This window comes from Lacerta agilis, chromosome 18 (genome assembly GCF_009819535.1).
Source record: "Lacerta agilis isolate rLacAgi1 chromosome 18, rLacAgi1.pri, whole genome shotgun sequence".
NCBI classification, from domain to species: domain Eukaryota; kingdom Metazoa; phylum Chordata; class Lepidosauria; order Squamata; family Lacertidae; genus Lacerta; species Lacerta agilis.
Window position 1 is genome coordinate 9,538,533 of NC_046329.1, and position 69,926 is coordinate 9,608,458.

General features: G+C 47.9%; 5 protein-coding genes across 5 annotated transcripts in view; all 5 read right to left on the reverse strand.

The window, feature by feature from the left end:
* LOC117039736 (GRAM domain-containing protein 2A-like) overlaps positions 1–1,884 on the reverse strand; it is a 20,722-nt gene extending 18,838 nt beyond the window's left edge. Inside the window, exon 1 of the mRNA XM_033136920.1 lies at positions 1,829–1,884. Within this exon, the coding sequence (XP_032992811.1) occupies positions 1,829–1,884 (56 nt within the window). The remainder of the gene's footprint in view (positions 1–1,828) is intronic.
* A 7,173-nt stretch (positions 1,885–9,057) lies between these two features.
* Positions 9,058–30,344, reverse strand: MFSD12 (major facilitator superfamily domain containing 12). Its single transcript, XM_033136819.1, has 10 exons — positions 29,789–30,344; positions 22,428–22,638; positions 22,198–22,330; positions 20,055–20,252; positions 19,140–19,232; positions 17,399–17,491; positions 15,731–15,901; positions 13,815–13,909; positions 11,374–11,504; positions 9,058–9,437 (listed from the first exon to the last, which is right to left on the reverse strand). Exons 1-10 carry the CDS (start codon positions 30,066–30,068, stop codon positions 9,346–9,348), a joined length of 1,497 nt encoding a protein of 498 aa, XP_032992710.1. The 5' UTR covers positions 30,069–30,344; the 3' UTR covers positions 9,058–9,345.
* A 3,358-nt stretch (positions 30,345–33,702) lies between these two features.
* Positions 33,703–39,146, reverse strand: SMIM24 (small integral membrane protein 24). Its single transcript, XM_033136921.1, has 4 exons — positions 39,080–39,146; positions 36,948–37,083; positions 35,116–35,151; positions 33,703–33,947 (listed from the first exon to the last, which is right to left on the reverse strand). Exons 1-4 carry the CDS (start codon positions 39,144–39,146, stop codon positions 33,854–33,856), a joined length of 333 nt encoding a protein of 110 aa, XP_032992812.1. The 3' UTR covers positions 33,703–33,853.
* Positions 39,147–51,019: 11,873 nt separating this feature from the next.
* On the reverse strand, positions 51,020–58,342 carry DOHH (deoxyhypusine hydroxylase). Its single transcript, XM_033136614.1, is given in 11 exon segments — positions 51,020–51,320; positions 51,323–51,409; positions 53,005–53,027; positions 53,029–53,192; positions 53,194–53,248; positions 54,262–54,339; positions 56,088–56,133; positions 56,136–56,225; positions 56,228–56,260; positions 56,263–56,401; positions 58,249–58,342. Coding segments are annotated over 10 exon segments (909 nt in total). The 5' UTR covers positions 56,369–56,401; positions 58,249–58,342; the 3' UTR covers positions 51,020–51,093.
* A 4,690-nt stretch (positions 58,343–63,032) lies between these two features.
* Positions 63,033–69,926, reverse strand: part of LOC117039738 (protein unc-13 homolog A-like) — a 71,675-nt gene continuing 64,781 nt past the window's right edge. Inside the window, 5 exon segments of the mRNA XM_033136922.1 lie at positions 63,033–63,169; positions 63,172–63,240; positions 63,243–63,394; positions 65,317–65,476; positions 66,413–66,504. Coding sequence (XP_032992813.1) covers positions 63,033–63,169; positions 63,172–63,240; positions 63,243–63,394; positions 65,317–65,476; positions 66,413–66,504 — 610 coding nt within the window.

The following is a 69,926-nucleotide window of genomic DNA, read 5'->3' on the forward strand; positions in this document are numbered from 1 at the left end:
AAAGCACACCTTCTACTCATGTAAAAACACCAGGCAGGCCCCACAAATAACCCAGAGATGCATTTTAAACAAAAGCACACATTCTACTCATGTAAAAACACCAGGCAGGCCCCACAAATAACCCAGAGATGCATTTTAAATAAAAGCACACATTCTACTCATGTAAAAACACGCTGATTCCCGGACCGTCCGCGGGCCGGATTGAGAAGGCGATTGGGCAGGATCTGGCCTTAGTTTTCCTACCCATGGCCTAGAGAGACAGCTTCCCTGTCTCTGGTGCAAGGCAAGCGAAGTCAAATTCCGCCAACCGGGCGCTCTCACCATCTCCCAAACTACAACTCGCGTCTGCTCTGGCTGAAGGGTGTTGTAGTTCCCACATCATCTGGGAAGGGCAGCCAGCCGGTTGGCAAGCGAAGGAGTCGGCATTTCCTAAAGCCAAAAGGTGCCCCCCTCTCACTGCCTTAGCCTTTCCTGGCTGTCGGGAAGGTGTCCCCCGGTTTAACCATTTCCATTTTGAAGCGTAACAACCAGAACGGCACACCGCCTTCCAAACGCGCCCATTGCTGCAGATTTGTACTACAAAGGCGCCCCGACACTTACAATGGGAACATGCAATCGAGAACGCACAAGCCGGAAGGGACCCCGAGAGTCATCTAGACCAACCCCCTGCAATGCAGGAGTGAGGGGCAGAATCGCATCGGATCTCCCGCATCTTCTCCCGTCCTTAAATATAAAAACACACGCGCGCGCACGGAGAACTTGTGTAGACAATATTGATGGTGATATAGGCCTAGATTCCTGACTAAATGAGGATAGAAGCATAGAGTTGGAAGAGACCACAAGGGCCATCCAGTCCAACCCCCTGCCAAGCAGGAAATCCTGAGGACTAGAAACTTAGATTTAGGTTGCATTCCCTAAATGCACAGAAAACTCATTATTCCTTTGCTTTGGCTGCCTTGGAAATTAAATCTATGCGTGCTCCGGTGGCGCAGCAAAAAAACAACAACCTGCTGGCACATTTGCAAAGCTAAGCAGCATCCGGTGGTTTCAGATTGGATGGGGAACTGCTTGCCTTGCTGGGAGGGTCAGACTAGATGGCCTTCGGGGAGTCCCTTCTAACTCTATAAAATTCTCCGATTTTATATATAGAGGAATGCTACCATAGTACAGACAGCTTTAAACCTTGCACATTCCGAAGTAAAAAGGCAAAGGACCCCTGGACGGTTAAGTCCAGTCAGAGGCGACTATGGGGTTGCGGCGCTCATCTCGCTTTCAGGCCGAGGGATCCGGCGTCTGTCCAAAGACAGCTTCCTGGGTCATGCGGCCAGCAGGACTAAACCGCTTCTGGCGCAACGGGACGCCATGACGGAAACCAGAGCGCACGGTAACGCCGTTTACCTTCCCGCCGCAGCGGTACCTATTTATCTACTTGCACTGGTGTGCTTTCATACTGCTAGGTTGGCAGGAGCTGGGACCAAACAACAGCAGCTCATGTCCCAAAATAGTTGGGAGCGGAAGAAGAATCGCTGGTGGTGGGCTGGGAAAATCCCGGTGGCGAGAGCCTGCCCTGGCCAGGACACCTGGGTCCCTTCCCGGATGCTGGAAGGGGTTTCGCATCGATTGGAAGCGGGAGTTCTGGCAGAGCGCCAAGACTCCGGGGTTTTTCTTGAGAGAAGCTGCCTGCCAGCTTTATTTTTAGAGGGCTTTGAAAAAAGAAACGCGGAGGTGGGAGAGAGAAAGAGAGAGAGAGAGAGAAGGGGGGACACTCACGGGACTTGTCCCTAAACCCGGACGCCTGGGTTCTCCTCTCCCTAAACAAGGTTAGTACCTGATGTCGGTCAAGGAGAGGCTATCAGGACTCGGGGCGACTCCGAGCTTCACCATCGCGGCGCCTCTGCTCATCCGATGCCCGGGTGATGGGCGGGGAGAAGAGAGGCGCCCGGCCCCTCCTCCTCCTCCCGGACGCGAGGGAAAACCTTGAACCTTTTCCTCCTCCCCCCCCCACCTGCCCGCGATGACTCCCAAAGCGAAGAGGGTGGCAGCGGGCCACCTTCGATTCATACTCCTCTCACCTTCCTGCCCAGCACCCGGGATGTGCCGGCGGCGGTGCTTCTGAGTCACCCGAGAGAAGCGGAGCGACTCCGGATTAAGGAGCGCCGGGTAGAGCTCGCGCGGCGGCGGCGGCGCACCGCGCCCCCTTGTGGCTGGTCCGTCGGAAAGGAGCCGAAGAGATTGAAACGGGTTCTCCCCCATCCCAGATCTAACAAATAGAGGCAGTCCCGGGAAGGAATATCCTTTCTCAACTAACATCTTCCATCCCCTCCAACATTTCTCCCATGAAAATGGGGGGGGGGGGTCCTATTCCACCCCCTCCAACATTTCTCCCGTGAAAAGAGGGACATCCTATTCCACCCCCTCCAGCATTTCTCCCATGAAAAGAGGGACATCCTATTCCATCCCCTCCAACATTTCTCCCATGAAAATGGGGACGTCCTATTCCATCCCCTCCAACATTTCTCCCATGAAAATGGAGACGTCCTATTCCATCCCCTCCAACCTTTTTGGATTTTCAGTGGGGCTGGAATCATATCGATTGCAACAGCCCAGCCACTTACATCTTGCTCGTTGGCTGCCCCGACATGACATCTCCGGTAGCTTTGAGGTGGTCCATTTCTCACTCGGAAGGGCCGCCTTCCTCTTCCTCGGCTTCCCCTCCAGCCTTGTGCCCTCTGAACCTCCCGTCGGCTGCTTTTATCGGCAGGCAGGAGGGTGAGAAAAGTCTGAAGTTCAACCCCCGTCCGCGATTCCACCTGCTGCTGCCAGCAAGACCAGGAAGCTGTCGACTCCAAGGCGATTTGGAGCGCAAACATGACTTCTCCTCTGCAACCGCGAGTTGCCTGGAGACACACATCCTTCAAACAGTTGCCATGGCGACGGCATGATGGGACTCCCTTTGGCTTGAAGGGAGGTTGCTGCGGTGGCCTCCCCTGAATCGCTCCCCAAAACTTGTCCTTCTCCTGCGTCCGTCTTCTGCTTGCCACAGGGATGGAGAACCTCAAGTATGGGCTGGGTGTTCATCAGGATGCAGGTGGTACCCAGGTCTACCCCACTTTTACAGGTAAAACTCGAAAAATTAGAATATCGTGGGAAAATCCATTTATGTAAGCAATTGTTTCCATTAGCTACTGGAGTTTAATAGATGAGGTAGACTCATGAAATGCAAAGCGAGATACGTCAAGCCTTTGTTTGTGATGATTATGGCACACAGCTGATGAAAACCCCAAAGCTGAGGTTGTTAATTTGGGGTTCTCATCAGCTGTACGCCATAATCATCGCAATTATAACAAATAAAGGCTTGGCATATCTCGCTTTGCATGTCGTGAGTCTATCTCATACATCAGTTTCACGTTTTAAGTTGAATTACTGAAAGAAACGAACCTTTCCACGACATTCTAATTTTTTTATTTTCACCTGTAAATCAGAACCAGTGAAGGTCCCGTGTGTGTGTCTGGAGGCGGTTGGAGGATGGATGGTGGCTAACAGGTTGAGGCTGAATCCTGACAAGACAGAAGGACTGTTTTTTGGGGGGGGGCAGGGGGCGGGCAGGTGTGGAGGACACCCTGGTCCTGAATGGGGTGACTGTGCCCCTGAAGGACCAGGTGCGCAGCCTGAGGGTCATTTTGGACTCACAGCTGTCCATGGAGGCACAGGTCAGTTCTGTGTCCAGGGCTGCTGTCTCCCAGCTCCATCTGGTACGCAGGATGAGACCCTCCCTGCCCACTGACTGTCTGGCCAGAGTGGTGCATGCTCTGGTTATCTCCCGCTTGGACTACTGCCATGCGCTCTCCGTGGGGCTCCCTTTGAAGGTGACCCGGAAACTTTAACTGATCCAGAATGCGGCAGCTAGACTGGTGACTGGGAGCAGCCGCCGAGACCATACAACACCAGTCTTGAAAGACCTGCATTGGCTCCCAGTACGTTTCCGAGCACAATTCAAAGTGTTGGTGCTGAGCTTGAAAGCCCTAAATGGCCCTGTATCCCTGAAGGAGCGTCTCCACCCCCATTGTCCAGCCCGGACACTGAGGTCCAGCGCCGAGGGCCTCCTGCCGGTCCCCTCCCTGCGAGAAGCGAGGTTACAGGGAACTATTGGTAGGAGGAATAACAGAGGCTAATTAGAGAATATTGAGAAGCAAAGCGACTAGTAAGCCTGATCTTTATTAAACTGTTGCAACAGGGTCCTCTCTCACTCCACGCAGGAGGGAGGCGAGAACCCCAAACACTGGTGTGCAAGCCCCTATATAGACTTTTGAAATTGCCCACCCAGTAGCCCAAAACCACCCCCAAAAACATCACACATATATCACAGAAGGAGTCGGTCTACAACAGAAATCCTGTCTGCCAGGATAACTGATAATGGTCACTGGTTGCTTTACCCAGGGAGCCTGGCCATTCTTTTGTGATTTGTTGTTGTTCAGTCGTTCAGTTGTGTCCGACTCTTCGTGACCCCATGGACCAGAGCACGCCAGGCACGCCTATCCTTCACTGCCTCTCGCAGTTTGGCCAAACTCATGCCAGTCGCTTCGAGAACACTGTCCGACCATCTCTTCCTCTGTCGTCCCCTTCTCCTTGTGCCCTCCATCTTTCCCAGCATCAGGGTCTTTTCTAGGGAGTCTTCTCTTCTCAGGAGGTGGCCAAAGTACTGGAGCCTCAACTTCAGGATCTGTCCTTCTAGTGAGCACTCAGGGCCGATTTCCTTGAGAATGGATAGGTTTGATCTTCTTGCAGTCCATGGGACTCTCAAGAGTCTCCTCCAGCACCAGAATTCAAAAGCATCCATTCTTCGGCCATCAGCCTTCTTTATGGTCCAGCTCTCACTTCCGTACATCATTACTGGGAAAACCATAGCTTTAACTATACGGACCTTTGTCGGCAAGGTGATGTCTTTGCTTTTGAAGATGCTGTCTAGGTTTGTCATTGCTTTCCTCCCAAGAAGCAGGCGTCTTCTAATTTCGTGACTGCTGTCACCGTCTGCAGTGATCATGGAACCCAAGAAAGTGAAATCTCTCTTTTGTGATGGTAAAAGTTTTAATTCCTGAATCCATGTCGCAGGCTCACCTGCTTTTTCTATTTCCTTAACTACCTCTTGAGCTCTTTCCAACAGCCGTTCTCTTTGGCGCATCTTCGACCAAACTGTTTGCTCAAGAGGACATCGGTTTCCCCTCCTGTTCTCCAGGTCATATAATCCGTTGTTAAGAAGCACGTCACCGTAACCGAACCACAACTTCTAACACTTCTAGCTTTGATTACACAGGGTGGCTTTTGTCCCACAAAGCCCAGGAGATCCGCCGCTGTTCTCTTGAACAAACAGGATTATTAGAATCGTAGAGTTGGAAAGGGCACCCGAGGGTCATCTAGTCCAACCCCCTGAAATGCGGTGTTTTAAGAACTTAAGGTCTCAAATATAAAAATTAAATGTTCATAAATTTGCAAGGCAATCACATACATATGTATGTAAGCCACGTGTCTGAAATAGTACAGGAGAACAATCCTGAAACCATTTGGACTCTCCCTAATTGACTTCAAATGTTTCTCTGCAAGGAGGAAGGAAATGGAAAAACAAACCCGTTGTCTTTTGCTTACCTGTCTTTAGGGTATCTTTCTCCCTATTTTCAGGGGAGAAACGTTGGAGGGGATGGAATAGGACGTCCCTATTTTCATGGGAGGAACGTTGGAGGGGATGGAATAGGACGTCCCTATTTTCACGGGAGGAACGTTGGAGGGGATGGAATAGGACGTCCCTATTTTCACGGGAGGAACGTTGGAGGGGATGGAATAGGACGTCCCTATTTTCACGGGGGAAATGGAGGGGATGGAATAGGACGTCCCTATTTTCACGGGGGAAATGGAGGGGATGGAATAGGACATCCCTATTTTCACCGCAGAAATGTTGGGCAGTTTGCAATGCCTCTTGATTATCTTCAGGTCAGAGGACAAGGTACCAATAACCCTCTCAAGACATTATCGGGGCGTTCAGCTTCTGTTTCCACGAAGATGCTGTAGACTTTACTTTTTCCCTGACTTTGATTCCTGCAGGGGTTTAATCATTCTCTAGCATTGCAAGAGTCCTTCACCTCCAAAGCACCTCTGTTGCCTCAACAGACAGGCGAGTTCAGCCATAAAAGATGAAGGAAAAATAGGAGAACGCCCCTGAAATAAACATTGTATAACTGGCAGGTGGCACACACAGTGCATTTGAATCTGACCTAATTCATAGCAACAGGGTGGCTGGTTCCTTTGGGGCAATTGAGGCACAGCTCCACCAACCTCAGATGGCACCAAATGTGAGGGACGCGGTTGGCGCTGTGGTCTAAACCACAGAGCCTCTTGGGCTTGCCGGTCAGAAGGTCGGCGGTTCGAATCCCTGCAATGACGGGGTGAGCTCCCGTTGCTCGGTCCCAGCTCCTGCCCACCTAGCAGTTCCAAAGCACGTCAAAGTGCAAGTAGATAAATAGGCACCGCTCCGGCGGGAAGGTAAAAGGCGTTTCCGTGCACTGCTCTGGTTCGCCAGAAGCGGCTCAGTCCTGCTGGCCACATGACCTGGAAGCTGGACGCCGGCTCCCTCGGCCAGTAAAGCGAGGTGAGCGCCGCAACCCCAGAGTCGTCCGCCACTGGACCTAACGGTCAGGGGTCCCTTTACCTTTATGCGAGCACTTAGAAAAGGAGGCTGGGATTGCTAAGACTCGGTTTCTCAAAAATAAGCCACGCTGGACGAATTTTGTTTCTTTTTTCGATGGGGTTAACGTGGTACCTTGGCTCTCCAAAACCAAAGCGTTCCAAAACCAAGGCGCACTTTCCCATAGAAAGGAATGCAAAGCAGATTAACCCATGGGTAGGCAAACTAAGGCTCGGGGGCCGGATCCGGCCCAATCGCCTTCTAAATCCGGCCCACAGACGGTCCGAGAAACAGTGTTTTTACATGAGTAGAATGTGTCCTTCTATTTAAAATACATCTCTGGGTTATTTGTGGGGCATAGGAATTCGTTCACCCCCCCCAATATATATATATATATAGTCCGGCCCCCCGCAAGGTCTGAGGGACAGTGGACCGGCCCCCTGCTGAAAAAAGTTTGCTGACCCTTGGTGTAACTCAACCACACAGTTAAATCTGCTAATAAACGATCCCTAGCCTGAGATTCATCAAGGATCTTAGCAGCTCAGCTTTTATTGCCAAGCTGATATTTTAAAAAAACAACGAGACTTTTTCCGCATTCCACTGTCTTGCCAGCTATTAATTTCTTTTGCTAGTTTCCTGGCAGACTCCGGCCTGTTCAGACAGGTTGGAACTTGCTCCCGTTTCCGAGAAGAGCACCCGATCTCTTGAAACGAAACACACCGTGCAAGCTTCGTCCTCAAGGCTGCCCTGTTAAGGAGCCGACATCGGGATCAGGAATAAGGAATTCCAGCACCGAGAAACAGGATAGCGGTTGGGAAAAGGGGAAAGTTCATTTGCAATTTCCTTCAAAAAGAGGAACAGAGACTTCCGTATTTCCCGCCCGCTGTGTTTGTGCACGTTCTGCAATGAAACTTCGGACTCGGCTATGCAGCTGCAAAGGAAACGTTTCAAGTGTGCTGCAATGGGCATTATACAAATGCGACACCAGATGGCGATGGTGAGCTATGGCAATTTGAATCTATTTTTCAAAACTTTTTTTTAAAGCATTTTCACAACTTTTTAAAATATGTGTCTAGATTCCACCACTGGCACAATGAATTTTTGCCTTAAATGATGGATTGATACAATCACATGTCCTCCAACTGAGCTATGCATTCACACTGGGGTCATAGCACTTAAAACATGCTTGGCCGCCCCAAAGAATCATGGGAGCTGTAGTTTTTTAAGGGTGCTGAGCGTGATTAGGAAACACCTATACAGTGGTAACTTGGTTCTCAAACTTAATCTGTTCCAGAAGTCCGTTCCAAAACCAAGGCGTGCTTTCCCATAGAAAGGAATGCAAAACGGATTAATCCGTTCCAGGCTTTTAAAGAGAACCCCTAAAACAGCAATTTAACATGGATTTAACTATCTAACAAGACCATTGAGCCATAAAACGAAAGCAATAATCAATGTACTGGACTATAAAATAAACAAGACAGTATGTAGATGATAAAAATGAAAATTATTATTTTTTCCTTACCTGCACTGATGGCGCGCCTATTATACCTCACCAGCAAAAGGAATGAAGCCTCCAACAGCATCCAATAGAAAGGCAGATGGCCCGTCAACATCATCAGACCTGGCCAGAGCAACAATGCCTGTGCCCTCACCTAAAATGGCCATCGCAGCTTCGCATGCTCCGAGAAAAAAAACAAAAACACGGAGCAGGAGGCATGCCTGAGAGGTCGCACTGAGTAAGACCGGCTCTGAGGGGATTGTGTCGCTGGGGTGCGTGATTTTGGGACTGGGTAATTTTGGGACTGGGGTGGGGGAGAATGCTCTTTAAGGTCGCCAGTGCCCTCACCTAAAATGGCCGCCGCAGCTTTGCATGCCTGGTGTTTTTACATGAGTAGAATGTGTTCTTTTATGTAAAATGCATCTCTGGGTTATTTGTGGGGCATAGGAATTTGTTCATTGCCCCCCCCCAAAAAAATATAGTCCGGCCCACCACATGGTCTGAGGGACAGTGGACCGGCGCAAGGCTGAAAAAGGTTGCTGACCCCTGCTCTAAAGGGACAGGGAAGAATGAAAACAGGAGCTTCCAGAATACTCTCAGGGTCAGGAGAATTTTAAAAAGAAAGAAAGAAAGAAAAAACACCACAGCAATGCGTGGCCGGGCCATCTAGTATATACATATATACACACACAACAACAAACAACAACAACAACAACAACAACAACAACAACATTGGGATCAATGTCCAAATTTTACAACTTAGCAGAGAGATAGACATAAAACAAACTAATTCAGCTTCCTTTTTCCTTTTTTAATAAAACACACCCCTTTATTTATAATTCTTATATACAAGTAGATTTATATATATATGTATATATATGTATATATATGCATAAGTGGTCTGATGTGGTGAGGGCAGGGGATATAAGGACTGGGTGGGTGGAGAATGTCTTCCTTCATAAGGCCTAGTAACTTTTGTGTTCAACTTGCAAAAGGAAGGGGAGGGCAGGTGAAGAGAAGGAACTGTGCAAAATGTGCAAGGAAAGAGTTGCGAATGGTCCAATTCTCAAGAAGAACCCAGTTGGGTCGAGGGGAGGGCGGCCGAGTCTTTTGGGTCTTCCCTGCCACGGCGTCTTCCGGGCTCGCTCCCCCCCCTTCCAAGGGGGGCAGAGACTCAGTTGACGACACCGGGATTTCTTCCGCCGACTTCGGAGTCTCCAAATTCCTGGGATCGGGTGCCGGCCAGCCCCGAAACGGAGACGTCATCTGCGGGAGGAAGCGAGAAACGGAGATCGCTGAAGCTGTTCGTTTCGGTTTTGTTATAGGAACTCTTAAGGTCATACAGGTGAAACTCGAAAAATCAGAATATCGTGGAAAAGTCCATTGATGTAAGCAATTGCCTTCATTAGCTACTGGAGTTTAATATATGAGATAGACTCGTGACATGCAAAGCGAGATATGTGTCAAACCTTTATTTGTTATAATTGTGGTGATTATGGCGCACAGCTGATGAAAACCCCTAAAGTTGTGTTTTAAAGGAAAGAACGGCAGGAAAATTTCAGTTGGAAATAGGTAGTGTTACACAGCGGTGGAAGTCAACCAATTGTAATGTAATTTTTCCTTTTTAAAAATGTATCCTTTTCTTTTCTTTTCTTTTTCTTTTTTCTTCCACTCCGTTATTTTCTTTTCTTTTCTTTTCTTCTTCTTCTTCTTCTTCTTCTTCTTCTTCTTCTTCTTCTTCTTCTTCTTCTTCTTCTTCTTCTTCTTCTTCTTTTCTTTCTCTTCTATTCCTTTTAGTGGCTATTTCATTTGTTTTTTTATGTATGTACTCTTATGTAAATTTACAAACTTTTGTATACATTTTATGTAATAAAACTTATTAAATTAATTAAAAAAAAGAAAACCCCCAAGTTGAAATTGTTAATTTGGGGTTCTCATCAGCTGTACGCCATAATCGTCACAATTATAACAAACAAAGGCTTGACATATCTCGCTTTGCATGTCACGAGTCTATCTCATATATCAGTTCTACCTTTTAAGTTGAATTACTGAAAGAAATGTACCCCTCCACGATATTCTAATTTTTCGAGTTTCACCTGTACCTGAGGTCAATTTGGGAGAGTCAAAACGGCTTCAGGATTGCTCTCCTGTCCGCCGGGATCCGGAAGGCTGCATGAACGTGGGGAAGTCAAGCAAGGTCTAGGGGGCCACCCCATTCCGACTCTCTGCCACCCTATCTGCATGACCTTGCAATTCCAAAATATAGATGCACTTTTAATCTCACGAGATTGAATGTCTTGCGCTCGGCTGGACTCGAGGGACGATTCCAACAGATTCCACGCGAAAAACGCTTATGTCCCTGTGGAGATGGTAGTCCCGAATCGGTGGCGCATGCCCTTCTGGCTTGCCCTCTTGATCAAGACTTGAGGAACGAGATTATCACCCCTCTTTTATTGTCCATTCCGGGTTGCCCAGCCACTGCCCCAGTGTCCTTTCTCTTGGCAGATCAAGATGAGAAAGTGACAGCAAAGGTGGCAAGGTTTTTACCTGGGGCGATCGGAATAAGGTCCACTATTTGACCTTTGATTCATTTTTTTTTTTAAAATAAGAATTTATTGGATTTTAACAATACGTATACACAAAATGCAAACATATACAAACACTACAAAACTACAAAACAAAATACACACAAACAAAACACTTATATATCTATCCTTATCCTCTTTAAAATCCTAAATTTAGGACTTCCTCGCATCCTCTCTTCTGCATTCATTTCTAATCTTCTTTAGTAACTTTGTAACTTTGTTAAATCTACTTTCTTGCACCTAATCTTAATCTTATAATTATAATCAACATATCTTAAATCTTATTCTTATCAAGCTAAACATCAAAATTCACATCTCAACTTCTTTTGTCTTGTCTTAACTTTATTACACTGTAGCCTATATTCCTTCTGATTCCAGTTTATCTGACTATTGATTCAAACCCCTAAAATGTATTTTATATAACTGACTTTTTCTTTTCTATTCTTCGTATATCGTATTGTTGTTTTATTGCTGTGGCCAACGGCTGATGCAAATATTCATTCATTCATTCATTCATTCATTCATTCATTCATTCATTCTAGGGGCTACCTCCTCCGCCAACCGGGTCCCCACCTCGCCCCCCCCCCCCAATCAAGGCAAAATGAAACCCAACTTACGGAACCGGACACGGATGGGCCAAATCATTATGCAGGCGAGGCCCAGGGTGGCGGCGACAGCCGTTCCTCCGGTGACGGCCACCATCACCCAGCGGTAAAACGGGACGCAGTTGCTGCAACAGTGCTCCGTTCTGGGTTCCCCGTTGGTGGGGAGAGGGAAGGAAGGAAGGAAGGAAGGAAGGAAGGAAGGAAGGAAGGAAGGGAGGGAGGGAGGAAGGAAGGAAGGAAGGAAGGAAGGAAGGAAGGAAGGAAGGAAGGAAGGAAGGAAAGAAAGAAAGAAAGAAAGAAAGAAAGAAAGAAAGAGGAAGGCAATAGGAATAGGAATAATTTATTATTGGCCAAGTACATTTTCCAACATACTTGGAATTTGTTTCGGCTACATTGCAATGTAAACATACAGACACCGTTCCTCTCACAATACAAAGAAGCAAAGAAACCCCACCCATATTTTACCTCCCCTTAAGCTATACAACTACGAATTTAACAATTTGATGGCACAAGGGAAAAAACTATTCTTGTGCCTGGCCGATTTTGTATATGAAGTCCTGTAGCGACGTCCAGATTGGAAGTAAATCAAGCAGATGATGACCAGGATGTAAAGGATCTGCTACAATTCTCTCTGCTCTCTTCCTAACAGGGGTTGTTTAAAAAGGAAGAGCGACTCCGGCCCAAATTCCCGGGAGATCTCTCGCGTACCGAATCGGAAGCAGCCCCCAAGAAAGGCGAGATCTTACTGGGAAACGATGTACAGCCGTACCTTTTTTAAAAAAATGATTTTTATTGTTTTAATCTATAACTACTACAAAGAATAAAACTATAAATTCACATACATTCATCTGCTTTGGCTATCATAGCCGTGACGTCCCTCAGTCCTTTCAAATGGCTTTCAAATTTCTATCTTAATTCTATACTTCTTATATCTATCATTGCTTAAAATTCATACGCATGTAAATCATTATAAAAAAAACACCGTAATTTCAATAATGTTTCTACCATTATCTACAAAGCTTCTTGAAGTCCTATAAACGTATTCGGTTGAGAATTATTATCTCTCAGATAGTTCGTAAATTTAAACCAGCCTTTGATGAATTTCTGGTCCTGCTGTTCTCAGATTCTTCCCGTCATTTTATCCAGTTCTGCATATTCCATTAATTTCACTGTCCAGTATAGCCGTACCTTGGTTGACGAATGGCTTGCAACTCACAACGTTTTGGTTCCCCGAACGCCGAAAACCCAGAAGCGATTGCTCCGGTTCGAGAACGTTTTCCGGAAGCCGAACGCCCGACGCGGCTTCCGGTTGAGCGCGGTAAAGCTCCTGCAGCCAATCGGAAGCTGCGCCTTGGGTTTTTCGAACAGCTTGCTCACTTATTTAATTTCTACTACGCCCGCTTTGTACTTTAAAGAAAAATCTCAAAGCGGCTCACAGCACATTAAAATATAATAAAACAATAAAACAGTCACAGATTCCGTTCGGCAACCAAGGTACGGCTGTACCACTGTATTTTTCGCTCCATAGGGGGCACCGGACCATAGGGTGCACCTCGTTTTTAGAGGAGGAAACAAGGGGGAAAAAATATTTTTCTGGTTTTCCTCCTCTAAAAGCCCTGTGTTTTTTTTTGAGGATCAGCTGAAAGTTTTGCAGCTTTTTTTGCAAAGGGAAAAGCCCTGTTTTTTTGAGGATCAACTAAACGTTTTGCAGCTTTTTTTGGAAAGGGAAAAGCCCTGTTTTTTTAGGATCAGCTAAAAGTTTTGCAGCTTTTTTGCAAGGGGGGAAAAGCAAAGCTCCTTTTGCAAAGGGGGAAAAGCAAAGAGGAAAAGCCCCGTTTTTATGGGGTTCAACTCACATTTCTGCAGCTTCTAAAGGAAAGGGAGCCTTTCCTACAGTTTCCAGACAGATAATCTAATCAGCCAGTCCCATGTCGCTGGGGAAACAAACAACCTCCCTCTGCAGCACATTCGACAATGGAGGGCGGGGCTGAAAGGGAGCCGGGACTCTTATCTCTCTCCTCATCTCTTGCTGATCATCTGCTGAGCGGGGTCCTTTCAACACCCCCTTTTTTCTCTTTGTGAAATAAAAAGCATGATCCTCTTTTGGCCCCTGGGCAATTCAGCTCCAGGGACCACCATTCGTTCCATAAGATGCACAGATATTTCCCCATACTTTTTAGGAGGAAAAAAGTGCGTCTTATGGAGCGAAAAATACAGTAATCAGCAAAGCATTTAAGTGGCTTGCATCAAAATGATAAGAGAGACGTATAAATAGCCAAAGCCTGTCTATATCTAAAGTTGAGATCGAAATTATTCAACCCCTAATTCAAATCAGGTTTATTATGCAAGAGCTACTCAGAATCGGATTCTGCTCTCACCGGGAGCAAAACCCCTTGCGTCCTGCAACATGTCGCATGCTGTCTGCGGCTTCGGCAGGCAACGTTTCTACTTACGGGCACGGGTGCAAGTTCTGGATGATCATCACGCCCACCCCGTTGGCGACTTTATCCGTGAAGCTCATAGCCCCGTAGACGAAGGCGCCGCTGTGCTGTCGGAGAGAACAAGACGGCCATTTGGGCTCCAGATAAACCACAAGGACGACGTCCGGGCGAGAAGCGAAAAGAGGCAAGCCTCAAAATGCCATTTCAGGCTTGCCTCTTCGGCGCTCCCTTTGAAATCCCCTTTTAAAAAGAAACACCACCCGCCTCTAGATTCAGACCTCTAAAATCCGATGGCAGGCACCACTCACCCCAGTTTCCTCCCCACCCTTTGCCCTTATTTATTGTATCGTTGTCCTTTAAATTTCCCCAAAGAACCACTGTACAAAATGTACAGGTGAAACTCGAAAAATTAGAATATCGTGGAAAAGTCCATTTATGGAAGCAATTGTTTTCATTAGCCACTGGAGTTTAATATATGAAAGAACTAAGTTTGTTCTTGGTATGAGCTTCCGTGTGCATGCACACTTCTTCAGATACACTGAAAGGGAGGTCTGAAGAAGTGTGCATGCACACGAAAGCTCATACCAAGAAGAAACTTAGTTGGTCTGTAAGGTGCTACTGGAAGGAATTTTTTATTTTATTTTGTTTTGACTATGGCACACCAACACGGCTACTTACCTGTAACTTATGAGATCGACTCATGATATGCAAAGCGAGATATGTCAAGCCTTTGCTTGTTATAATTGTGACGATTATGGCGTCCAGCTGATGAAAACCCCAAAGTTGAGATTGTTAATTTGGGGTTCTCATCAGTCCCATGGACTGCAAGAAGATCAAACCTCTCCGTGTTCAAATGGAAAGACAGATCCTGAAGCTGAGGCTCCAAGATTTTGGCCACCTCATGAGAAGAGAAGAATCCCTGGAAAAGACCCTGATGTTTCTATGAGCTTAAAGCTGAAATAAAGTCGATTGACTGATTGACCCTGAGGTTGGGAAAGATGGAGAGCACAAGGAGAAGGGGACGACAGAGGACAAGATGGTTGGACTGTGTTCTCGAAGCTGCCAACATGAGTCTGACCAAACTGCGGGAGGCAGTGGAAGATAGGAGTGCCTGGCCTGCTCTGGTCCATGGGGTCACCAAGAGGCGGACACAACTGAACAACAAAGAAACCTAGACAGCATCTCAAAAAGCAGACATCACCTTGCCGACAAAGGTCTGTATAGTTAAAGCTATGGTTTTTCCAGTAGTGATGTATGGAAGTGAGAGCTGGACCATCAAGAAGGCTGATCGCCGGAGAATGGATAATTTTGAATTGTGGTGCTGGAGGAGACTCTTGAGAGTCCCATGGACTGCAAGAAGATCAAACCTATCCATTCTCAAAGAAATCAGCCCTGAGTGCTCACTGGAAGGACAGATCCTGAAGCTGAGGCTCCAAGAATTTGGCCACCTCATGAGAAGAGAAGACTCCCTGGAAAAGACCCTGATGTTGGGAAAGATGGAGGGCGCAAGGAGAAGGGGACGACAGAGGACGAGATGGTGGGACAGTGTTCTCGAAGCTGCCAACATGAGTCTGACCAAACTGCGGGAGGCAGCAGAAGACAGGAGGGCATGGCGTGCTCTGGTCCATGGGGTCACCAAGAGTCAGACACAACTAAACGACTAAACAACAACAACAAGTTTGAGAACCAGGGTATCACTGTATTACAATTCCACCCCATCTTTTCTCCAATGAAAGTTCTCACTCCCTCCATTTTTTCCTGGGTAGAGGTACTCTCGGTCACAAGGACTAGAAACTTAGGATTTTTTTTTAAATGAAATAAAAATGATATCTGGCGGACATTTTGAATCTTGGCACTACATCGAGGTGAGTGTGTGTGTTACACTGGCAGGATCCCCCGTGCGTTTTGCACACGCCCCCGTTACGTACTGTGTTGCTGCCAATGAGGTCGGCCGTCATGGACAGGGATGTTACCAGGATAGTGGCCGAGCCGGTGCCGAGGAGAACGGCCGCCCCATAGATCTCCACGCCGATCCGTTCATCCAGAGCCACCCAGGAAGCAAATGCCAGTATGATCAGCAAGCCCACAAAGTAGGTGAGCTAATCAGAGAGGTGAAAAGAAGAGATTTTTTAAAAATTACAGGGGGGTGGGAAACGCTAGACTAATCCTAATTCTAAATAACCGACAAATAAATAAACACCGCATTTTTTCCATGTGGAAGACGACTCCCAATTTTTGACTATTTTTTTTTTAAAGCAAAACACAACACTTTTCTTGAAAGTTCAGAAAGTACATAATTATACGTGCGCCAAACACTAGACTAATCCTAATTCTAAATAACCTACAAATAAATAAATACCGCATTTTTCCATGTAGAAGACGACTCCCAATTTCTGACTATTTTTTTTAAAGCAAAACACAACACCTTTCTTGGAAGTTCAGAAAGTACATAATTATACGTGCGCCAAACACTAGACTAATCCTAATTCTAAATAACCTACAAATAAATAAATACTGCATTTTTTCCGTGTGGAAGACGACTCCCAATTTCTGACTAATTTTTTTTTAAAGCAAAACACAACACCTTTCTTGGAAGTTCAGAAAGTACATAATTATACGTGCGCCAAACACGGTGCGACGTAATTAAAACGAGAGAGAAAGAAGGAGAGAAACAGAACCCGTGTAGAAGGGGAAATAAAGGGGGGAGGGGGGGCAAAACAACCGGATAACCAACTTTTAACATTTCCTTCCTGCAGCCATGGTTCGGTTTAATTTTTACGGGTTTGTCGCATGGCGTTCCGTTCTGTTTATTTGGGTTCATAGAATCATAGAATCCTAGAGTTGGAAGAGACCCCAAGGGCCATCCAGTCCAACCCCCTGCCAAGCAGGAAACACCATCAAAGCATTCCTGACAGATGGCTGTCAAGCCTCCGCTTAAAGACCTCCAAAGAAGGAGACTCCACCACACTCCTTGGCAGCAAATCCCACTGTCGAGCAGCTCTCACTGTCAGGAAGTTCTTCCTAATGTTTAGGTGGAATCTTCTTTCTTGTAGTTTGAATCCATTGCCCCGTGTCCGCTTCTCTGGAGCAGCAGAAAACAACCTTTCTCCCTCCTCTATATGATATCCTTTTATATATTTGAACATGGCTATCATAACACCTCTTAACCTTCTCTTCTCCAGGCTAAACATACCCAGCTCCCTAAGCCGTTCCTCCTAAGGCATCGTTTCCAGGCCTTGGACCATTTTGGTTGCCCTCCTCTGGACACGTTCCAGCTTGTCCGTATCCTTCTTGAACTGGGGTGCCCAGAACTGGACACAGTATTCCAGGTGAGGTCTGACCAGAGCAGAATATAGTGGTACTATTACCTCCCTTGATCTAGACGCTATACTCCTATTGATGCAGCCCAGAATTGCATTGGCTTTTTTACGTGGATGAAATTTAAGAAAAATACTTTTTCCCGAAGGAAGTCAAGAAAGATAGCGAGGTTTGCGTGCAGCGGAGGGAAACAGCAACGGTCAGCCCTGAAAATTCAGCTCAGGTCTCGGCGCAGGTCTAACCCAGCCCAGATTTTCTACAACTTCTGAGCTACTCACGTTCCTGCCAATCTTCTTGTTCACAGTCTTCATCAGAAAGGAGGAAAGGAAGCCGCTAATGTACATCACCAGGGGAATCGTGGCGATGAACTTCTGCAGGAAGGCGAGAGTTAGGGAGGGAAAAAACGGGATGGATTCTGTTATCTTTGGAGGAGGAAGAGCTGGAAACCAGGAGCAAGCTGACTACCAGCTCCATCTGGTACGCAGGCTGAGACACTCCCTGCCCGCAGACTGTCTCGCTAGAGCAGGCACCCCCAAAACTCGGCCCTCCAGATGTTTTTTTTGGGACTACAACTCCCATCATGCCTAGCTAACAGGACCAGTGGTCAGGGATGATGGGAGCTGCAGTCCCAAAACATCTGGAGGGCCGGGTTTGGGGATGGCTGCGCTAGAGTGGGACCGCCTCTCTTGGTATGTCCCGTGTAGGACCTTAAGGTCCTCAAATAATAATCTTTTGGAGGTCCCGAGCCACAAAGATGCTAGGTCGGCTTCAACTAGGGCCAGGGCCTTCTCAGTATTGGCCCCCGACTTGGTGGAACAGTCTATCACAAGAGACCAGGGCCCTGCGGGATTTGGCATCCTTCCGCAGGGCCTGCAAGACGGAGCTGTTCCACCTGGCCTTTCCGTTGGTTTCTGTTTAATATTTATGCTTCATTTTTTATTGGTGGGTTATTGAAATTGAGACTGCAGTTTTAATATTGAATTTTTAAATTTGTATTTTAATCTGTTATTTTAAATTGATTGCGTTTATGTTTTTTGCTGTGATTTTAATTGGTGTTAGCCACCCCTGAGCCCAGTTTTTTTTTGGCTGGAGAGGGCGGGGTATAAATAAAATTTTTATTTATTATTATTATTATCTACCGCTTGGACTACTGCCATGCACTCTCCGTGGGGCTACCTTTGAAAGTGACCCGGAAACTGCAACTAATCCAGAATGCGGCAGCTAGACTGGGGACTGGGAGCGGCCGCCGATACCATATAACACCGGTCCTGAAAGACCTCCATTGACTCCCAGGACGTTTCCGAGCACAATTCAAAGTCTTGGTGCTGAGCTTGAAAGCCCTAAATGACCCAGTATCCCTGAAGGAGCGTCTCCACCCCGGACACCGGGGTCCATCTCCCGAGGGCCTTCTGGCGGTTCCCTCCCTGGGAGAAGCGAGGTTGCAGGGAACCAGGCAGAGGGCCTTCTCGGTGGTGGCACCCGCACTGTGGAACGCCCTCCCATCAGGTGTCAAGGAAATAAACAACTATCTGACCTTTAGAAAACATCTGAAGGCAGCCCTGTTTAGGGAAGATTTTTAATGTTTGATGTTTTGTCATGTTTTTAATATTCTGTTGGGAGCCGCCCAGAGTGGCTGGAGAAACCCATCCAGATGGGCGGGGTATAAATATTAAATTATATTATATATATCGGACAGGACCGTCCGAACTGAGGCAGAACTCAACCGCCACCACATAAGACAGCGGCTTCCGGCGAGAGCTCACAAGAACCTCGCTTACTGGGGTCTCGGGAGCCTCTGGGAGATTTCGGGGGGCTCTCAGGTGATGTCCCCGGAAACTTGGAAACCGCTGGCGCCATGCAAGTGTGGCAACCCTCTGCAAATCTCCCCTGATCTGAGAGAGCGCGGGGTGGGGTGGGGAGAGAGAAATCGGTCCCTCGCATCCTCAGGAGCTGGTTGCCTTAGCAACCAGGTGAAGGATGTTTCTTGCCCCCAAGCCTCCTACCTCCAGTCGGACTCACCTTGGGGAGCATCAGTGAGTTGGTGAGGTACATCGCAATGTAGGTTTGGGAAAGGTTGACGATGAGCCTTGTGGCCATGTACAACATGGCCACCTGGAAAGAAAGAAGGAGGAGAGACAGTCAGGGGAGAAATATTAAATGCCGAATTTTTCCGTGTATAAGAAAAATTGGGTTCCATGATCACTGCAGATGGTCTGAAGCTCAACATCAAAAAAAATCGAAGATCACGGCCACTGGTCCCATCACCTCCTGGCAAACAGAAGGGGAAGAAATGGAGGCAGGGAGAGATTTTACTTTCTTGGGTTCCACGATCACTGCAGATGGTGGCAGCAGTCATGAAATTAAAAGACACCTGCTTCTTGGGAGAAAAGCAATGACAAACGTAGACAGCATTTTAAAAATCAGAGACGTCACCTTGCCGACAAAGGTCCGTCTAGTTAAAGCTATGGCTTCTCCAGTAGTGATGTATGGGAGCTGGACCATAAAGAAGACTGATGGCCGAAGAATGGATGCTTTTGAATTCTGGCGCTGGAGGAGACTCTTGAGAGTCCCATGGACTGCAAGGAGATCAAACGTCTCATTGCTTTCCTCCCAAGAAGCAGGCGTCTTTTAATTTCGTGACTGCCGCCACCATCTGCAGTGATCATGGAACCCAGTAGGGGGCTGAATTTCTTTATGGTGGCCAGGTTATAATGATGCTCTGTCTTTTTAACCGTGAGTGGGGCTGAGAGACTTCAGAGAAGCGTGACTAGCCCGTGGCACGTGGAAGAGCGGGGAATCGAACCCGGTTCACCAGATTACGAGTCTGCCGCTCTTAACCGCTACACCACACCGCCTCTCTATTGCTAAGGCAGTAGAGACCCGGTTACCTGCCTGGGGCCAACCATCTCCTTGCTCCCGTCCCCTTGAACTCACCTGGTAGAAAGCCGGCTCCAGAAGCCAGTGTTTCCACAGGAGGAGGGGCCGAGCGGGGCTTTTTGGGTCTGGAGGCAAGAGGGGGGTCCGTTCCTCAGGGTCCGGCAGCCTGGCAACCGGGGCGCTCTTCTCTTTGGTGCCGAGGTGGAAGAGAAGCGAAGTGATGGCTCCGATGCACACCACGATCAGAGACAGGTTCTGAATTCGGGGGGGGGGGGAGAGAGAGAGTCTTTGACTTAATATTTAACACATCTGCCGTTGTGGATCCAACCGCCTCTAAAGAGGGGAAGAGGCCCCCCATCTTTCTTTGCCAGAAGAGACTCTTCCTTTCCCGTCAACTGAGCCACATCCTGCAGCAAGGAGTTGCAGGGATCCCAGCTCAACTTCTCTTTCAAATCAGAACCGGTGAAGGTCCTGTGTGAGTGCCTGGAGGCGGTTGGAGGATGGATGGCGGCGAACGGGTTGAGGTTGAATCCTGACAAGACAGGACAGGGGGACAGGGGGGGTTGGCAGGTGTGGGGGACTCCTTGGTCCTGAATGGGGTGACTGTGCCCCCCAAAGGACCAGGTGTGCAGCCTGGGGGGTCATTTTGGACTCACAGCTGTCCATGGAGGCGCAGGTTAATTCTCAACCCAACTCAGTTTATTACAGCAAAAGCCAGAAATATAATACAGTATAATTCCAAACCAGCGATCAATAATATCGTTACAAGGTGTCAAAATCCTACAGTCTATTTTCCAATAGAAGCGACTTACATTTTTTGATGGCTAAGGCGCAAAGCTTGGCCACAGCGTAGGATACTGAGCTCAAAGAGTCTTCCAAAAGGAATTTGCGTAGGATTTCGGGAATAAATTCCAGATAATATTGCAAGGGTTTAAATTTTGATAAAAGCCGAGACCATATAACACCGGTCCTGAAAGACCTACATTGGCTCCCAGTAAGTTTCCAAGCACAATTCAAAGGGTTGGTGTTGACCTTGAAAGCCCTAAACGGCCCTGTATCCCTGAAGGAGCATCTCCACCCCCATCGTCCAGCCCAGACACCAGGGTCCAGCTCCGAGGGCCTTCTGGCGGTTCCCTCCCTGCGAGAAGCGAGGTTGCAGGGAACCAGGCAGAGGGCCTTCTCGGTGGTGGCGCCCTCCCATCAGATGTCAAGGAGATAAACAACTATCCAACTTTTAGAAGACACCTGAAGGCAGCCCTCTTTAGGGAAGTTTTTAATGTTTTGATGTTTTATCGTGCTTTCAATATTCTGTTGGGTGCTGCCCAGAGTGGCTGGGGAAACCCAGCCAGATGAGCGGGGTATTATTATTATTGGTTATTATTAATTAGTTGTTGTTATTGGTTATTATTAGTCATTATTATTAGCTACTATTATTAGTTATTATTATTTGTTGTTATTAGTTATTATTTGTTGTTGTTGTTGATAATATTATTATTATTTGTTGTTGTTGATAATATTATTATTATTTGTTGTAGTAGTAATTATTAGTTATTATTATTAGCTATTATTAGTTATTATTGTTTTTTTGTAATTTATTTTTATTGAATGATTTTGTTTAACAAAAAGAAAAGAAAACATCATAATACAGCTGTTATTGTATAGTATTACAAAATAAAATTTAACATCCCACATTGTCGTATCTATGTCTTATTTTTTATATCTAAAAGGAACAAAAAAACACAAAAAGAAAAAAAGAAAACCACCACAGCCAAATATATAAGTAGGCACTCCTTCGATATATTATTATTATTTGTTGTTGTTATTAGTAATTATTAGTTGTCGTTGATATTATATTACTATTATTTGTTGTAGTGGTAGTTATTATTATTAGTTATTATTATTATTAGTTGTTGTCGTCGTCATCATCATTACCACCACTAGCCCAGAAGCAATTAAGGACCCTGTTAGTAGGAAAATGAAATTTGACTGGAAGTAATTATTCATATAATTATTGTATAGTTATCAAGTCTTTTATTGTCCCTAATTTCATTGTTTCCAAGTCCAATTGTGTGTGAGTGCCATTGCTGTGCCTCCACTTCCTCGTCTTGTCTTGATATGAGCTTAAAGCTGTAATAAAGATTGATGGATGGATTGACCCTGGCGGAACTGACACCCAGCTCCGCTTCCTCCCTGCACTCACCCGGAAGACGGGGATGTCGTGGCGCCCGAGGTTGTGGCTCTGTTCCGGCTGCCCGCGGTGGCCCACCTGGAAGTGAAGGAGCAGCCAGGCTGCTGCGTAAACGGTGATGTTCGCCATGACGGTGAAGGCGTACCTGCAAAAGTCGCGGGAGGATGAGGTCAGGCATCGTACGGTTCAAGGATGGAGTTAGCCAAAAAGAACGCGGTCTTTGGCTGAGCGTCCGGCCTCACCTGAAGGCTGTGAGCTCCACCTTTTCGTGGTCGCTGGCCACCAGCTCCGGGATGAGAGACAGGTGGGAGATTTGGGTGGCGGCCCAGCCGAACTGGAAGATGACGATGAAGGGGATGAAATAGATGAGTGCTGCAAACTGAGGGGTGTTCTCCGAGCAGCCCAGGCAAGGGTTGAAAATGAAGGGGAAGGAGAGGAGGACGCAGATGGTACCTACAGGAGAAGGAAATAAGAGAGAGAGAGAGAGATGGGTGGGGCATTTTAAAAAGGGACACACCGGGAGGGTGCCCTGCAAAGATGCTCTCCGTTTGTTTAAGAAGCACTTACGGACTGCTCAATATACAGGTGAAACTCGAAAAAATCAGAATATCGTGGAAAAGTCCATTCCATTTCATCAGGGTGGTGTCAACTTTACTGAAGAACTGACCAGGTAGGAGAAACGATCAACATTTCCTAACTGAGTTGGATTTGTGGCGCTGCAGAGGGGTTGTTTTGTACGTCCTGGTGCAGCACTTTGGTTTTAAACAATAGCAAACCAAGATCAAGACAAAAGGGTGCGATTGACTTGGCTGGGAAGCAGGGACATGTAAATATCTCTTTTGCATCACTGGATGGGTGCATGGTGGAGACCAAGGGAAGGGCAGGGCCAAGACCTGATGCTCAGGTTTCTGTCGCCAGACCCTTCCAACATGTGATGTATGCATGATGTAATTCTGTTGTTCATAGAATCACAGAATCCTAGAGTTGGAAGAGACCCCAAGGGCCATCCAGTCCAGCCCCCTGCCAAACAGGAAACACCATCAAAGCATTCCTGACAGATGGCTGTCAAGCCTCCGCTTCAAGACCTCCAAAGAAGGAGACTCCACCACACTACTTGGCAGCAAATTCCACTGCCGAACAGCTCTCATTGTCAGCAAGTTCTTCCTAATGTTTAGGTGGAATCTTCTTTCTTGTAGTTTGAATCCACTGCCCCGTGTCCGCTTCTCTGGAGCAGCAGAAAACAACCTTTCTCCCTCCTCTATATGACATCCTTTGATATATTTGAACGTGGCTATCCTATCACCCCTTAACCTTCTCTTCTCCAGGCTAAACATACCCAGCTCCCTAAGCCGTTCCTCCTAAGGCATCGTTTCCAGGCCTTGGACCATTTTGGTTGCCCTCCTCTGGACACGTTCCAGCTTGTCCGTATCCTTCTTGAACTGTGGTGCCCAGAACTGGACACAGTATTCCAGGTGAGGTCTGACCAGAGCGGAATACAGTGGTACTATTACTTCCCTCGATCTAGATGCTATACTCCTATTGATGCAGCCCAGAATTGCATTGGCTTTTTTAGCTGCTGCATCACACTGTTGACTCATGTCAAGCTTAAGGTCTACCAAGACTCCTAGATCCTTTTCACATGTACTGCTCTCAAGCCAGGTGTCACCCATCCTGTATTTGTGCCTTTCAATTTTTTTGCCCAAGTGTAGCACTTTACATTTCTCCCTGTGAAAATCCATCTTGTTTGCTTTGGCCCAGTTCTCTAATCCATTAAGGTCACTTTGAAGTGTGATCCTGTCCTCTGGGGTATTAGCCACCTCTCCCAATTTGGTGTCATCTGCAAACTTGATCAGGATGCCCTCAAGCCCGTCATCCAAGTCATTGAAGAACTGACCAGGTAGGAGAAACGATCAATGTTTCCTAACGTTAACACCACTGAGTTGGATTTGTGGCGCTGCAGAGGGGTTGTTTTGTACGTCCTGGTGCAGCGCTTTGGTTTTAAACAATAGCAAACCAAGATCAAGACAAAAGGGTGCGATTGACTTGGCTGGGAAGCAGGGACATGTAAATATCTCTTTTGCATCACTGGATGGGTACACGGTGGAGACCGAGGGAAGGGCAGGGCCAAGACCTGATGCTCAGGTTTCTGTCGCCAGACCCTTCCAACATGTGATGTATGCATGATGTAATTCTTTTGTTGTTGTTCAGTCGTGTCCGCCTCTTGGTGACCCCATGGACCAGAGCACGCCATACCCAGCTCCCTAAGCCGTTCCTCATAAGGCATCGTTTCCAGGCCTTTGACCATTTTGGTTGCCCTCTTCTGGACACGTTCCAGCTTGTCAGCATCCCTCTTATTATTATTATAGCTGTATTATTATTATAGCTGCTATGGCAACGTAGTAAATTTGAAATAATAAATGCATTTCTGCTTTTCTTCCTTTCTACAGACGTCACCACAAAATGACACACACATCTCCCAGTGGATTCAAAAACGCTTTGCTGATTGCTTGTGGCTCGGTTGCGTGCCCTCATTCCCCAACACCCCCCAATCCTGAGTAAATATCACCTTTTTGAAGAAGAAGAAGAAAAAAAATCTCATCTGCTTTATGAGATCATTGCTTATCTAAAGCCTTAGAAGTCTCTCTCCCCCCCCCCCACACACTCCAGTCACAAGACCGTCTGTTCCAAGCTGGAACTGCCCCCAGATTTCACTTTAAACCAGAAAAAAAATCAGAAGCCCCCACTGACAACAGATCTGTTTGCTTTTTGATGATTAAGCCTCCCGTGATTTGGGGAACTGAAAGCAACGAAGACAAGAAGGAGCCAGTCCTCATGGCCACTGATGCGCTCTTGGGCGGTTTTGCCAGAAAAGGGAACTTCTCAGAGCGGCTAAGAAGTGTCAGATGTTTGAGGCACGCAGCATCTGCACTTTCCAATTCCTCTTTTTAAAAGAGAGGGGGGGAGTTTCTCTGAGTTATCTGCTCCTCTCACACGGCGTTATCAAGAGCTAACACTCCCCTCTCCAAGTTTTGTGTGTCTCTGCAAACCGTTCTGCTGCAGGATATTTTTTTCCTGGGGTTTCCACTGCCATAAATTAAAACCAAAAAACTGTAAAATTCAAGCTGCCCGGGACAGCATTCTGCACAAAGCTGTTAGGTTGCAAATCCAACGTTAGTTAATTTCAGTGGTACTGCTCTCTAGGGTCCTTTCCCTAAGTTAAACTAAGTTTCTAGTCCTCGTGGTCCTGAACAGCCAATTCAGCAACAATAACAATTTATTCGACCGTCAGTCAGAACACAACCATCCATACAAATTTTAAAACCTGAGACAACTCAGAGGGGTTTACACTAAAACATACACTAAAAGTAGATTATACATAAAGACCCATATCGATACTATCGATTATAACCTTTTGTCGTTTAAGGGCCAAAAAATAAAAAATAAAAATTGGCCACCTCAAAGGTTGTGGTACCAGTAAAATAGTTCACCAAACACAAAACCTGACATTCTCCATCTACCAGGCTAAGAGTGGAGCTATCAGTTTTTGTCTAAGGTCTACATAAAATGGACAGGTCAGGAGAATGTGTTCGGTTGACTCAACCATTCCCAAGGCACAGGGACAGACTCTCAGAGCATATGGGACTCCCTTGTATCTTCCCAACAAGACCGCTGTTTCCAGGACGTTTAACCTTGCTGCTGTGAGGAGTCTGCGATGTTCCACATATTGGATTTCCACCAGGTAAGGGGCTGGTGAATTCTGGAAGATCTGCTCCTCCAAAAAACATCCCTGGTTTCACACAAGCAATGTCCTCTTGTCTTGCAATGTCCCTCAGTCTTTGAGAGATCACAGCTTTGGCATGAGTGAATGTCACGGACTCCAGAAAGAGATGTGACAGTCCGCCAAGTCTGCACTTCGTTTAAAATCTCTTTTTCCCCACGAGGATTGGAAATCATCCCTCAGTATCAGGGGTGCCGTGCCTACCAGGTTAAAACAAAGTTTAAGCCATAGCCAAAGCTTGGTCTTTAGGGAACAGCCAATTCATTGGCAACAGTGGCGGCCATTCATTTCAATGGGTTTACTCTGAGCAGGGTGCACGCTGGGTAAAACCTCATAGTCTTACGGAGGTCGGGGCGTTCCTGCATGTACACAAATCTACCCAAGGCTAGTGCAGACCCAGTGAAGAAATGAAAGGGGACAAGTTCCTTGTGCCCGTTCATTTCAAAGGGATCTACTCTAGAGTAAAAATGTAAGGATCTAGCCTTAACTTGCCGCTGGCCAACCCTTGCCAGAGATTACACCTGAGATTAAGAGCCTTGTGTAATGTCCTACCCCACTGACCCTCAAATAGGAAGAGGAAGTATCCAATCTAGAGTCTGCCCTACAGACTCACTTTTTTGTGGTCATGTGAACAGAGGCGTGACTTTTGACCAGCTGGACCCATCGGACTTTGGCCACAGCTTTCGCCATCAGCCGCCCACCTGAAAAACCAACCCAACTCCAATCTCAGCTGCTGAGGCTGCGGGGAGGTGGGGAGGTCACAGCCAGCCACCAAACAACCGCTTTCAAAAATGGGATATGGATAGGAGTTATTTACAGTAATATAATAGTGGACACGGGTGGCGCTGTGGGTTAAACCACAGAGCCTAGGGCAGGGGTCCCCAAACTAAGGCCCAGGGGACGGATGCGGCCCAATTGCCTTCTAAATGCAGCCCGCAGACGGTCCTGGAATCAGCGTGTTTTTACATGAGTAGAATGTGTCCTTTTATTTAAAATGCATCTCTGGGTTATTTGTGGGGCATAGGAATTCGTTCATTCCCCCCCCCCAAAAAAAATAGTCTGGCCCACCACATGGTCTGAGGGACAGTGGACCGGCCCCCTGCTGATAAAGTTTGCTGACCTCTGGGCCTAGGGCTTGCCGATCAGAAGGTCGGCGGTTCGAATCCCCGCAATGACGGGGTGAGCTCCCGTTGCTCGGTCCCAACTCCTGCCCACCTAGCAGTTTGAAAGCACATCAAAGTGCAAGTGGATAAATAGGTACCGCTCCGGCGGGAAGGTAAACGGCGTTTCCGTGCGCTGCTCTGGTTCGCCAGAAAAGGCTTAGTCCTGCTGGCCACATGACCCGGAAGCTGTACGCCGGCTCCCTCGGCCAATAAAGCGAGATGAGCGCCGCAACCCCAGAGTCGTCCGCGACTGGACCTAACGGTCAGGGGTCCCTTTACCTTTACTCAGAGCAGAACGAACGCAGGAGTCAACCCAAAGCCTCGCGATTTGCTTTGAAAACAACACACCGTGCAATTGACAGTGACAAAGGGGTATTGTTTGGAGAGAAGTCGTGCGTACAAACGAACAAGCGTCAAAGCAGATATGACCAGGGTCATAACCAAATGGCACAACGACCCTGCGAGGTGGACTCTCCTTCCTTGGAGGTTTTGAAGCAGAGGTTGGATGGCCTTCTGCCATGGATGTTTTAGCTGAGATTCCGTCCTTCCCAACTCTACAATTCTGCGATTTTTATGCCCGCGAGTTGTAGCGTTAGGAGAGAGGGAAGAGGATCTCCTTTCCGGAGGGAACAAGATCAGGGGTGAGCAATCTTTCCTCGTGGATTCTCAGAACGCCCTGACTCATCGCAAATGGAAGCAGCGGCGATAAGCCACGCCGTGCTCCTTCCCTCTCTACCGGAACAGGGAACAAGGCATCCCGACAAACATGTTGAAAAAGCCCTGAACTAGCAATTTATGACCCCACTGGCGAGGTGTTCCTAAGAGCCCAGCACAAGGGGAAACGGAGGAAGTCAGAGAATCAGAACGGAGAGTAAACAGGAACGACGTCCGTCCAGCCGGTAACATACTAAGCCCTAGGCTCTGTGGTTTAACCCACAGCGCCACCCGCGTCCCTTAAATTAAGTAATGGGGGTCCATTTAATTCTATTGGCTAATTATAAGGGATGCGGGTGGCGCTGTGGTCTAAACCACAGAGCCTAGGGCTTGCTGATCAGAAGGTCAGTGGTTCGAATCCCCGTGAAGGTGTGAAGAAGGGTTTGGATTTGATATCCCGCTTTTCACTATCCGAAGGAGTCTCAAAGCGGCTAACATCCTCCTTTCCCTTCCTCCCCCACAACAAACACAGAGTGGGGCTGAGAGACTTCAGAGAAGTGTGACTAGCCCAAGGTCACCCAGCAGCTGCATGTGGAGGAGCGGAGACGCGAACCCGGTTCCCCAGATTACGAGTCTGCCATTCTTAACCACTACACCACACTGGCTCCCGTTGCTCGGTCCCTGCTCCTGCCAACCTAGCAGTTCGAAAGCACATCAAAGTGCAAGTAGATAAATAGGTACCGCTCCAGCGGGAAGGTAAACGGCGTTTCCATGCTCTGCTCTGGTTCGCCAGAAGCGGCTCAGTCATGCTGGCCACATGACCCGGAAGCTGTACGCCAGCTCCCTCGGCCAGTAAAGCGAGATGAGCGCCGCAACCCCAGAGTCGTCCGCGACTGGACCTAACAGTCAGGGATCCCTTTACCTTTTACCTTTAATGGGGGCAACAGTGGCTGCTGGGCTCCCAACTCCAAGGACACCTTATCACCATTTGCCCCACCTGAGATAGATAAAACCTCCACCGGCCGTGGCAGTCTACCACCACGGGGCAACAGATGGCCCAGCCAACACAGCTGTATCCCTCAAGTCCTGCTTGGAAGTATCAAAGAAGCATCAAGTGGAAAACGTACCGTCTGACTTGACCACAAAAGACGCTTTTGGAAGGCCCAGATGCACTTAGTGGCTATTTAACAAGATAATCTAAAATCAACCCTCCATGCCCAGGAACAGTGTACCACACAAGAAAAGGGAGCAGAAAGCCTTTTAATAGGATTTTTTAAAAATTAAAAAAACACCTTATCCTAGACACTACGTGCATTGGGTTGAAAACTGTTAAGACTGCCAATCCGCATTGGATTTTTAAATATGTGCTTTATCATACTGTGGTGTTGACACAAGTTGCTTCGTAGGAATTTGTGAGTAAAATAAACAACAAATATTTTTATTTTTATTTATTGAATTTATATACCGCTCTACACCTGGGGCTCTGGGGGCGGTTCACAGAATAAAATCATGATATAAAACCACAAAATATCTAACAAAAGTAAAAACGACAACCCAATTGCCTCCCCTCCAAAAACACACACACACACACACACACACATTTTAAAAGAGCATTGTTTTTGGGTTTTGTTTTCTTAAATAATTAGAATGCGAAGCCGTTTTTTGTCATTGATGCCAGTGTTGTTAAGTGGCTTTGAGAGGTTTCAGTGTAACCAACTTGCATAGGGAATGTAAACAAATAAACCAATAAAATAATCAAACGCCGGGAAGTGGTCTGCTCAGCTGTCCTCTTGTCAGAAGCAGGATGCTGGGGGAGAGGAGGATCCCGACCTGTTAAGCCCCCAGGCAAGGCCGGTTCTCTCCAGCCTGGGCCCCCCTCTCTCTCTTTTCCTAGACGGGTCTGGCATATGCAAGGCCACAGCTCTTCCTACAAACAACACCCCCCCTGGATCTCTCTTCCCCCCCCCCCCACCCCCCCTCCACCATTCCCGCGCCGCGGCAAGCTCACCGGCCAAGTGCCACGACTTCCTCCTCCCGTAGCGCCCGCAGCCGCCGGCCTGATCCGCCTCGTAGCCCACCAGCGGCGTGCAGATGCCGTCGGCCACTTGCCCCACTAGCAAGAGCGCCCCCGCGTGGCTGGTGCTATAGCCCAGGATGGAGTGGAAGTAAACCAGCAGGTAGGTGAACCACATCGAGGCGCACAGGTCGTTGAGGAAGTGGCCCACCGAGTAGCTGAGCCGGGAGCGCGCGGACAAGGGCTCGGGCGGCGGCCGCTGGGAGTCTCCCATGGCGCACCAGCCGCGCGTAAAAGCGCACGGGCAGGGCGCATCAGCTTCCGAGCAGGCGAGCGTCCAGGGCGGGCCCGGCCAGAACCCAGCGGAGGCAGAGGACAGCCGGGACGCGCAGGAGGCTCTGTCCAGCCATGCGTCCACCGGCCGGCTTTTATGGGATCCGGGAAACCCCCAGTGCGCGTCGGAAGCGCGTCCAGGTGGCCGGTTCCGCGGCGCCCCCCAGCGGGCTGGCACCACCACCGCGCGCAGATCTCCGCACCTCCTCCTCCTCCATCATCGCGGATCCGAGGCCAAGCTGCCGCGGGAGCCAATGGGCAGGCTCCGGGGGCGGAGGAAAACCCGCCCGAGCGCAGGAGGAGCCGAGCGCCACACTCCCCGCCCTGTTGCCGACGCCCCGGGGCGATGCTGCTTCCTACTAGCGTTAAGAGAAGCGAAACGGCCACGGTGGCAGATTCCTGGCGCTTGTGTCAGCAGGCATCGGCCGCGCTCGCTCGGCTTCAGCGGAATCCTACTTCAGAGTAGACCCATTGGAATTCATGCCCTTGTAATTTCGAGGGCTCTGGCCCACGCTCTGCATTCCAAAGCAGGGTTTCCCAAACGTGGGTCTCCAGCGGGTGTTTTTTTTTTTGGGGACTACAATTCCCATCCTTCCTGACCGCTGGTCCTGCTAGCTAGGGATGATGGGAGTTGTAGTCCAAAAACAACCGGGAAACCTTGTTCTAGGATACTGAACACACCTTTGAAGCACATGACTTCCCCCAGAGAGCCCTGGGAACTGAAATTTGTTAAGGTAGCTGCAAATTAGTAGCTTTGTGAAGGGGGAAACTACAGCTCCCTTGAGTCTTTGAGGGAATTCAGGTGCATTCAATGAGTATTGGATTTGTGTGTGTGTGTGTTTTAGCTATGGACACCTGAAGTTCTGCGTCCAATTCTGGGCGCCACAATTTAAGAAGGATGTTGACAAGCTGGAAGGATGTGCAGAGGAGGGCAACCAAGATGATCAAGGGTCTGGAAACCGAGCCTGATGAGGAACGGTTGAAGGAGCTGGGGGTGTTTAGCCTGGAAAAGAGGAGACTGAGAGGACACATTTTCTTTGGGGAGTCGTGACTGCTAATATGATATAAATGTGCTTTAAATAAAAATATTATTATCTCAATGGCACCTACAGGTATTGTGAAGATCTCTTGAGGTAGAAATCACACACGCTGCTTCCACGTAAAATCTTTGGTCCATATAATATTTTCTTCCTTTCCCTCTTCTGTGCCCCAAGGCATGAAATAAACAGCATCTTGAATTAGTCGGGTTGTTTTTTTTTAATTGAGAAGCACAGTGTTCCTCCTTGCGAAAGAGGCCGGTCCGTTTCACAGATTAACAGATTCTAAAAAGGCACCCTCCCTCCACCCCAAATCACGGCCGAGGCAGGAAAGGCAAATTGGATCACCCCCCCCAAAAAAAAACAGCTTTTGCTTGCCAGAGCAGTGTGTTTCTGCTGGGAAATGTTAGCAGGAAGGGAATAGGGCATGACGCACGCACACGCGGCGACGCCCCGCCCCCGGGGATGCCGGGCCGCCACTTCGGGAGCCTCGTCCGTGCAGCGCTGCTGCTCCCGGGGTGACGGAGGGAGCGGCGGCGCGTGGGAGTGGTGGGAGGGGCTGCCGCTTGTCACCCCACGCGCCGCTGCTGCCTCTGTCGCCCCGGGAGCAGCAGCACCGCACACACCCGCCTAGGGGCGGGACGAGGGGCGGCCCGCCCCCACCGCCCCCACCCTACGACGCCCCTGGAATAGGGTTGCGGCGAGAGATTCCCGCGAAGCAGGGACGTGGTACATTCGTGGTCTTCCAGTTGCGGATTCCGCCGGCCGTAATCGCTGATCACAGCCCAGGGGAGTTGAAATGGAGCAACGTTCTGGCTGGATACAGATTCTGCCCCCAATTCTTGCTCTTAAGAAGGGGCAGTCCCCGTTATCAGGAGGGAATGCCTCTTCTTAAAAAGAGGCATGCCTGCTATCATATCTAGAGGGATGTCTCTGGTTATAAGAAGAATCATTCCCTGCTTCACGTGAAGCAATGTCTCTCCTAAATACAGTAGAGGCTTCCCCAAGGATACCCAGGGGGATGCAGTTTCCCCCACCGCTGCTCTAAAAGAGAGGCATCCCCCACTCGCAAAAGGGAATCCCTCTTCTGAGTCCAGTGGTACCTTGGTTCTCAGGCGCCTTGGCCCTCAAACAACTTGGAACCTGAACACTGCAAACCCGGAGGCAAGTGTTTTCCGGTTTGCGAGCTTTTTCCGGAAGCCGAAAAATGCTCCGTTTTGAGTGTTTACGCTTCCGATTCGAGCGCCACGCTTCCGTTTTCAGTGTTACGCTGAGGTCTGTCTGTTTTCGCTACTTATTTTGGCGTTTCTGTTTTTGCGGCTCTTTTTCGTTTAGTTTTCGCGACTGTGCGGAACCCAGTTCAGCCACTGATGGTTTGATTGCGTGACTGCAGTACGCTTTCATTTCATGGGTCGACGGTCTCATCGGAGAGCAAAATTCATGTTAAATTCATGTTTTTAAAAAGTCCGGAACGGATTAAGCCGTTTTGCGTTACTTTCTAGGGGAAAGTGCGCCTTGAGTTTTGGAACGCTTTGGTTTTGCAACGTCCGGACGTCCAGAACGGATTAAGTTTGAGAACCAAGGTAACACTGTAGAGGCATTCACACATCTCTCACACAAAACAGGGAAATGCTACTTTATGAGATCAGGGTTCGGGAGACTGCGCAGGAGAAATGTTTCTAGGGAGGCTTCTGAAGGTTTTCCTTGGAGTTATTTCAAAGGGCGGCTCTGCGTTCGAATCCTCACTCATCCCAGCAGTTTCCGCTTCCTTTTGCACACTCTTGGCTGCTGCAGGTAATGTCAATGCTTTCACAAATGGGCCATTCCATTGTCACAGGTGGGACACTTTGACCATGTTTTTTGGTATTCACACGTGTAACAATGTAAACATACATAAAAATTAACAACCAAAAGTTAAACTATGTTCTTAATAAGATACTGAACATTTTACTAATTTTTTAATTATTTTTATGGATATTTTTCACAATTTTATTAAATGTTAAAAGTGTTGTCACGGATGGGACAAAAAAAGGACATGGAGCTTGAGATAAGTTTGATTTATGGAAAAATTCTGCGAGTTGGGAGGTGAATCCATGATAAACTCAGCATATCTGTTTAAATCAATGTTTATTGGTTACAACTATGCAATCAGGAATTAAGTTTAAGAAATTTAACGATACAAAATTAAGGAAAAAATGCTGTCACGGGTGGGACAATCGTCCGAAAACTTTTAACTTGAACACTTCTGTGAAGACTACGTGGGTGGACTTTTGAAAAGAAGGTCCATAAAATAAACTTCTTTTGTCTTTAGCTTTTAAAAAAATGGTTAGACTGCATGTTTGGAATCTTCCTCACCAAAGTCCAGCGCCCATCTAGCATTCTTATCGGGCTCATTTTTCATGGAATGGCCCAAATATGGATTACAGTAAATCCCTGCTGGGAAGAGCATCTCCCTGGGGACCCCCCCCCTCCCACTGGAACAGACCCTTGGCATAATCTTGGATATAATCACGTCCAGATTGCTGTGGCTGCATGAATGAACTGAAATCTCCTTATCCCTAGAGGCAGAGGCGGTCAAGACTCGGAGAGGTTGTCGGAGCTGGGCCAAACGGGGGAATTCGGCACCATGCGCCCAGACACATCGGCACCCGGCTGAGTTTCCTCGTCCTTCACCCCCACAAGCCGGACCTTACATGCTGGTCACCTTGTCGCTATCTAGCTCCTTTCCGTTGGAGCTCCCCTCTTCGGGATCCATGGCGATGTTGTCGTAAACGTTGCCTGGGCTGGAAGGAGAGGGAAGCGTGAGAAGAGCCCTGCCGGCTCAGGCCCCGAGTCCACTCGAGTCGACATCCTGTTCCCAGAGGGGCCAGCATCCCTGAAGGAGCGTCTCCACCCCCATCGTCCAGCCCGGACACCGGGGTCCATCTCCCGAGGCCCTTCTGGCGGTTCCCTCGCTGCGAGGTTACAGGGAACCGGGCACAGGGCCTTCTCGGTGGTGGCGCCCTCCCATCAGATGTCAAGGAAATAAACAACTATCTGACTTTTAGAAGGCATCTGAAGGCAGCCCTGTTTAGGGAAGTTTTTAACGTTTGATGTTTTATCGTGTTTTTAATATTCTGTTGGGAGCTGCCCAGAGTGGCTGGGAAGGCCGGCCAGATGGGCAGGGTATTATTAATTAATTAATTAATTAATTAATTGATAATTAATAATATGGAAAGAGCCAGAGTCCTTTATGAGGGCTCCTGATTCCTTCTAAGATCATTTATCAAGGAATGGAGTTATACAACCCCCGAGCCAAGGAGATAAGTAGCTATCTAACCTTTAGAAGGCATCCCTGTATAGGGAAGTTTTTTTAAATGTTTAATGTTTTGTTATGCTTTCATACAGTGCTTTTTCTGGGGGCAGGCAGGGGTACACAAACCCCTAAACATTTTGTGAATCTTTGTACTCTTCCCCATTTAATGTATTTATTTCCCCCGATTTGAACTATAAAATGGTGGTTTTCTTGAGTCAAAATGAGAGTATACCCCTAAAATTTTTGTTTTAAAGAAGAAAAAGCACTGCTTTTATATATGTTGGAAGCCTCCCAGAGTTCTGGGGAAACCGAGTCAGATGGATGAAGTATAAATAAATAAATAGCAAAAACGCCTTTCTATATTGTACCCTTTTTTTTTTTTTTTAAGAATCTATGGTTTGGCTGTTTTAATGCTTTAAATGTTGACGGAAGACAATCTTACTCGGCTACGAGGGATCGCCAAAGAAGAAGAATGCTTTAAATAAATGTGGTTTTTTGTTTTAAAGAAACGAACTTGCACCAGAACATCAGAAAGTTGCTGTGCCAGGCGAATCAGAATGCCCATCGCATCTGGGGCCGAAAGAATTAAAACGGAACGGAATAGACACACGGAGACACATACAAACGCACACCATCACAAAACCCATAATATTTACCGAAGTTCGGTGCTTATCATTTTCTCTTCGCCATCCCTGCAAAGAAAGCAAAGTCGTCAGTGGAGAAAGGAGAGCGGAGGGCAGAGGGGGTTGGACTAGATGGCTTTTGGGGGTCCCATTCTAATTCTACAATTCTGTGATTCTAAGCACCACCCAGACTTGACGGGCCATTGGCCTGATCCAGCAGGGCTCTCAACACCCTCGCGAGACCTCTGGGCGAAATTGTGTGTCGAAGCGATGATTCTTCAACATCAACTTTGTTGGACTGGTCATGTTGTGCAGATGCCTGATTATCGCCTTCCAAAGCAACTCCTCTATTCCGAACTTAAAAATGGAAAGCATAATGCCAGCGGTCAACAAAAGAGGTTCAAAGACTCTCTCCAGGCAAATCTTTAAAAAATGTAGTATAAACACCGACAACTGGGCAACACTGGCCTGCGAGCGCTCCAGTTGGAGAACAGCCTTTACCAAAGGTGTCGTGGGCTTTGAAGACACTCGAACTCAGGACGCAAGGGAGAAACGTGCTAAGAGGAAGGCACGCTTGGTAAACCCTCACCGGGATCAACTCCTGCCCAGAAACCTATGTCCCCACTGTGGAAGGACACGTGGATCCAGAATTGGCCTCCAGAGTCGCTTATGGACTCACTGTTAAGACCGTGTTCATGGAAGACAATTTTACTCAGCTACGAGGGATCGAAGAAGAAGAAGAAAGAGGAGGAGGAGGAGGAAGAAGAAGAAGAAAGAGGAGGAGGAGGAAGAAGAAGAAGAAGAAAGAGGGGGCATAAGAAGAAGAGAAGAAGGAGGAGGAGGTAGAAGAAGAAGAAAGAGGAGAAGGAAGAAGAAGAAAGAGGAGGAGGAAGAAGAAGAAAGGAGGTGGAAGAAGAAGAGAAGAAAGAGGAGGAGGAGGAAGAAGAAGAAAGGAGGTGGAAGAAGAAGAGAAGAAAGAGGAGGAGTAAGAGGAAGAAGAATGAGGAAGAGGAGGAGGAAGAAGAAGAAAGAGGAGGAGGAGGAGAAGAAGAAGAAGAAGAAAGAGGAGGAGGAGGAGGAGGAGAAGAAGAAGAAAGAGGAGGAGGAGGAGGAAGAAGAAAGGAGGCGGAAGAAGAAGAGAAGAAAGAGGAGGAAGAAGAAGAAAGAGGAGGAGGAGGAGGAGGAAGAAGAAAGAGGAGGAGGAGGAGAAGAAGAAGAAGAAGAAAGAGGAGGAGGAGGAGAAGAAGAAGAAGAAAGAGGGGGCATAAGAAGAAGAGAAGAAGGAGGAGGAGGTAGAAGAAGAAGAAAGAGGAGAAGGAAGAAGAAGAAAGAGGAGGAGGAAGAAGAAGAAAGGAGGTGGAAGAAGAAGAGAAGAAAGAGGAGGAGGAGGAAGAAGAAGAAAGGAGGTGGAAGAAGAAGAGAAGAAAGAGGAGGAGTAAGAGGAAGAAGAATGAGGAAGAGGAGGAGGAAGAAGAAGAAAGAGGAGGAGGAGGAGAAGAAGAAGAAGAAGAAAGAGGAGGAGGAGGAGGAGGAGAAGAAGAAGAAAGAGGAGGAGGAGGAGGAAGAAGAAAGGAGGCGGAAGAAGAAGAGAAGAAAGAGGAGGAGGAAGAAGAAGAAAGAGGAGGAGGAGGAGGAGGAAGAAGAAAGAGGAGGAGGAGGAGAAGAAGAAGAAGAAGAAAGAGGAGGAGGAGGAGAAGAAGAAGAAGAAGAAGAAGAAGAAGAAGAAGAAAGAGGAGGAGGAAGAAGAAGAAGAAGAAGAAAGAGGAGAAAAAGAAGTTGTTGTTGTGGCTTGGGGGAGAGAAATGCAGCTCGTGGTTAAAGAAGGGAGCTTTCAAAAAGCGAGCAAGAGAGAGAGAGAGACCTACTTTTTCTTGGAGGAGAAGAAGAAGCGATTGATGAGGCTGGCCACGAACATCACACCAAGGAAGCCGAGGACGGCGGCAAGGCCCACCAGCCAGGGCTGCAGAGCTCTCGAGCCGCTTGTGGTCCCCGCCACGGCGCCTAAACGGATGAAGGTTAGGTCCTTTGGGGTCAAGCGGAAAAACTCTGGGCGTTGCTACGTCCCCCCCCCCATCGCTACTGGGCTCTGTTCCAAAAATAAGGCGGGTCCCATCTATTTACGCCTCAAGTGTCATGTGCCAGGGTACATTATTATTATTATTATTATTATTATTATTATTATTATTAATTATTATTATTATTAATCATTATTGGTGCTTTTTTCTTGGGGGTGTGCAGACCCCTAAACATTGTGTGAATCTTTGTACTTTTCCCCATTTACTGTATTCATTTCCCCCGACCTGAGCTATGAAATGGTGATTTTTCTCGAGTCCAAATGAGAGTACCCCTAAAAGGACTGATTATTATTGTTATTTATTGAAATTATATACCGCCCTATAACCGGGAGGGGGGGGGGGTCCTCAGGGCGATTCACCGAATCAAATCAAGATAAAAAAAACCACAAAATACCTAATAAAAACTAAAACAACAAGCCAATAGCCCCACCGGACACACACACCAAAAAACACTTTTTAAAAGAGCACAGGATTTCCATCGGAACAACCAAAGGCCTGGTTAAAAAGGAATGTTTTTGTCTGGTGCCTAAAGGTGTGTAATGAAGGCGAACTTCCCAGGGGAGAGCACTTTATGGGGAGCCACTGCAGAGAAGGCCCCGTTCTCGTGTTGCCACCCTCTCGAGGAGGAGGCGCACAAAGGAGGGCCCCAGGATGATCTCAGGGTGCGGGTAGGTTCATACGGCATCTCCAACATTCGCCAGAAGCCGTAAAATGAAGGCGCCCGATGCCCCTCTGTGCGCGGGGAGTTCTACGGGTTAGGGGCCGCCACAGAGAAGGCCTTCACCCCGCCCCACAACGCCCAAAGCCTCTACTATTGCAGGGCTTGCCTATATACCCGCCTATATACCCGATTGAGGTTGAATCCTGACAAGACAGAAGTACTGTTTTGGGGGGATAGGGGGCGGGTGGATGTGGGGGACTCCCTGGTCCTGAATGGGGTGACTGTGCCCCCAAAGGACCAGGTGTGCAGCCCGGGGGTCATTTTGGACTCACAGATGTCTGTGGAGGCACAGGTTAATTCTGTGTCCAGGGCGGCTGTCTCCCAGCTCCATCTGGTACGCAGGATGAGACCCTCCCTGCCTGCAGGCTGTCTCGCCAGAGTGGTGCATGCTCTGGTTATCTCCCGCTTGGACTACTGCAATGCGCTCTACGTGGGGCTACCTTTGAAGGTGACCCGGAAACTGCAATTAATCCAGAATGCGGCAGATGGACTGGTGACTGGGAGTGGCCGCCGGGACCACATAACACCGGTCCTGAGAGATCTACATTGGCTCCCAGGACGTTTCCGAGCACAATTCAAAGTGTTGGTGCTGACCTTGAAAGCCCTAAATGGCCCAGTAGACCTGAAGGAGCGTCTCCACCCCCATCATTCAGCCCAGACACTGAGGTCCAGCTCCGAGGGCCTTCTGGTGGTTCCCTCGCTGCGAGAAGCAAAGCTACAGGGAACCAGGCAGAGGGCCTTCTCGGTAGTGGCACCCGCCCTGTGGAACGCCCTCCCATCAGAGGTCAAAGAGATAAGCAACTACCTGACATTCAGAAAATACCTGAAGGCAGCCCTGTTTAGGGAAGTTTTTAAACTGTGATATTTTAAATGTATTTTAATGTTTGGTGGAAGCAGCCCAGAGTGGCCGAGGAGACCCAGCCAGATGGGCGGGGTACAAATAAATTATTATTATTATTATTATTATTATTATTATTATTATTATTATCCCTCATTTCATCCTCCCGACAACTGTGTGACTGCCCCGCACAGTCACACCCGGGGAGCCCAACGCTCTAACCGCTAGGCCATGCTGCCTCTATGAATTAGGAGCTGCAGATCTGCCCTTTGGAGGGCTCGGCAAGATTCGGAACGAGTTTCGCCACCTGTATCCAAGCCAAATTCCTTCCCGGGGAGCCCATGACAATTGGAACACTCCTACCTTGGCCGTGGGCGCAGGAGGCGAAGAAAAGCCCCACGAGAACAGGCAGGCAGGAGAACGGCTCCATCGCGTTGCTTCTATATGTGCTGTTCGGCGAGGCAGGTCTCTCCTTCCCGATTTCTGTATGCATGTGCGTGAGACGGGTGAGATCGACTTTCCTTGCAAGCTTAACTCTGGACTCTGAATCAAAGTGCATCTGATAATGGGCCCTTGATGGCAGTTCAGTCGGGCAGCTCTGCCTTCACGTGAGACGCCCGTGGGAACTAGCCAGGAATCAGCCGCTCAGATTTCGCGTGCAGGTGGACATGGAACAGATCACGGCTGCTCCTGTGGCTGTCTCATCCCCTCCAACGTTTCTCCCCTGAAAAGAGGGACGTCCTATTCCATCCCCTCCAACGTTTCTCCTGTGAAAAGAGGGATGCCCTAAGGAAATGATAGCTCTGGGGTCATTGTGCGTGGTGGGGTGTGTGTGATGGGACGTTAGTGCCAGGAAGCCCCCAGGAAGCGGAGACGAGTTTATTTTTCCAGAGGTTGGAGGGGCCCTTGCAGAAAACACTGTCGGCAACTCCCCCTCCTCCCCTCCCCTCCGCCTTTGCTTCACTCGGCCCACACTCTCTCTTTTCGCTCTGCACATGCTCAGAGACGCCGCGGCAATGGAGGAAGGGCAGCAAGAAAATTTGGAGCGGGTGGGCCGGCTGCCCCACCCTACCCTGGAGGAGTGTAAGGTCTGGCACACGCCCAGGCGTTCCTACCTGCGAACGGCAACCTATTCCTGGCATTTGGACTCTGATCCTCCCATGATCGGCTGGCACCATGCCACCCGCAGTAAAATCTGTGGCCGTGTTGGCAGGAAGGGAATGGCTGAGCGAGGAACATTGACAGACAAATCTCTCCTCTCCTCTATTCTCAGGTTCTCCTTTTTCCAGTTCTTAAGTCCAGCTCTCTATATTTCAACATTGGTTTGTAAAAAAAATTCATCAGCTTGCAGGAATCTCAGCTAAAGCATCTATGACAGATGGAGGGCTCTTAAATCTTCCGAATATAGGCCTACACCCCCCCCCAAACGCAATGCATTTCCTATGCTATTCCCTTTTCCAAAATCACAACTTTTATTAAATTTCCTGTTTTACAATTTAGAGCAGTCGTTTACACATCAATAAAACATCCACGACGACTTCTCTTTCCGTGGTTCATTCTGCACATCATAAATGTTGTTGTTCAGTCGTGTCCGACTCTTCGTGACCCCATGGACCAGAGCACGCCAGGCACCCCTATCCTTCACTGCCTCTCGCAGTTTGGCCGTATATCATAAATACCTGCATATTTTACAGAAAACTGTACCATTCAGTGGGACGCGGGTGGGCGCTGTGGGTTAAACCCCTGAGCCTATTGGGTTCACCGATCGGAAGGTCGGCGGTTCGAATCCCCGCAATGACAGGGTGAGCTCCCGTTGCTCGGTCCCTGCTCCTGCCCACCTAGCAGTTCGAAAGCACGTCAAAAGTGCAAGTAGATAAATAGGTACCGCTCCGGCGGGAAGGTAAATGATGTTTCCGTGCGCTGCTCTGGTTCGCCAGAAGCGGCTCAGTCCTGCTGGCCACGTGACCTGGAAGCTGTACACCGGCTCCTTCGGCCAGTAAAGCGAGATGAGCGCCGCAACCCCAGAGTCGGACACGACTGGACCTAACGGTCAGGGGTCCCTTTACCTTTTACCTATACCATTCAGCATTCCACTATTGCATCCATCAAAGCTTCTTTAGCCTGTCAAATTTATTTTAATGCTGCTAGTGTTTTCAGCTGTACGCAGTTATTTCCCATATATTCAATAAACCTTTTAACAATCTTCTCTAAACTTACGTTCTTCTCGTTCTCTAAACTTACGTTCTTCTCGTTCTCTTATTCTATAAGTTAGATCTTCTTCGGTTGGGACCACACTCGTTTCCCATTTTTTGGGCTAATAAAACACGGGCCAAAGTACTGGCATACACAAATAACCTTTTTTTTTGACACCTGGGAATTTCCGTCTGAATTCTCCCCAACAGAAAGGATTCTGGGTTTTGTTTTTTTGGGGGGGGGGGAGGAATTACTTTTAAACATTTTTTAAATTCGTTATGGATCATTTCCAAATACTCTTTTTACCTTTTTGCAAGTCCACCACATATGGAAAAAGTCCCCTCGCACATTTTGTATGCTGTTTTCACCAACGGGTGCCTTTCCAAACTTTAACCCACAGATGGATTTTTGTACCCATCGCTCAGCCGGAGAACTGCATCGCAAAACTTGGAGCAGGGCAGATTTTGAAGGGTGGCTGTTTCTGCTCACCTACAATTTGGGAAAGCACTGATTTAGGTCGGGTTTGTCGTCCATCTGCTTCCTTAGTGGGAAGAGGCTTGCTCCAGATTTGAGTTGGCGGCACAGAGGCAGCTGATCCTTTGCGGGTCCGGATTAAACTTTAAAGTCCCTGTCATGTGTGTCGTTGTGGGAAACCTCATTCCGAGGAAATGCTCAAGGGAAAGAGGCTGCCCCAGATTTTGACGGGGCAAAGAGGCGACGGAGAAGACTCACCCCGTCATTGCGGGGATTCGAACCGCCGACCTTCCGATCGGCAAGCCCTAGGCTCTGTGGTTTAACCCACGGCGCCACCCGCGTCCCAACTAGGGGCTAGGTTATTTTATTCAAATACATGCTAAAAACTTGGGGCTGTCGTATACACGGAATCCGCCCAGAGTGGCTGGGGAAACCCAGCCAGGTGGATGGGGTATAAATAACAAACAAACAAATAATAATAATAACAACAATTAGTAATAAATTAATGGCAACTAATTATCAAACTTAAAACCATGGAGAGACCTGGTCTGAACGAAGACATTGGATTCTTATCTCAGTATACATGACAAAGCTATCTTTAGTTACAGGTGGGTAGCCGTGTTGGTCTGCCATAGTCGAAACAAAATAGGAAATTATTTCCAGTAGCACCTTAGAGAACAACTGAGTTTGTTCTTGGTATGAGTTGGTATTTGTTCTGTGTATCTGAAGAAGTGTGCATGCACACGAAAGCTCACACCAAGAACAAACCCAGTTGGTGTCTAAGGTGCTACTGGAAATAATTTTCTATTTTGTTACAGCTATCTTTAGCCATCTCACCCCTTGCTTTTTTCCTGTAAGACCAACTGCAGTCGTCAACAGTCGTCAACAGGTTTTCCGCACCTATCAGCCAATCACCCATCTCCCACCACCCTTCTGAGTAATACCCCTCCCTACTTCCTCACTATATATAAGGATCTGGTGACTTCTGTTTCAGTGTATCTGGAGAAGTGTGCATGGACACGAAAGCTCATACCAAGAACAAACTTAGTTGGTCTCTAAGGTGCTACTGGAAGGAATGTTTTTTATTTTCTTCTTCTTCTTCTTCTTCTTCTTCTTCTTCTTCTTCTTCTTCTTCTTCTTCTTCTTCTTCTTCTTCTTCTTCGGCATCACAGGAATCGGGAGCCTGGAAATTCATATCCGGGGTAATATACAGGTGAAACTCAAAAAATTAGAATATCGTGGAAAGGTACATTTCTTTCAGTAATTCAACTTAAAAGGTGAAACTAATATATGAGATAGACTCATGACATACAAAGCAAGATATTTCAAGCCTTTGTTTGTTATAATTGTGATGGTTATGGCGTACAGCTGGTGAGAACCCCAAATTAATCTCAACTTTGGGGTTTTCATCAGCCATAATCATCACAATTATAACAAGCAAAGGCTTGACGTATCTCGCTTTGCGTGTCATGAGTCTATCTCGTATATTAAACTCCAGCAGCTAATGAAGACAATTGCTTATATAAATGGACTTTTCCACGATATTCTAATTTTTCGAGTTTCACCTGTATATCCAATTACGTCTGGGGAATCTCTCTACAGCTGATTCGAGCAAGACCTCAGCCAGACGGTATCAGAGCTGTTGGAGGCGATGCACAGCCGGTCTCCATCCCAGGTAGCGTGTGCAGGATCTTGCCCTCACCATACTCCACCCCTAGGAAAGGAGGGCCCTTTTGCCAATCCTGTCGACAGTCGGGAAAGGCTGCGATCTCACATCCATCTGAAGCTTCTTCCAGCCTCTTCCTCTCTTCCAGTTTGGGGCCAAATGCCCAATCTGGGCATGGGAAAAAGAAGAAGAAGAGAAAATTAAAAACAGCAGCTGTGGGCACCAGAAAGCTGGGTATGTCACAGTGCCGGATTTACGTACAGTGGTACCTCAACTTACAAATTTAATCCGTTCCGAATGCACGTTCGTAAGTCGAAAAATTCGTAAGTCGAAAAAAGCGATTTCCCCATAGGAATGCATTGGGAACGAAAAAGAAACGGAAAAATTCGTGAGTCGAGTAAACTGCATCTAAAATCCGTAAGTCGAGTAAACCCCATCTAAAACCGCCAACAGATGTCCTTCGGATGTCGAATTTAATCCGTTCCGAATGCACGTTCGAAAGTCGAAAAATTCGTAAGTCGAAAAAAGCGATTTCCCCATAGGAATGCATTGGAAACGAAAAAATCGGAAAAATTCGTGAGTCGAGTAAACCCCCATCTAAAACCGCCAACGGATGCCCTTCGGATGTCGAAAAATTCATAAGTCCAGGTACCACTGTACAAGCTAAACAAGCTTTAGCTTAGGGCCCCAAACTCTGGGGCCCCCCAAAAAAAATTAAAGGGGAAAAAAAACCTGGATGTACATTTTCAAAATATAAGATAAAAAACAAATGAAATAAGACCTATGTACAGTAACAGTGTTTTGTGTTGTGTAGGCTCCTAGGATGTAAGTCAGGGGTCAGCAAACATTTTCAGCAGGGGGGGGGGCCCGGTTCACTGTCCCTCAGACCTTGTGGGGGGCCTGACTATATTTTTTTTGGGGGGGGAAATGAACGAATTCCTATGCTCATACCACAAACAAACTTAGTCATTCAAACTACAGTGAAAGCCTTCTTTAAAAAAAATAAACAAAATTGAATAGGTGCCTAAATATCAAAATGTGTGGCGTTAGTCTAATTTCGGTCGGTAACTCAGATTCGTCACGTTTCAGTATTCTAATTAGTGTTGTGCGTAATTCTGTTCATAAATTGGCATGAAACTTCTGTTTTTAATTATGTGTAGATCTCCCCAGAGAAAGGAACCAGGGTTACGTTGACCTGTAAATCTGCTTAGCTAGAACTTGATTATATATATATATATATATATATATATATAATAATAATAATATTTATTATTTGTACCCCGCCCATCTGGCTGGATTTCCCCAGCCACTCTGGGCGGCTTCCAACAGAAACCAAATACAACAATATCAAACATTAAAAACTTCCCTAAAAAGGGCTGCCTTCAGGTTTTTTCTGAATGTCAGGTAGTTGTTTATTTCCCTGACCTGTGATGGGAGGGCGTTCCACAGGGCGGGCGCCACTACCGAGAAGGCCCTCTGCCTGGTTCCCTGTAGTTTTGCTTCTCGCAGTGAGGGAACAGACAGAAGGCCCTCGGCGCTGGATCTCAGTGTCCGGGCTGAATGATGGGGGTGGAGACGCTCCTTCAGGTATACAGGACCGAGGCCGTTTAGGGCTTTAAAGGTCAGCACCAACACTTTGAATTGTGCTCGGAAACGTACTGGGAGCCAATGCAGATCTCTCAGGACCGGTGTTATGTGGTCTCGGCGGCCACTCCCAGTCACCAGTCTAGCTGCCGCATTTTGGATTAATTGCAGTTTCCGGGTCACCTTCAAAGGCAGCCCCACATAGAGCGCATTGCAGTAGTCCAAGCGGGAGATAACCAGAGCATGCACCACTTTGGTGAGACAGTCCGCGGGCAGGTAGGGTCTCAGCCTGCGTACCAGATGGAGCTGGTAGACAGCTGCCCTGGATACAGAATTAACCTGCGCTTCCATGGACAGCTGTGAGTCCAAAATGACTCCCAGGCTGCGCACCTGGTCCTTCAGGGGCACAGTTACCCCATTCAGGACCAGGGAATCCTCCACACCTGCCCTCCTCCTGTCCCCCAAGAACAGTACTTCTGTCTTGTCAGGATTCAACCTCAATCTGTTAGCCGCCATCCATCCTCCAACCGCCTCCAGGCACTCACACAGGACCTTCACGGCCTTCACTGGTTCTGATTTGAAAGAGAGGTAGAGCTGGGTATCATCCGCATACTGATGAACACCCAGCCCAAACCCCCTGATGATCTCTCCCAGCGGCTTCATATAGATATTAAAAAGCATGGGGGAGAGGACAGAACCCTGAGGCACCCCACAAGTGAGAGCCCAGGGGTCTGAACACTCATCCCCCACCACCACTTTCTGAACACGGCCCAGGAGGAAGGAGCGGAAACCACTGTATAACAGTGCCTCCAGCTCCCAACCCCTCTAGCCGGTCTAGAAGGATGTTATGGTCGATGGTGTCAAAGGCCGCTGAGAGATCCAGCAGAACTAGGAAACAGCTCTCACCTTTGTCCCTAGCCCGCCGGAGATCATCGACCAGCGCGACCAAGGCGGTTTCAGTCCCATGGTGAGGCCTGAATCCCGATTGGAAGGGATCCAAATGGTCCGCTTCTTCCAGGCGTGCCTGGAGTTGTTCAGCAACCACCCTCTCAATCACCTTGCCCAAGAATGGTAGATTTGAGACTGGGCGATAGTTGGCCATATTGGCCGGGTCTAAAGATGTTTTTTTAAGAAGCGGTTTAATGACCGCCTCTTTCAGCGGGGCTGGGAAGGCTCCCTCACAGAGGGAAGCATTCACCACCCCGCGCAGCCCATCGCCCAGCCCCTCCCGGCTAGCTTTTATAAGCCAGGATGGGCAAGGATCAAGGAGACAGGTGGTTGGTTTCACTCGTCCAAGCAGCCTGTCCACATCCTCGGAGGTAACAGACTGAAATTGATCCCACGCAACTGGACTAGACAGGACTCTGGCACTCTCCCGCCCTGGCCCTGCTCCCACGGTGGAGTCTATCTCTTTCCGAATCTGAGCGATTTTATCTGCAAAAAACTTTGCAAACGCATTGCAGGAGATCTTGGGGTCCCTACCAGGCCCCGATGACGAAGGTGGCTCCGATAGATTCCGAACCACCTGAAAGAGTCTCCTGCTGCTATTTTCCGCAGATGCAATAGAGGCGGTGAAGAAAGTCTTCTTCGCCGTCGCTATCGCCACTTGGTAGGCTCGACGTTGAGCTCTAACCTGTGTTCGGTCGGATTCAGAATGGGTTTTCTGCCACCGGCGCTCTAGCCGTCTCAACGATTGTTTCATCGCCCTCAGCTCCGGGGAAAACCACGGGGCTGTCCGGGCTCCATGCAACCGGAGAGGGCGCTTCGGAGCCAAACAGTCAATAGCCCTGGTTAGCTCCACATTCCAGCGGGCCACCAGGGAATCGGCTGAAAGGCCATCAACATGGGATAAAGTATCCCCTACCACTCTCTGGAAACCATTTGGATCCATTAAGTGGCGGGGGCGGACCATCCGAATTGGTCCCACCTCCCTGCAGAGGGGAAGGGTTGCGGAGAAGTCCAGTTGTACCAGGAAGTGATCTGACCATGGCACTTCTTTAGTTTCACTTTTTTTTAATGTCAGATCACCAACATCCATAGAGGTGAATACCAGGTCTAAGGCATGTCCTCGGCTATGAGTTGGACCAGACTTATTCAGGGACAGCCCCATGGAGGCCATGCTTTCCACGAAGTCCCGAGCGGCCCCTTGTAAGGTCGTGTCGGCATGGATGTTAAAATCCCCTAGGACGACCAAGCTAGGTGACTCCAGGAGAACATCCGCCACGACCTGAAGCAGCTCGGGCAGGGAATCCTTGGTGCAGCGGGGAGGTCGGTACACCAAAAGGAATCCTGTACTGCCCCTATTGCCCAACTTCCAGAACATGCACTCAGAGAACTGGGTCTTCCCAATAGGACGCCTGGTGCAAACTAATGACTTCCTAAAAATCACTGCAACCCCCCCTCCCCGCCCAGATGGCCTGGGTTGCTGTGCGTAAGAGAAACCTGGTGGACAAGCAGCGGCAAGGACAGGCCCATCCGCTTCATCCAACCAAGTCTCTGTTACACATGCCAGGTCAAGTCCACCATCCACAATCAAGTCGTGGATGGCAGTGGTTTTATTCAACATTGACCTGGCATTGCACAGCAGCATCTTCAGGTCATGTGGGTATCCCTTGCTGAATCCAGTATCCGTCCGGTCAGGACCAGACCCGGAGGCAGGAATAGTCCTCAGACAACGACTAAACCTGCCTCCTCGGCAATGACATGGTCTGGTCTTATATATATAAGATTCCTTAGTTTGCAGAAGTATGTGCAATGTCTTTCTTTTTCCCCAAGCTGCATTTTCTACAGATCAGTTTCGTTTCTTCCTTGGACGTTTTTAAGTGGAAAACCCAAAATGGTAAATAGGGTAATTTCTTCCTTCCTTCCTTTTCTCTTTCCCTCTCTCCCTCCCTCCCTGTCTTCCTTCCTTTCTCCCTCCCTTTCTCTCTCTCTCTCTCTCCTTCTCCCTTTCTTTCTTTCTTTCTTTCTTTTTTCTTTCTTCTTTCTTTCTTTCTTTCTTTCTTTCTTTCCTTCCTTCCTTCCTTCCTTCCTTCCTTCTCTCTCTCTCTCTTTCTTTCCTTCTCTCTCTCTCTTTCTTTCTTTCCTTCTCTCTCTCTCTCTCTCTCTCTCTCTCTCTCTCTCTCTCTCTCTCCTTCTTTCTTTCTCTCTCTCTCTCTTTCTTTCTTTCCTTTTTCTTTCTTTCTGTCTTTCTTTCTTTCTTTCTTTCTTTCTTTCTTTCTTTCTTTCTTTCTTTTCTTTCTTTCTTTCTTTCTACAAATGCTTTGAAAAGCAAAGCAAAGTCCAAAAGGGCTTTCTTTTTTCGATAGATGTTCAACAACATGGACAAGAAAACGAAATGAAACCCCAAACAAAAACTGAACAACTTTCTCCTGCTTTTCACTTTGGGGGAATATGGCAACCCCAGTTATGTTTGATAGAGGGTTTTGGTTTCGGAATGCTTTGGTTTTGGAACAGACTCCCGGAACCGATGAACTCTTTGAGAACCAAGGTACCGCTGTAAACAAATTTTTTAAAAAAGAACCAAAACCAAATACTCAAACTCAAAATGGTCCTGAGGACTAGAAACTTGGAAAACAAAGGGGAACTTCTCGGAGGTATGGCCTCGCTCTGCCCACTCACCCGCAAAGTCGTGCGCGAGGTCGTTGATGAGGTGACCCACGATGGCGTAGGCGACCGCGACCACGATGATGACAGCCATCAGGAGATACAAGGCGTAGCGCGGGAGGCGGATCGAATCGAGCGAGGGGGGTTTGTAATCTCTGAAGAGGGCACCTGCCGCCACCTCCTCCTCCTCCTCTCCGGACTGCATCAAGCGAAGGATTCGCACCCGGGTCCCCGGCGCCTCGTTTCCCCTTCCTTCCCCAGCCAGCAATCGTTACTTAGGTTTCCCTCGCCGGGTATTATGGGGAAGAGATATCGGGGGGCCCTGTCTACGAAGTGGGGCTCGGGAACCACACAAAACGGTCCATTTTTGCTCTGTGCAGCAAAAAAATAAAACGCTGTTTGGGTGTCCTCAGCCAAGGATCAAACTGTTGTCTTTTAAAAATATGTTGCGGCGGGGTGGGGGGGGGACACCCAAGGACGCCCCCCCCAATCTCTGCCAACAGATGCCAAGCTGGAAAGAGGATTATGGATAGGGTTTCGTACACACAAAGTAAAAAGAGGATTGCAGGAGGCTGAATCGGAAAGGGATTTCGGGGGGGGGGGAGGGAATATTGCGCGCTCGGTTCCGCGCGAAAACAACCTCCTTTAGCCAAAAACCACGGCAGATTAGGTTTAAGGGGGCTTAAAACGTTTTAAAGGCAGATGAGGCTTGGCACAACCCCGTTCCCAATGTCAAGGCTTTCCGGAGACGCCCCCCAGAGGGCGATTGCAAACCGCCGTGTCAAAAAGTCTCTCCGAATCCAAAGCTTCTACAGGGAAATTAAAAAGCCAGAGGCAAATTTATTGCGCCATTTTAGGAAAGGATCTCTCACAGGATAGGATTTTGATATGCCATAGCCAATGCCCTCAGCAGTGCTGTATGGCAAATTTATGAAGCGTCTCTGCCCCTGCATGTCTAACAAGGTAGAATCCAGTTACTCACATCCTTTTATTTTGCGAATTCTATAGCGAAGAACGTGCTCAAGATATTTTACCCCTTTTAACAAAGTCACCACCCCTTACAACGCTATTTGGACTCCTCCCCCCGAAATTTTACGAAAATATCTTCCGGAGGATTCTTCAAGTCTAGTATCATATGAGTGTGGCTAAATTCTGCACTTCAGCTATTGAGAAGCGTAATCTCTTTTATGAATAACACACTGTAAAGTTCCTTTTGGTAATTGTTTTATCTCTGGTGATGTGTTGCCGATTTTTTCTCCGTTTGGACTTTTTGATTTTCTGTACTGCTGGCTTTTGACGTTAAGTGACTGATCTGATATGCCACAGCCGCTGCCAGATTATTAATTGCTAAAACTGGAAACGGGGACACTATACCCACAAAAGGATGGTCCCCCTGACCGTTGGGTCCAGTTGTGTTCCTGATCTTCTGGGGTTGGGACGCTCATCCGCTTTATTGGCTGAGGGAGCCGGGGGCAGCTTCTGGGTCATTGTGGCCGGGCATCACTACGCCGCCTCTCTGGCGAACCAGAAGCATCGCATGGACAACGCGTTAACCTCCCGTCCGGAGCGGTTTAAAAGGAGTGTGGATTGATATCCCGCCCCCCCCCCCTTTATCCCTACCCTAAGGCGTCTTCAAGTGGCTACCATTCTTACTTTTCCCCTTTCCTCCCCCCACCACAACACTCTGTGAAGGTGAGTGGGGCTGAGAGATTCAGAGAAGCTTGACTAGCCAAGGTCACCAGCAGCTGCATGTGGAAGAGAGGAGACGCGAACCCGGTTCACCAGATTACGAGTCCAACGTCTTAACCACTAACCACACTGGCTCTCAACGAAAGATGGAGGTAAGTGATGCAGAAGGAAGGAAGGAAGGAAGGAAACTAAGTAATGGAATGGAAGGCAAGTGATGAGCCAGAGAAAAGAAAGAAAGAAAGAAAGACTAAAGAACGAAAGAAAGAAAGAAGAAGAAAGAAAGAAGAAGAAATGGGCATTGAAGAGAAAGGGATGGGGAGGGAAGGAAGGAAGGAAGGAAGGAAGGAAGGAAGGAAGGAGAGAGATGGGCATTGAAGAGGGACGAAGGATGGGAGAGGGAAGGAAAGAAGGGAGCTGGGGCATTGAAGAGGGAATGAGAAAGGAAGGAAATAAGTGATGGAAGGAGGCAAGTGATGGCAGAAGGAAGAAAGAAAGAAAGAAAGAAAGAGAAGAAGAAGAGTTTGGATTTGATATCCCGCTTTATCACTACCCAAAGGAGTCTCAAAGCGGCTAACATTCTCCTTTCCCATCCTCCCCCCCAACAAACCCTCTGCGAGGTGAGTGGGGCTGAGAGACTTCAGAGAAGCGTGACTAGCCCAAGGTCACCCAGCAGCTGCATGTGGAGGAGAGGAGACGCGAACCCGGTTCACCAGATTATAAGATCACCGCTCTTAACCACTACACCACACTGGCTCCCTATTTATCTACTTGCACTTTTGACGTGCTTTTGACTTTTTATTTCTATTCTTTGTATATTGTAGTGTTGTTTAATTGCTATGGCCAGCGGCTGACGCAAATAGAGATTCGTTCATTCATTCAACGCGCTGCCGCAAGGAAGACTCGGGTTTTCAAAGCGATATAAATAGGCATGAACATATATTTGCAAAAAACAGAGGGGGGAAAGAGAAAGGGCACCAGATCCGGGACAGAACTGCAGGTGTCCATCTCCCACCCACCACCGAGCAGAGAAACAGGTGGCAAATCAGAAATGGAGGTGAGAAGTCTGCCCCCCCCCCCCCGGTCCAGCGCTCTTCCCAGGGCTGCGGAATCCCAAACCGGGAGGAAATCGCAACGGCCCAAACGCGGCCGGCTCCCTGCGCCCTTTTCAGTCCGAGTCCTTCAGCTTGCTCAGCCCGTCGGGGTACTGGAAATCGCCGCCGTTCCGTAGTCGTAGATGTCCAGCGCCACCCTCGCAGCTCTCCCGCACGACCCGCTCCTTGTCCTGGGCGTGGGCCTTCAAGGCGGAGAGGCAGGGGGCCCGGGCGATGGAGCCCAGGGCCTCGGCGCACTCGTGGCGCACCATGGGGCTCTCGGCGCCGTCCTCCAGTGAGGCGTCAGCTGCGGGACGCTCGCCTCGTGCTGCATCTGGCCCAGGACGTAGGCGACCTCGTGGCGGAAGAGGGCGCTGCCGCACCGGAGGCCTTGAGGGTGGAAGGAGAGAGGAGAAATCGCAGTTCAGGAAAGGGGCTTGAGGACTAGCACCGTGCGTTATCTTTAGAGTCAGAGCTAACTGGCAAGAAGCTCCTCCGATGCATGCAGGCGAGGTCCTGGGTTCGGATTTTGGACGATCCAAGTAGGCCTGTGGGAGGGAGGGTCCCCTGCCCGAGACTCTACCTGGTTTCTAAAATACCCGGTTTTACAACACTGCGATACACCGCCATCTAAATATCATGATATACAATGTCTGAAACCAAGATGGAGCTGGTTTTCAATATTGTGAAATATCACCAGCTAAACATCACAATATTCTGATGTACAACAATATATCACAGGCTAAACGTTGCGATATACTGATATATCATGAAATAAGGGATGGAGCTGATTTTCAATGTTGTGATGTATCAGTAGCTAAACATATGTCACAATGTCTGAAATAAGGATGGAGCTGGTTTTCAATATTGTGATATATCCCAACTAAATATCTCATATACTGATATGTCACAATGTCTGAAATAAGGATGGAGCTGGTTTTTCAATATTTGGGATATATCACCAACTAAATATTGCAATATACTGATATATCCACAATGTCTGAAATAAGGATGGAGCTGGTTTTCCACTTCATGATATATCACAGGCTAAACGTTGCGATATACTGATATATCATGAAATAAGGAAGGAGCTGGTTTTCAATGTTGTGATGTATCGCTAGCTAAACATTGAGATATACGGATATATCAAAATGTCCGAAACCAGGATAGGAATAGGAATAATTTATTATTGACCAAGTACATTTTCCAACATACTTGGGAATTTGTTTCGGCTAATTGCAACGTAAAATACAGACACTGTTCCTCTCACAATACAAATAAGCAAAGAAACCCCACCCATATTTTACCTCCCCTTAAGCTATACAACTAAGAATTTAACAATTTAATGGCACAAGGGAAAAAACTATTCTTGTGCCTGGCCGATTTTGTATATGAAGACCTGTAGCGACGTCCAGATGGAAGTAAATCAAGCAGATGAGACGAGATGTAAGGATCTGCTACAATTCTCTCTGCTCTCTTCCTAACTCGGGTAGCATAAATTGTCTCTATTGAAGGATGGAGTTGGTTTTCAATATCGTGATATATCACAGCCTAAACCTGTGATATACTGATATATCACGATGTCCCAAATAAGGATGGGGCTATGTAGAGGCATTGCCTGGTTTCTCGGATTTTCCAACGTTGTGATTTTTTGCACAGCACACACACATACAGTTTGTGACAAATCGCAGGTCGAAAATTATGAAACTGTTACCACGATACGGACTTTTAAACTGGTTATTGGACGATTTATCACCCAGCCTGACACGCGACGTGATTCGCAATATATCGCTAGGTCGGGAATTAATGAAACCGGTGTCGTTATTAGGGACTTCAAACCGGTTTCGGGACCATATATCGTCTTTCCGCACAGGGACAACCAGATGCCACGCGGGAAGCCCAAAACACACGTCGTCGTGGTCCAATCCTGGCCAGAGTAGCTGTCCAGGCGAAATCTCTGGTCAAAGAGGAGCAAGGAGACTCACCGTCAGCCAAGGCCAGGACGGCGATTCCCCACCACGTTGCGCAGGGCAAACATCGCCCCGGTGGTAGCGCTCAAACAGCGGCCCGCGAATCGTCCAGCAAAGCCTGCCGCAGCCCTTTCCACGTCCCCCTCCTCGGCCGGGGGCGCCGGGGTCTACAGAGGATTAGGACCGGAGGACGCTTCTTGCCGGGTGATCCTGCAACCATTCCAGCCTCTTCACGGCCAGCTGGCACGTCTCTGCCCACCTGCACAGAATGGGGGGCAGGGTGGAGGGAAAAGCAATGATTTTTTTAAAAAAATAATTTTTAAAATCAGATTTTTTTTTTTTAATTTAAATCGGATTTTTTAAAATAAAATGCTTTCGGAGGAAAAACCTTTCTAAAGATTTTCTGCTGAAGTTACATTATATTCCAAAGGCTATTCTTCAGGAAATAAGGATTTGTTTTAAGTTTTTCATGTGTGCTAAAACTCAGTCTAAGGTGTTGTTGTTGTTTTTTAAACTGTTTAACCACATCAGTTAACAAACATGGATACATATGCTATAATGTTATTATTTTAGTTAAATAAATTGCCCAAATTGTTATTAAGGGTTGCTTTTCTCCTTCAATAAAGTACAGCAGAAAAGTTTCCTGAATATACACAGTTAACTTATTAAACATCACCATAATTTCTAATGGTATAACCAGATCAGTACTTTCTGATGTAACTGTAAAACCTACAGGTGAAACTCGAAAAATTAGAATATCGTGGAAAGGTTCATTTCTTTCAGTAATTCAACTTAAAGGTGAAACTAATATATGAGATAGACTCATGACACGCAAAGCGAGATATGTCAAGCCTTTATTTGTTATAATTGTGGTGATTATGGCGTACAGCTGATGAGAACCCCAAATTCACAATCTCAACTTTGGGGTTCTCATCGGGCTGGACACCATAATCATCACAATTATAACAAGCAAAGGCTTGACGTATCTCGCTTTGCATGTCATGAGTCTATCTCATATATTAAACTCCAGTAGGTACTGAAAACAATTGCTTATAAGTGGACTTTTCCACGATATTCTAATTTTTGAGTTTCACCTGTAATCTGAAAGTTATATTCCAAAAACGAACCTTCATCTGGTTTGTAAATATAAGATTACACCAGCAAGATTGAGTCTTTCTGTTAAAGAAGAGAAGAAGAAAAAAAGATTTAAATCAAATCCACCAGTTAAGTTTTGGATCGGGTCAGATCGGGGAAAGGAGCCTCTGGATTTACCTCGACGACGGGATCTCGGAGTATTGTTTCAGGATGTCTAGAACTCCTGGGGTTCCCAATGGCAACCAAGCGCCTCGCCTGTCGGAAAAGAGGGGAGAGAATGAGATACGACGGTGGCAGCAGGAGGGAGGAGATTATTAATTGCATTTTGTTTAATCCCTCTCTCCCACTGTTGACCCCACAGAGACAGGCAGCCTAATGCAGTGGCACCTTGGTCCCCAAACGCAAAAAAACCAGAAGTGAGTGTTCCGGTTTTCAAACGTTTTCCCGGAAGCCGAGCGCCCGACGCGGCTGTCGGCTATTGTTTCCGGGGCGCCGCGCCAATCAAAAGCCGCGCCTCGGTTTCCGAAACATTTCGGAAGTCAACCGACTTCCGGAAAACGGGTTAAGTTTGTCGTTTTCGGTTTGGTCTTTTTGTTTTTCGTTTTGGGGGCTTTTTCGGTTCATTGCTTTTGCGACTGTGCGGAACCCGGTTCAGCTACTGATGGAATGATTGTGTGGCTGCGGAAATGGGTAAAAGCCCCCCATCCAAACAAGGCCTTGTTGGTTGTTTGTTTTTAATAATTGTTTATTGGTTTTCACAAATTATAACACTTAGAAACAAATAACCCTAACAAACATAACAAACAGCGATACAAATATGAAAAAACAACACTTAAATCTTAATACACTTCCTTCCTTCTCATTATAGGTTAACTTCCTCACGTCCTTCTTCTGTGTTCCTTGAAAATCATATTTAGTAATTTCTTTATATTATTAAAATCATTTTTAACAACTAACCTTATCGTGTCTCCTTATCTATTACCCTTATCTTTTATTCAAACCATTATATACCTTAAGTCTATCTTCTAAATCTACAGCCTTGTTGAAGAGGAAAAATTTTGCCTGGCGCCTAGAGGTATATAATGAAGGCATCTAAAGTCGTTTGCTGCATGTTGGTTTTATTTTATTTGTTTTTTATCTTATATTTGGAAATGTACATCCAGGTTTTTTCCTTTAAATTTTTTTTTTGGGGGGGGGATTCCAAGAGAGTGGGGCCCTAAGCAATAGCTTGTTTAGCTTATATGTAAATATGAAGAACCTTTTAATGAGGGTGAAAGAGGAAAGCGCAAAATATGGTCTGAAACTCAACATCAAAAAAACTAAGATCATGGCCACTGGTCCCATCACCTCCCGGCAAATAGAAGGGGAAGAAATGGAGGAGTGAGAGATTTTTACTTTCTTGGGTTCCATTATCACTGCAGATGGTGACAGCAGTCACGAAATTAAAAGACGCCTGCTTGGGAGAGAAAAGCAATGACAACCTAGACAGCATCTTAAAAAGCAAAGACATCACCTTGCCAACAAAGGTCCGTATAGTTAAAGCTATGGTTTTCCAGTAGTAATGTACGGAAGTGAGAGCTGGACCATCAAGAAGGCTGATCGCCGAAGAATTGATGCTTTTGAATTCTGGTGCTGGAGGGACACTCTTGAGAGTCCCATGGATTGCAAGGAGATCAAACTTATCCATTCTCAAAGAAATCAGCCCTGAGTGCTCACTGGAAGGACAGATCCTGAAGCTGAGGCTCCAGTACTTTGGCCACCTCATGAGAAGAGAAGACTCCCTGGAAAAGACCCTGATGTTGGGAAAGATGGGGGCGCAAGGAGAAGGGGGCGACAGAGGATGAGATGGTTGGGCAGTGTTCTCGAAGCTACTAAGATGAGTTTGGCCAAACTGCGTGAGGCAGTGGAGGATAGGGGTGCCTGGCGTGCTCTGGTCCATGGGGTCACGAAGAGTCGGACACGACTGAACGAACTGAACAACAACAACACATCCGGCACTGGACACAGCGCCTCTTACAGCTTCGTGGCGGACCATGGGTTCTGGCGAGCGTCTCGGAGAACCTCAATGAGGACTGGAATCGCTCTCTCGTCCTGCATTTGCCCCAGGCAGTAAGCCAGTTCGTGTTTGAGGGGCAGAGTCATCCCCGAAAACCTCGGCTGATCCACTCAATGGCTGCCCCCCTAGGTTTCGGAGGGTGAACAGCGCCCGGAAACGGGCTTTTAGGGGCTGGCCGGCGTCCACCAGTGTCCGGCCGATCAGCTCGATTTCCTTCTCCGTCACCATGGTGCCTGGGCAGGAGCTACTTCAAAAAAACACCTAAGGAAGAGGAGGGTTGTGTGAAAGTCCGCGTTTCGGAGAAGCTCAACTTATATACTTTATTGCATTTGAAAATTTACATAACAAGAAAATAAATTGATCATGCATTCACATAAACAGAAAAAAAGCTATACAAAACAGTATATGAAAAATATATATAAAGCTTTGGGGGGAAAGAACAAAAAATTATTTATCAAACACACAAAATTATTTAAGGATTAAAGGTAAAGGGACCCCTGACCATTAGGTCCAGTCGCGGATGACTCTGGGGTTGCGGCGCTCATCTCGCTTTATTGGCCGAGGGAGCCAGCGCACAGCTTGGGTCATTTGGCCAGCATGACTAAGCGCTTCTGGTAATTAAAAACCCAATTTAAATTTTAAAAAAATCTGATTTATTTTTTAAATCATTGGTTTTTATCCACCTGAGTTTGCACCGAGTTCAAGCAAATGTCCAACTCCTTTGGGCCATATATCGTTGGAAGGTGTCAAATTAACATGAACCGCAGTTGGTTTAATTTTTGCTTGTTTGGCTTCTGCAGGGTAAACAAAACGATTGGATCTCTCCCGCTGCAGAAGAAAAAAAAAAGTTTGCAGATCCAAAATTTTCTGGGGAAGCCACGCCGAGTCGCCGGTAAAATTCCATTTCGCAGTCACCTGCAGGCGACTCGAGTATGATACACACAATTGTTGACTCAGGAGATGGTTTGGCTTTTAAGTTTTGGAAGACGCCCATAATGCCATCCTGGGAGATTTTTTATGTTATTGCTCAAGCACGCACATCAACACCTGGCCAAAGCATTTTGGCGAAAAGACTCCCAGGTAGTATATACCGCTGCAAAAATAAATAAAAATAAATTACTGTACCGGTAAGGTGCAGAGTTCAACTCATCCAAAATCTGTGATTTGGACATTTTGTGGGTCAGAGGTCTGGGTTAATCCTTAAAAGCCCAAGAAATGGGGAGCAATATATACCGGTAACTTGCCTTCAAAACAAGTAGCTTTTGCTCTTGCCCAGTGAGAAATGTATAGAAAATGCATGCTCAGTGTTATGTCGTGGGTTCTGGTAGCAATAAGTCCAGCAACACTTCTTAGTGAACAGCTCTTTATTGTAAGGATAGGACAAGACTGGGGACATCAGAGCCACTCTACGCCAGAAATAAACTGCATATGATGCTATTAGTGTAGCAATAAGCAGTAATGGGGGGAAACTGGGACACAAAAAGTTGGAAATAAACTTTTTTTTGGTGAAATTGGATGTAATTTGCCTTGATTTGTTAAAAATTTGGGAAGCTTAATAAACAGGTGCAAATCAGCAGTGGCCAACGCCGTTATTGAGAAAACCTATGCAATCAATGTCAGAGAATGCACAATCTATGCAAATCATTGGTAGGAAACTAATAATAAATTATATGCAAATATGCAGCGCCCCTGTAAACCTATGCAAATAAATAATAATTTTTTATTTATACCCGCCCTTCCCAGCCAAAAACCGGGCTCAGGGCGGCTAACACTAATTAAAATCGCAGCAAAAACGTAAAACAATCAATTTAAAATACAGATTAAAATACAAATTTAGCCAACACTTGTAAAGGTAAAGGGACCCCCTGACCATTAGGTCGTAGGTTTGGGCCCTTGGCAATACCAAACACATGTAAATCTATGCAAATCACCAAGGGCCCAACCTACGTATGCAAATAACACGAAAGTCGCCAGCGGCCCCAACAGAATATGCAAATATATGCTAATATATGCAAATCAGCAGCAGCCAAAAAAACTATCGGCTCTGTCCCAACCCGCCAACCCCAAATCCCCCCCTATTGTCCCCCCCCAAACCCTGGGTAGCTCACCTGCCCCTCTCATCCCGTCTCCATGGCAACAGGGATGCAGACGGTCCCCACCCGCTTTGATGTCTATCCCACTCACCTAAGCCACACGCGTTCTAAGGCAGCCTCTGCGCCTGCGCGCTAACCGGTAACCACTGCGCCTGCGCCCTCGCGGGACGACCGCCCGCTCGGCGATTAAGCGGACGGAACCAAGTTTGTGGCGGTGGGCAGAATGGTGGAGGCGCCCCCTTTTTCTCCGCATTGGCCTCTCTTCTTTTCTTAATACAGAGGGGCGAAGCGACAAACTTTTTTCCACTAGAGGCTGCCTCAAATTGTACTTTCCCCCCCTTTCTCCCCCCTCCCAACTCCGCTTCAAATGGATGACCGATGGGCAAAGGCCGCGAGAGGCAATGGAGGCCTCATGCGCATGCGCGTTGGTACGGGGACCCCTGCGGCTCCGCCTTTATTGCGTAAGGCTGTTCGTGGCGATAGACTTGTAGGAGGTTAGACTCAACGTGCAGCTCCGAGTTTCCGGGTTCAGTTTGGAACACTGCACCATTCGCTACTGCAAATGTGGATTTTGAAAGATTTTCTTTCTTTCTTATGCCACTGCCAGAAGCACTGGGCGGGGTTGCAGTTTTTGCGGAATAATTCGACTCGTAACCTGTTGCCTTGCAATAAACGTTGGACTCCTAACTCAGGCATAGGGAACCTTCGGCTCTCCAGATGTTTTGGCCTACAACTCCCATGATCCTAGCTAACAGGACCAGTGGTCAGGATGATGGGAATTGTAGTCCAAAACATCTGGAGAGCCGAAGGTTCCCTATGCCTGTCCTAACTCCTCAAGCTTCTGGGTTTTTATTGGCATAAATTTAGGAGATAAGCCATATGGAGCATGTGAATTCTGAATTTGGACGGGAGACAGATTCACATTGATTGCAACGGGAGGGGTGTTTTGCTGGAGGGAGAGGGAAGTAACCTGCAATAATTAGCAGAGCGCTACCTGACAAGGTTGTTACAGGTAGGTAGCCGTGTTGGTCTGCCATGGTCCAAAACAAAATAATTTAATGAAAAAATATATATTTAATTAAGCAATGCTCCTAACAAAATAAAATTAAAAAAAAAATCCTTCCAGTAGCATCTTAGAGACCAACTAAGTTTGTTCTTGGTATGAGCTTTCGTGTGCATGCACACATCTTCAGACGGACTCCCCCAAATTGACCTCAAACATTTCTCTGCAAGGAGGAAGGAAACAGGGGAAAGCCTCCGGCATTGCCTTTTGCTTGCAAAACCTGTCTCAAGGGTGCATTTGTGTATGGATAGGGTGAGCCTGTGACCTGGATGCAGGAACTGAAAGTATTAACCATCACAAAAGAACGGCCGGGCTGCCCAGGTAATGCAATCAGTGACCATCAGGTATCCTGGCAGGCAGGATTTCTGCTGGAGACCCACTTCCTTCTGTGGTGTATGTATGATGTTTCAGATGGGGTGGTCTTGGGCTCCAGGGTGGGCAATTTCAAATGTCTATATAAGAGCCTGGACACCAATGTTCGGGGTTCCTCTCCTCCCTCCTTCCCTGTGGGGTGAGTGGGGGACCCTGTTGCAACAGTTTAATAAAGATCAGGCTTACCAGTCACTTTGCTTTTCACCATACTCTGGTTGGCCTCTGTTATTTTCTCCTACCGATAGTTCCCTGTAACCTCCGTTCTCGCAGGGAGGGAACCGCCAGAAGGCCCTCGGAGGGACCTCAGTGTCCGGGCTGGACAATGGGGGTGGAGATGCTCCTTCAGAGATACAGGGCCGTTTAGGGCTTTCAAGCTCAGCACCAACACTTTGAATTGTGCTCGGAAACAGATGGGAGCAAACTACCAATATGCGTAAGAGATTCAGGAACTATTGACCATCTCCAAGGAATGGCCAGGCTACCCAGAAAAGGCAATTGATAAGGTATTATCAGGCATCCTGGCAGACAGGAGAGAAGCAACACACTCCAATTCTGCTGGGGACCACCTCTTTCTGTAATGCATGTATATGTTTTGGGGGGTGGTCTTGAGCTACAGGGGAGGCAATTTCCAAAGTCTATGTAAGAGCTTGCACAACATTGTTCTGAGTTCCTCCTCCCTCCTGCCTGTGGTGAGTGGGGGACCCTGTTGCAACAGCTAGGCTTACTAGCTGCTTTGCTTCTCAATATTTTCTGCTTGGCCTCTGTTATTTCCAACTATTGATAGGGAACCTACTTAAGGACTCGATACGGGCTCTTGGGTACCCCATAAGGGAGCCATTATTTTCTTCTTGTAACACCCACAATTTGCGCTCCTTTGGAAAGAAAAAACCACACTTGCTAGACACTCCTCGCTGCGGGGAGGACGGCTTAGAAACACGAGCAGGAAAAAGAAGCGTTCGTTCACATTTTTTTCCACCTTTTCTTTTTAATGTCAGTTAATAAAATATTTGTATAGAGCCCCAAAAGTTCAAAATAGTGCAAAAAACATCTCACTATCATGCATGGTTGTTTTTTTTTGTTTTCTTGTTTGTTTGTTTACTCAATCCACTTCAGGTATGTAGGAACAGAACAGATAAAGACTTATTTCAAGACGTGTGCATGTGGTCCACAACAGGAGAATTATTAACTCGGTTCTGAGCACCTGGGAACTGTATTTATTTGTCTCAATCTCCCCCCCCCTTGTCGTTTTTTGTTTTAAATCGTCTTCTCTTTGTTGGTTTTTTTTTTTTTTAGTTTCAAGTACATGCCCGACAGAAATAATCCAGAAGGGAATCGGTTTGGTTTGGTTCGGTTCGGAGATGGGAACAGGTTGGGGGGGGGGCAAGAAACACCATCCACCTTTCGGGAGAGGTATCCGTAACTTTAAACCGTTTAGATGTTCCTGTCGATGTCTTCTTTTTTATTTAAATTACTATTTTTTTAAAAAAAGTTCGGCGGGATGCTCACCTGCGCAGGTATACGACTTGGGGGCGGGTTTTTTTTTTTGTGTGTGTGTGTGTGTGTAAACATTCAACTCAAATTCCGACACTTTGGTCCCGGGCAAATGGTATGGAAAAGGTATCTTAAGAAAAGAGGGGAAGCCTGCTGGAATGCTCTGGGCTGATGTTGTCTCCCAGGGGGCTCCGGGGGTGAAGGAGGGGTCTTGGAGGAGGCCGGCCCACGACATTTTGCCGCCTGCAGCGGGGGCGACAAAGGACAAGACGGCAACCGTCCGTCCGTCCCCCCCAGCTCTGGACCGGAATATGAGTCTCAGTTTCAGCGCTGATGGCAGATGACATCCCGTGGAAGTTGACCCACTGCAATTAACGGACCTAAGTTAGACAGGTCCTTTCTCTGAAATGGGTCCAGTGGGATGCTAGCCAGAAGCAGGTAAGCCTCGGCTGCCTTGCTTGGTAGGGCCGGCTTCGAGCTCAGAATCGGGCTGCTGCAGTTCTTGAGAAGGGGCAGATATCGTGCCCTCCAACGTTTCTCCTGTGAAAATAGGGACGTCCTATTCCAGCCCCTCCAACAGTTCTCCCGTGAAAAAGGGACATCCTATTCCATCCCTCCAACATTTCTCCGTGAAAGAGGGACGTCCTATTCCATCCCCTCCAACATTTCTCCAGGGAAAATAGGGACGTCCTATTCCATACCCTCCAACCTTCCTTCCCTTTCCCTTTTCTTTTCCTCCTTTCTTCCTCCCTCTTCTACCTCTTTGGTCTCAGTGCCGTCCCTGCAAAGCTCAGTCTAGGGTTGCCCTATTTCAAGAAGTAAAAAAACCCAGACAAAAAAAGTGGGTTTTTTTTTGGGGGGGGGAATAGTTGTTGAGCTGCTTTTTTAAGGAAAAGTGTGCCGATTTCCCAAGTCTGTCATTGGAACCCCAGACACACGGCGACCCTACGGAACAGGAATATTCGGTTCCGCCTGCCTTGGGTGTCTCTGCCGCAACCTGCTGCCGACTTCCCAGCTTATCACTAATGCGTACCAGCCGCCTCCGATCACCACCGAGCCGCAAATTTATTTTATTTTATTAAAAAAAGGTTCTACTTTAAAATCCCTTCTCTTCGCCAACGGGTTGTTCTGTCTTGGTGGCAGCGCCGCAAACCGCAAAGAGCTCGGCTCTTCGCGGGGGACCGTGCTGTGAAACGTTGCTTCTTTTCAAACGCTGCCGGTTTGGGATGTGTGTCTATAGCCCTACGCTGCCGGTTAGTGCAGGCAGCACTGAACTAGATGGACCAACGGCTTCACTCGGCCTCGAGCAATTCCAACACTACCACCTCTGACCCAACCTGGAGACGCCGGGGGACTGAAAAGACCCCTTGCCGAAACCGGGAGAGTGCGGCTGCCGGCCAGAGCCGGCAACACGGAGCTTGGCGAACGGTGCAAGGATGGCTCATCGGTGAAGATGGGGGAAAGAGCTGTGGTCGGGACAGAGGTGGCTGTGAGTGCGATGGAGGAACATGCAGCAGGAACTTTGGCCCCGTTTCCAGAAATGTAGCATCTCAGCGGCACAGCCCATTTGCCCGCAGAAGGTTCGACCGTGGGCATCTTCGGGTAGGGCAGAGAATGCCCTTTCTTCTGGACTGGACGGGCCAAGGGTCCTGACTTGGGGGGGGGGTAGAGGCTACCCTCTTTCCCCTCTGCCCCACAGCGGCTAATACTGAAGGGAAGCGGGGTTTGGCAACGTGTGCGCATGTTCGGAGGGTGGCTGTTTGATCCTTGGCAACGGGAGCGAGGCTCCCAAATTCAGGGAGGAAGGAGAAGGCGGGGGGGATCTCTTATGGCTTCGACATGGCTGCAAAAAAGAGAGGGTCGGAGGGTGACGCTACCAGGCCATGGGGCGGGCGGACCACAGGACTGGGAAGGGGGGTGGGTGGAGAGCAGGGCACAGTGGGGCTTAACTGGCGCTCCCCTCCTCGGCTGACCGCGTGTCCGACTTCAGCTTGACGAACTCCTTCGCCCCTCGTCGTTGTTGCGCTGCGAGAGGATGCGGAGGACGGTCAGACCCGTGTCGTCCATGTGGATGCGGCGGCGAGGGGGAGCCAGCAGGCGCAGCTGCCCCTCTGCAGGAGGTCCTTCAGCTGCAGGATGGCGATGCCCACCGTCCGGTCCTCGCGGGCAAAGCAGTAGTCCTTCACGCAAACCTGGAGCTCGTAGCATTCCGGACCCGTCTCGGTGCCCAGGGCACTGGGAGGGGAGGGAAAAAAGTGGATTCAGCTGGACAGCCACAAATAATAACGCTTTAAGTGCATTCAGAGGGCATTACGCAAAAAGTGGCGCTAGAGGGCGATGGAGAGAGCTTATGGCAAATGCAACACAGTGGGACCTTGGTTCTCAAACGCCTTGGTTCCCGAATGCCAAAAACCCGGAATCACCGTATTTTTCGCTCCATAGGACGCACCGGACCATAGGGTGCACCTCATTTTTAGAGGAGGAAACAAGAAAAAAAATATTTTTCTGGTTTTCTCCTCTAAAAGCTCTGTTGTTGTTGTTGTTGTTGTTGTTGTTGTTTGAGGATCAGCTAAAGGTTTTGCAGCTTTTTTTTGCAAAGGGGGAAAAGCAAAGCTCCTTTTGCAAAGGGGAAAAGCAAGAGGTAAAGCCCCATTTTTATGGCATTCAACTCACCTTTCTGCAGCTTGTAAAGGAAAGGGAGCCATTTCTACTGTTTCCAGACAGATAATCTAATCAGCCAGTCCCATGTCGCTGGGGAAACAAACAACCTCCCTCTGCAGCACATTCAACAATGGAGGGCGGGGGAAAGGGAGCTGGGACTCTTATCTCTCTCCCGATCTCTTGCTGATCAGCTGCTGAGCGGGGTCCTTTCAACACCCCCTTTTCTCTTTGTAAAATAAAAAGCACAACCTGCTTTTGGCCCCTGGGCAATTCACCTCCAGGGACCACCATTCGCTCCATAAGACGCACAGGTATTTCCCCATACTTTTAGGAGGAAAAAAGTGTGTCTTATGGAGCGAAAAATACGGTAAGTGTTCCGGTTTCCGACGTTTTCGGAAGCTGAACGTCAGATGCGGCTGTCGGCGATTGTTTCCGGGGCGCCCGCGCCGACCAGAAGCCGCGCCTCGGTTTCCGAACATTTCGGAAGTCAAACGGGCTTCCGGAACGGATTGAGTCTGGCGCTTTTGTTTTTGCTAACTGGGTTCCACACAGTCACAAAAAAACAAATTAGCTGAAAGAAGTCTCAAAAACAAGTCAGAGGGGGGTGTTGAGGGGTTTTGGTGGCGGGATCAAGAAAGAAATTGGGTAAGGAAGAATGACAATGTGATGTAATTTACTGTATGACAGGGGTGTCAAACTCAAATTCATCGGGGGCCGCATCAGCAGTTTGGTCACCCTCAAAGGGCCGGTTGTATCTGTATAGGACTATGTGTCCACTCTTTATTATCATAAATTATTGCCACTGCATTACATTATTGTCACTGTAGCTGGCGGCGGCTACACGGGCCACATGATGAGGTCTGGCGGGCCGGATTCGGCCCGGGGCCTTGTGTTTGACACCGTGCTGTATGTTTGATGTATGAAAAGTATTGTACATTATAAGATTGTAAATAAAGGTTTATTTTTTAAAAAAACCCGCAAAATAAACAGCAAAAACAAAAGTGCCAAACTTAATCCGTTCCGGAGGTCCATTTGACTTCCGAAATGTTCGGAAAACGAGGCGCGGCTTCTGATTGGCGCAGGCGCCCCGGAAACAATAGCCGACAGCCGCGCCGGATGTTCGGCTTGCGGAAAGCGTTCGAAAACCGGAACACTTACTAGCGGGATTTCGGCTTTTGGGAAGAAGAAGAAGAAGAAGAGTTTGGATTTGATATCCCGCTTTTCACTACCCGAAGGAGTCTCAAAGCGGCTAACATTCTCCTTTTCCCTTGCTCCCCCACAACAAACACTCTGTGAGGTGAGTGGGGCTGAGAGACTTCAGAGAAGTGTGACTAGCCCAAGGTCACCCAGCAGCTGCACGTGGAGGAGAGGAGACGCGAACTTGGCAAGATTACGAGTCTACCACTCTTAACCACTACACCACACTGGCTTGATGTAATTGTACTTCTTCAGCCATTTCTGAGAGGAAGGAAAGGGGCGAAAGGACAATCACTTACAACTGGATGCTCTCGTTGTATTTCGGGGACCAGCTGTTGTTCTTGGACTTGGTGGCGAATTTCCTCTTCTTGTCGCTGAGGTGCGGCCCGATGATGTTGACCTCAATAAACGGGCGGAAGATCCCCGACGTCTGCCACTTCAGGTCATTGGCGGCTACCACTGGAAGACAGAAAGGCGGCGAGCGGAGGAGGGTGAGCTCAAATCCGAGTCAGAGCCAGCTGTCATTTAGCATAAGCTAAATGCATACCGTATTTTTCGCTCCATAAGACGCACTTTTTTCCTCCTAAAAAGTAAGGGGAAATATCAGCGCATCTTATGGAGCGAATGGTGGTCCCTGGAGCTGAATTGCCCAGGGGCCAAAAGAGGATCATGTTTTTTTTTTTAACAAAGAGAAAAGGGGGTGTTGAAAGGACCCCACTCAGCAGCTGATCAGCAAGAGATCGGGAGAGGATAAGAGTCCCGGCTCCTTTCAGCCCCGCCCTCCATTCTTGAATGTGCGCAGAGGGAGGTTGTTTGTTTCCCCAGAGACATGTGACTGGGCTGATTAGATTATCTGTCTGGAAACTGTAGAAAAGGCTCCTTTTCCTTTAGAAGCTGCAGAAATGTGAGTTGAACCCCATAAAAACAGAGCTTTTCCTCTTTGCTTTTCCCCCTTTGCAAAAGGAGCTTTGCTTTTCCCCCTTTGCAAAAAAGCTGCAAAACATTTAGCTGATCCTCCAAAAAACAGGGTTTTTCCCTTTGCAAAAAAGCTGCAAAACCTTTAGCTGATCCTCAAAAACCAGGGCTTTTCCCTTTACAAAAAAAGCTGCAAAACTTTTAGCTGATCCTCAAAAAAACAGGGCTTTTAGAGGAGGAAAACCAGAACAATATTTTTTTTCTTGTTTCCTACTCTAAAAACGAGGTGCGCCCTATGGTCCGGTATGCCCTATGGAGCGAAAAATACGGGAAGCTTCCGCGGGTGGCGCTGTGGGTTAGACCACTGAAACTAGGGCTTGCCGATCAGAAGGTCGGCGGTTCGAATCCCGCAGTGACGGGGTGATCCCGTTGCTCGGCCCGGGTGTCCCTTCCAAGTCTACGGCCGTCAGTTCCGCTCACCTTTGACGGTGACCTTATGCTCCCCGGTCCCAGGGTGGGTGATCAGTTCCACGTGGATGGAGACCTCGCCGACAGGGTCGTCCATCCGGATCCTGCCCGGCGAGGGGAGGGAAGCGCGGAGATGCAGAACGGAAAATTATTGCCTAAGCTTTCAGCCCATCCCCTATCTGATTATTTCTCCTGCTCCTCCCCACTCCAAAAAAAAACAAAAACCTTGTTGATGGACTGAGGCCTGACGCTTGCTTCAGAGGCTATCCCCTTTTGGGAGGTCTTTCCTATGTTATCACCCCCCCCCCCGGAGAAATATTTCCCTGGAGAACTGTTGAGATTGTTAATTTGGGGTTCTCATTCGCTGTATGCCAAATCATCACAATTATAACAAATAAAGGCTTGGCATATCTCGCTTTGCATGTCATGAGTCTATCTCATATATTAGTTTCACCTTTCAAGTTGGACTACTGGAAGAAACGAACCTTTCCACGATATTCTAATTTTTCTGAGTTTCACCTGTATAATTTCCCAAATGATATTTGGTCCCCCCGAAATTCAGCTTAAAACGCAGCTACGGCTTGCTCGTTGCAAACAGCGGAACGTCTGCAAATGTTTGATAGTAAACCTGATTTGCAAGGGGGTGTTGAATAATTTCGATCTCAGCCCGCGGATAGATATAGACAGACCCTGGTTATTTATACGTCCATCTTATAATGTTGATGCAAGCCACTTAAGTGGTATATCTAAACCTGTTTAGCAATCGGTAACCAGAATAACAGAGTCATCCGGAATGGAGAGATAGCCCAGGCAAGCTTTCTGCGACCCTCAGCCAAACAACAACATGAAAATCATTCCTTTCCGGGACCCGCATTTTGGTAACGTACCCAACCCCCTCTGCCCTTTCATGGTCCAAGAAGCAGGATTAAAAACCAGTCCATCATTCAAACAGGCTTCCTCCGATGAGGAACTTATATTCATGCAGCCAAGGCAGAGAAGGAAGAGGAATGGGTGAGGAGGAGGAAAGAGAGCGAGCTATTTGTCAGATGGCAACCAGGGAGAGGAGACCTCAGCTAAAGGTGGGCCGAGCAACGGGGAGAGGATTTGGAGGGGGGGAGAGATAAAGAAGAGCCTGGAAACAAAAAAGGTGCATCCCACCCCACCCCACCCACATTCGTGGCTCAAGTCTTGAGGATGTAGGGGGGGGAAGGGACCAGCCTGCGGATCTCAGAAGAATGGGGGCCCTGAGCCAAGTGTTCAGGGTGGCAGGAGAGGATATACAGTTTATTATCATATCCTTCTAACTTGTGCTAGCAAGTTCCTTCATGTAGCAAGTTAACATTCCCCCTTTTTCCATGCACAGCAGCTAGCTGGTTGCAGGCTCGTGCAGAGCCTCTCGCTATTAGTACAATTCGGTCTGATGAATTGTGCGTTCCTGGGAAGGTTCCCTTTTATCCCGAGAGGCAGTCAAGTACAACATTCCTTGTAATGCATAGAGAGGACATGCGAGGGGATGTTTGGTCCCAGCCAGTCGAACTTCCTGTTCCTCCTGCTGGAGCATCCATCCTTTTGCATGCGATAGAAGATGGGCGTGACCTCACCTGTCCAGTAACAAAGGAGGTCAAGCAGCACACCTCCCTCTTTTTGACTTCCTTCTTCATTTGACCACCCCCACCATTCAGCCCGGACACTGAGATCCAGCGCCGAGGGCCTTCTGGCGGTTCCCTCACTGCGAGAAGCAAAGCTACAGGGAACCAGGCAGAGGGCCTTCTCGGTGGTGGCTCCTCCTGTGGAACGCCCTCCCATCAGGGGCCAGAGAGATAAACAGCTACCTGACATTTAGAAAATACCTGAAGGCAGCCCTGTTTAGGAAAGTTTTTAATCTGTGACTTTTGTATTATTTTATATATTTGTTGGAAGCCGCCCAGAGTGGGGGGAGACCCAGCCAGATGGGCGGGGTACAAATAAATTATTATTATTATTATTGGCTAGGACTACTTTACTAGCTCTCAGCTAGCAGAAGCACTGGGATTCTTCCCCATATGGGGTAGATCCGCATGTACATATTTGTAACTAAGTCTGCCTTCAAGGATCCAACTGTGAACCGATGTGAGTCAACTTCTTTTATTGACATTGAATAAGGTTGTGACGTCTTTATTCTTTTAAGAGGGATTCAAGGGAACTTACCAGGAACGTACAATTCAATCTGAGACAGACTGAATTGTATAATAGCGAGAGGCTCACACGAGCCTGCAACCAGCTCTCTGCTGTGCGTGTAAAAAGGGAGATGTACAGCCTTGGAGGAAATGCAGCGATCCGGCCACAAAATATAACCTTTTCTTCCCACCCCTGCCTGGGAGATAAGTCGGGATCTTCAGCCTTTGCCCTTTTCATGCGGAAGGGAAAGGTTTGGGAAGGTTGGGCAACACGCACGCACACAATTGCCCCCTGGCACGGGCACCGAGCCGACTCCCGAGTCGCATGCTGAGACTCTCTCTCTCTTGATCCGGGAACCGAGGCTGGAAACAAACAGTGTCATTTCCAAAAGGCCAAACGCAAGCACGGGAGGATGGTGCAGAAAAACCCAAAGCTGCCCCCCATCCCCTGCCCGGTTTCCTCCATCTGGGGATGAGTGCTTGCTTGTTGTGCCGGGGTGGGGGTCTCATTCTGATGCATTCAGTGGGTGCATATAAGGTTGTGGAGAGCTGATGGAGGGCCCCACCCTGAGCAGAGCTAGCCAAAAGGGAAGCAAGAGAGGGCATGCATGTCCCTTTCCCTTTTGGGTCTGCAGAGGATGAAAGTTTTGGGGCTTTTGCTAGCCCTGGTCAGGTGGCGGGGAGAGAGGGGGGGGGCGGGTGGTGATGGAGGAGGTCTGGGAAGGATGGGTGCAGTCCAGGAAGGAGAGGAGAGCTGATGGGAGGAGAGTTCGAGACGTACCCTTCTCAGGATATATTTCTTCACTAAGAGTAAACCTAACACCTTTGCCACCATGGACTAAGGATGAGGATAAAGTTGGGAGATAAAGAAATGCCGAGGAGGGAAGATAGAGTGGGAAGGAAAGGAAGGAGGTAAAAGGAAGGATGAGGAAAATCCAGAGGGGGGGGGGAAGGGAAGGGAGAGAAGGTAGAGATGATGGAGGAGTAGGGGGAAGGCCAGTACGAAGGAATGCGAAAGCAGAAAGGAGAAGGAGGAGGACAAGGAGGGAGAGGGAGAAAAGTAAGGCAGATAGGAAGGAAGAAGGGGAAAGGTAATCAGAGAACAAAGGTGGAAAATATACCAGGAAGGAAGGAAAGGATAGAAAAGCAGAAGGAAGGAAAGGAAGGAAAATATAAGAAGGAAGGAAAGGAATAGAAAAGCAGAAGGGAAGGAAAAGAAGGAAGGAAAATAAGGAAGGACACGGAAAAGGAAGGAAAGAGAAACGGAAGGAAGGAAAATATAAGAAGGAAGGAAAGGAATAGAAAAGCAGAAGGAGGAAGGAAGGAAGGAAAATATAAGAAGGAAGGAAAGGAATAGAAAAGAAGAAGAA

What these genes read in the sequence shown, in the direction of transcription:
- MFSD12 (XM_033136819.1), bottom strand. Translation starts at nt 30,068, where the DNA reads ATGGGAGACTCCCAGCGGCCGCCGCCCGAGCCCTTGTCCGCGCGCTCC. An exon ending in TGGAGCCGGCTTTCTACCAG is followed by an intron (nt 19,233 to 20,054) that starts GTGAGTTCAAGG and finishes CTTTCTTTCCAG; the next exon opens with GTGGCCATGTTGTACATGGC. An exon ending in CAGAACTTGCACCCGTGCCC is followed by an intron (nt 11,505 to 13,814) that starts GTAAGTAGAAAC and finishes CGGGGAACCCAG; the next exon opens with AACGGAGCACTGTTGCAGCA.
- SMIM24 (XM_033136921.1), bottom strand. Translation starts at nt 39,146, where the DNA reads ATGGAGCCGTTCTCCTGCCTGCCTGTTCTCGTGGGGCTTTTCTTCGCC. An exon ending in CTCCTGCGCCCACGGCCAAG is followed by an intron (nt 37,084 to 39,079) that starts GTAGGAGTGTTC and finishes TCATCCGTTTAG; the next exon opens with GCGCCGTGGCGGGGACCACA. An exon ending in ATGATAAGCACCGAACTTCG is followed by an intron (nt 33,948 to 35,115) that starts GTAAATATTATG and finishes CTCTCCTTCCAG; the next exon opens with CCCAGGCAACGTTTACGACA.